Source organism: Anopheles merus, chromosome X (assembly GCF_017562075.2).
Source record: "Anopheles merus strain MAF chromosome X, AmerM5.1, whole genome shotgun sequence".
NCBI classification, from domain to species: domain Eukaryota; kingdom Metazoa; phylum Arthropoda; class Insecta; order Diptera; family Culicidae; genus Anopheles; species Anopheles merus.
In genome coordinates this window covers 16,940,674-16,994,280 of record NC_054081.1, presented here as the reverse complement: position 1 = coordinate 16,994,280, position 53,607 = coordinate 16,940,674, and the positions used below count along the sequence as shown (strand labels likewise).

The 53,607-nt window shown below is 43.9% G+C and overlaps 1 protein-coding gene and 1 long non-coding RNA gene across 13 annotated transcripts; one reads left to right on the top strand and one right to left on the bottom strand.

The window, feature by feature from the left end:
- Positions 1 to 6,284: 6,284 nt before the first annotated feature.
- Positions 6,285 to 49,199, top strand: LOC121598672 (inositol hexakisphosphate and diphosphoinositol-pentakisphosphate kinase). Of its 12 annotated transcripts, none has more exons than XM_041925926.1 (15): positions 6,285 to 6,961; positions 7,274 to 8,542; positions 25,117 to 25,444; positions 26,308 to 26,400; positions 26,511 to 27,429; positions 27,509 to 27,627; positions 27,851 to 29,166; positions 32,221 to 32,343; positions 32,411 to 32,867; positions 32,983 to 33,069; positions 38,652 to 40,730; positions 45,489 to 45,914; positions 47,567 to 47,711; positions 47,816 to 48,134; positions 48,201 to 49,199. In XM_041925926.1, exons 2-15 carry the CDS (start codon positions 8,405 to 8,407, stop codon positions 49,134 to 49,136), a joined length of 7,485 nt encoding a protein of 2,494 aa, XP_041781860.1. In that variant the 5' UTR covers positions 6,285 to 6,961; positions 7,274 to 8,404; the 3' UTR covers positions 49,137 to 49,199. The 12 variants fall into 12 exon arrangements, with proteins under 12 accessions (XP_041781860.1, XP_041781867.1, XP_041781793.1 ...); XM_041925859.1 differs by lacking the exons at positions 6,285 to 6,961; positions 7,274 to 8,542 and adding exons at positions 10,274 to 10,365; positions 24,112 to 24,715; XM_041925903.1 differs by lacking the exons at positions 6,285 to 6,961; positions 7,274 to 8,542 and adding exons at positions 10,416 to 10,978; positions 24,112 to 24,715 and having other exon boundaries at positions 47,819 to 48,134.
- LOC121598725 lies at positions 16,717 to 18,049 on the bottom strand. Its single transcript, XR_006005608.1, has 3 exons — positions 17,555 to 18,049; positions 17,181 to 17,388; positions 16,717 to 16,854 (listed from the first exon to the last, which is right to left on the bottom strand). It is a non-coding gene; the product is annotated as an uncharacterized LOC121598725 (long non-coding RNA).
- Positions 49,200 to 53,607: the final 4,408 nt, after the last annotated feature.

The following is a 53,607-nucleotide window of genomic DNA, read 5'->3' as shown; positions in this document are numbered from 1 at the left end:
TCATGCTGGGATATGTTTGGACCGTATGTGGAAGAGGCAAATGCTCTTTACTTATCCGGTGCCACAACCGCTTTGCGGTCTTGGCTGTGTCCGAAATCACTCACGGTCTCGCGCCTTCGTCTGCCGGTCCGTTATCCCGGCGGACGGCCCCACGCCATCTTGTCACCTCAGTTTGGGCCTACCAAGCCTCCTCTGTCTATGTCCTTGGGAGGGGCAAATAGTTTGCAATACTTTTGATCTCCCCGTTATTTTCATACAGAATTTTATTTTTTATTCTTAATAAAACAAGTCCAATGCACACTTTTTATGGCAATTAATAATTCAAGGAAATTGATACATCCCTACCCGCAAATTTCCGTTAAATGCCTTCTAATCGCCTTGTAATCGCCGGCGAATTGAAGGCGATCAGCAGTGCATTTAGCAGTAATTAAATGCCTTTGAAATATGTCAATGAAAAATTTCGCTTTTAATTTGAAATTTGAAATTGCAACCCAAATAGCTAGAATTGCTTAAGCAGCTCATTTTGGCACGCTAAAGATCGCTGCTCTAATTCGCCTTTTGCAGTAGATAAACAGCATCACAGTTCTATGTGGGTCTTTCAAACAGCGCCTAAGCAGCTTCCTTATGCCACGATGCCAGGGATTATTTTTCTTCGTGTTTTATTTTCAAGCAAGCGTCATCGATGAAATAAACAACAAGATTTGTTTCGTTTAAACACATAAGTATATTTTTAAATCCTTTGTATTGATGAATTACACAAAATTTTACACAATTCACTGATAATTCACAATCACTTCACTCAATATTCATTCTTCAATTAACGAATCTAACTTGTGCAGCAGCAATGAGATTATTGCCGGTGTCCGTCTTTGACACTTTGACAAGAGCCATCTCGTACCGATGTCATGCATTAAAAAGCTATAAAGTTCCACCAAGTTCGGTACGCTTTCTTAACAAGCCTTCAAGTTCCACCATGAACCCTAAACATAGTGATAATCAGCCGCAAAGTTCCAAAAAGTACCATGTGCCTGTTAAAAAGCTCCATAGTTCCGCAAAGTACCGTCTATCTCTTAATCAGCCACAAAGTACGACATCGGAACGATTTTTCGTTAAACAGCCCTAAATCAGCTATAAAGTACGAGCTGGTTATTTGGGAACTGTCAAAAGAAAACCTTACAAGCGTCTTCAGCACTGCACTGTTGTAGTGTTCCCAGATATGAGCGTGAGATTCGATAGCACGATTTACGTGTTATGTTCTCTTGCGTTAAGCTCTGAGCTATTTCACTTTATTAAAGATGGTCTACATTATTCGGTTGTTAAATACCAACTCATTGAAAGGTAATAATATATCAAACTCATTTCGATAACTAAAATAAAAGGAAAAATGAGATACATATTACTCCCATCCTGATAATGAACGGTGAACATAGTGTAATTATTATGTTTTTTTAAAAAGGTATTATTTTAATTTCGCTTCACATAAATTTTGTTTCAAGTAATTATAGTAAGAAAAAATTAATTTTTTTAAAATTAATTAATTTAAATTAAATTAAATTAATTTAAAAGAAATAAACGCAGAAAAAAGATCATAAAAATCTGGATTTGAACACACGCTTTCTCGGTTCGGAACCAAAAGCGTTGTCACTGCTCTATTTGGCAGTTACATTGGTATAGGTGCAAATTCAGTATATAAACAAGCTAAGATGGCGGCAAGCTATCTGTTCTCCTTGAATCAAAAAGTTGAAAGATTTCGAAGAGAACCCGTTACAGCCGTGAAAGTTTCGGTTGAAATCTTTATTCGCCTTCTAAGGCGACTAAGGCCTTAAATGCCTTCTGAATGCCTTCAAAGCCGTTTAATGCTGGTAGGGATGGATCGCAAAGTAGGAAGAGCGACCGGACTCCAATATAAATTTCGTAGTAGTGTCTGATTTTGAATACCCACCACTGTAGATGTTCAAAATTATTTAAGTTGTTTTTTTGTTACGTAACTTCTTTGTTTTTAAGTGATGGTTTACCAGGAGGGATTTCAACTTTTTTTTTAAGGAATTAATACGTTTAAACCACCGTTCACTTTTGATAAGGCATGCATGATGACTCGAAAGCCATCTTTAGGTTACATGAATTTTCCTAAAATTGACGTCAGTTTGGCTATATGATATTTGTTTTGAGTGATAATTGATCCTAGGTGCTATAGCTTGAACAGAACCCAAGTGCCACAAATCCACTAAACGACCACTAAACGGCTTCTAAACGCCTCAAATTCTCTACCTAAACGGAATATAGAAAGACTTCGTTTAGCAGACGGCAAACGACTCATGCATTCTAAAAATAGCAAAAAAGCTGGTGGCGCCATCTGTTTGTGGGATACCCAACCTGTGGAGCTTCCTCGCTTGGAGGAGAGCTTTCTCATTTCCTCTGTACTGTTGTATGGTTTCGCATTGAAGTTATGCATCGCTAGAACTAGAACGGCGATACGATTATTTAAATACTAAACTCCAACGGAAACCACCCAAATAGCCAGCTCGTACTTTATAGCTGATTTAGGGCTGATTAACGAAAAATCGTTCCGATGTCGTACTTTGGGGCTGATTAAGAGATGAAGCGGTACTTTGCCGAACTATGGAGCTTTTTAACAGGCACATGGTACTCTTTGCAACTTTGCGGCTGATTAGCACTATGTGTAGGGTTCATGGTGGAACTTGAAGGCTTGTTAAGAAAGGGTACCGAACTTGGTGGAACTTTATAGCTTTTTAATGCATGACATCGGTACAAGGTGGCTCTTGTCAAAGTGTCAAAGACGTACGCCGCCAATAATCTCATTGCTGCTGCACAAGTTAGATACGTTAATTGAAGAATGAATATTGAGTGAAGTGATTGTGAATTATCAGTATATTGTGTAAAATTTTGTGTAATTCATCAATACAAAGGATTTAAAAATATACATATGTGTTTAAACGAAACAAATCTTGTTGTTTATTTCATCGATGACGCTTGCTTGAAAATAAAACACAAAGAAAAATAATACCTGGCATCGTGGCATAAGGAAGCTGCTTAGGCGCTGTTTGAAAGACCCACATAGAACTTTGATGCTGTTTATCTACTGCAAAAGGCGAATTAGAGCAGCGATCTTTAGCGTGCCAAAATGAGCTGCTTAAGCAATTCTGGCTATTTGGGCACCAGTACTGAAGCAAGTGAGATTTGAGTAATGGTCGTTGGTGTTGATACCCACGTATCTGACCACACGACCATTCATATAGATTTTTGCTCAGAAAGTTAGAAGGCTATATAGGTCATTATAAGATGAAACTTGTCGAAAACACATTGCAAGAAAAGGATAGCAATATAATGATGAGTTGTAATACGCCATCTATTGATCAAACCAATGAAGCTGTGAAGCTTTCATTTTTTTCCTATGGATATTCAATTTTCCAGTCGTTTAAGCTTAATCTGTGGCGCTTGGGAAGTCTGTTGTAAATTGATATCTCTCTTGCTTTATGTTTTGCTTGAATGAAACAAATATAGAAAACATTTGACAAAATATTTTTGTACAATTCTTCAAAATTAGTACAAAATTAGTTATAAATTTAACGTATTGCACACTTTCAGACGTTTTTCAACGCCGTCTATGTTTATCCAATTACCGTGGAGTGCCGTTTACATCGGTACCTTTTATCCGACTATCCGTTTATCCGTGCTGTTGAGAAATGACAGTTCAATATAAAGGTGACATCCCAAATAGCCAGCTCGTACTTTATAGCTGATTTGGGGCTGTTTAACGACAAATCGTTCCGATGTCGTACTTTGTGGCTGATTAAGAGATAGATGGTACTTTGCGGAACTATGGAGCTTTTTAACAGGCACATGGTACTCTTTGGAGCTTTGCGGCTGATTAGCACTATGTGTAGGGTTCATGATGGAACTTGAAGGCTTGTTAAGAAAGGGTACTGAACTTGGTGCAACTTTATAGCTTTTTAATGCATGACATCGGTTCAAGGTGGCTCTTGTCAAAGTGTCAAAGACAGACGCCGGCAATAATCTCATTGCTGCTGCACAAGTTAGATTCGTTAATTGAAGAATGAATATGAGTGAAGTGATTGTGAATTATCAGTAAATTGTATAAAGTTTTTTGTAATTCATCAATACAAAAGATTTAAAAATACCCAAGTGCCACAAATCCACTAAACGACCACTAAACGGCTTCTAAACGACTCAAGTTCTCTACCTAAACGGAATATAGAAAGACTTCGTTTAGCAGACGCCAAACGACTCATGCATTCTAAAAATAGCAAAAAAGCTGGTGGCGCTATCTGTTGGTGGGATACCCCAACCAGTTGAGCTTCATCGCTTGGAGGAGAGCTTTCTCATTTCCTCTGTACTGTTGTATGGTTTCGCATTGAAGTTATGCATCGCTAGAACTAGAACGGCGATACGATTGTTTAAATACTAAACTCCAACGGAAACCACCAGCACTGAAGCAAGTGAGATTTGAGCAATGGTCATTGGTGTTGATACCCACGTATCTAACCACACGACCATTTATATAGATTTTTGCTCAGAAAGTTAGAAGGCTATATAGGTCATAATAAAATGCAACTTGTCGAAACACATTGCAAGAAAAGGATAGCAATATGATGATGAGTTGTAATACGCCATCTATTGATCAAACCAATGAAGCTGTGGAGCTTTCATTTTTTTTCTATGGATATTCAATTTTCCAGTCGTTTAAGCTTAATCTGTGGCGCTTGGGATACATATCTGTTTAAACGAAACAAATCTTGTTGTTTATTTCATCGATGACGCTTGCTTGAAAATTAAACACAAAGAAAAATAATCCCTGCCCAAGTGCCACAAATCCACTAAACGACCACTAAACGCCTTCTAAACGCCTCAAATTCTCTACCTAAACGGAATATAGAAAGACTTCGTTTAGCAGACGGCAAACGACTCATGCATTCTAAAAATAGCAAAAAAGCTGGTGGCGCCATCTGTTTGTGGGATACCCAACCTGTGGAGCTTCCTCGCTTGGAGGAGAGCTTTCTCATTTCCTCTGTACTGTTGTATGGTTTCGCATTGAAGTTATGCATCGCTAGAACTAGAACGGCGATACGATTGTTGAAATACTAAACTCCAACGGAAACCACCAGTACTGAAGCAAGTAAGATTTGAGTAATGGTCGTTGGTGTTGATACCCACGTATCTGACCACACGACCATTCATATAGATTTTTGCTTGGAAAGTTAGAAGGCTATATAGGTCATTATAAGATGAAACTTGTCGAAACACATTGCAAGAAAAGGATAGCAATATAATGATGAGTTGTAATACGCCATCTATTGATCAAACCAATGAAGCTGTGAAGCTTTCATTTTTTTCCTATGGATATTCAATTTTCCAGTCGTTTAAGCTTAATCTGTGGCGCTTGGGTGGCATCGTGGCATAAGGAAGCTGCTTAGGCGCTGTTTGAAAGACCCACATAGAACTTTGATGCTGTTTATCTACTGCAAAAGGCGAATTAGAGCAGCGATCTTTAGCGTGCCAAAATGAGCTGCTTAAGCAATTCTGGCTATTTGGGATTACGGTCTGGGGAGGATATTTGAAAAAAAGATATCAGAGTACTCCTAAAACTAAAAACTACTACTAAAACTAAAACTAAAAACTCCATGATTTATGGCAAATTTCAAACATTATCATTGAAAAACATGAATTTTATTTAAAAAAAAATGGACAGTTTTCATCAAAACATAGGATGAATTAAAAAAAACAGGAATTTGTTATTTGCATATCCGAACAAGGTCCAGTCCCGATGAACCCGGATAAACGGCGCTCCACTGTATTTTACCATCAAGCTAAAACAACATCATTTCAAATTTAACGTGCAAATGTAACCGCCGTTCCTTAACGGTGTACAGGCACCTTAAGCGCTGGAAACGTCATCCGAGCAAATCCGAACCGGGTCGGCAGACCCCCATCAGCAGCATAAAAACTCTCGGGGAGCTGTTGGGGTATTGCGGAAAGCAGAGGAAAAATAACACTTTATTCCACGCATCAGACCGTCCCTTTTCCCCCCAAGTACCGCAGTACCGCCCCAGATCGGTAGTGGTAGAAATGAAACCGCGGTTCAAGCAAAAAGAAACAAAACAAAAACCGCAGCAAAGTCAGCAAATACACCTCTGGTGCATTTTTTTTCTATCCCCCATTCACTGGGCAGCTCTATCGCCCCTCATACACAGACACACACACACACATGGAGTAGAGTTCGATCAAAACAAATCTGAGCGCGTCAGTTTGACATATCAAATGACATAACACGGGGGGAACGAGCCAGAGACCGTTCCGAAGGTCTCCCGAGGAAAAACGCATGTCCTCCGCATGTTTGCGTAAGGACGTTTTGGGTTTTGGGCTTTGGTTTGTTCTCGTTTTCGGTGCTCGCGGATGATTTCGCCGGAAAGTGCTGAAAATTGTTTCGTTTGGTTGTTGGTTTTCTTTTCGGTGATTTCGCATCGCCCAACAGCCGAGTGTGAGTGAGAAGAAAAAAAAAACGAGCCACATCTGTCCAAAGGGAAAGTGGAATGAAAGGCAAGCATTAAAAAAAAACCCAATTAGTGTGTTTATTTATATGTGTGTGTGTGTGTGTGTGTGTGAGTGTATGTGTGTGTTTGTAGTATCGTCCTGTGACTGCTGCAAACAGATAAGACACCCCTCCCCAGCCCTCCAAGGAAAGGGGAAAACCACGAATGTTTTCCAACTGGAACTGAACGGTGTTCACGGTGTCTGGTGTCGGCCAACCCGTAGAAGGCGCGAATGGTACCGGTGAGCCGCCTCGTACCGTGACAGCACCGGGCCCAGGTGGGCAACGGGAAACGCAGGAAAGGTGCAAGAAGCGGCGGCCTGCCCCAACTCCCCCTCGTTCGACACAATGACCTTTCTGTACGATCCGGAAGCGGGCAGCTACTTGTTGTATGTAAGTGTTTGCACAGATTTTTCTCGTTTTACTCTTCCCCCATCCAAACCCCAACCCGCCCATCCACCAAAAACCGTCGAATCGATTTTCCTCAGTTTTCTCCCCCCCTACAAATGGTGAACTTGGCTGTATGTGTGTAGGGTTTTTGTTTTACTTATATATTAAAGTTACTTTATTTCCGTTTATATTTTTTGTTTTATGCCCCCTCCTCTCCCCCTTTTTCTGTACCAATCGGTTTCGTTTTTTTGTAATGTCTTCTTTTCTTTCTTGTTTTCTTTGCATCTTTTTTTTCTTCTCTCCCGATTTGTGAAGTGACTTTCCTCGTACTCGTACTGTCGCGCGCGTGTTTGTGTGTGTGTGTGTCCCTCCGATCGAGTTTCCGGTGTGAACTTTAATTAGAACATTTCGGGGAAAAAGACAGGTGAACGGCAAATCAAAAAGAACCCCTCTAGGCGAGTACACGAGTGTCTTTGCTGTGTGTGTGTGTGTATTTATGTTTGTGTGTTTGTGTGAGTTGGACTTGTATCGCCCCTCCCGGGAACCCGCCCTCGCTGTGCATCTATGTGTCGTGTCGCCCCCGGTTTGGTATGATTTGTGGTGTGTTTCGTAAAATGTTACCACCGGCCATGCAGCAGCAGCAGGAAGAGAAGGTGAAGCAGCAGCACTTTTGACGGTGAATCATGGTGATAGAAAACAAGATTGCAAAAAGAAACCCTTTCTAGAGAGCCGGGTGCGTAGGTGGACCATCTTGGTGGTGGACAAGCGCATCCCGCCGACCGACACTCACACACAAACGTGCTACAACCTGCAATCTGGGACTGACGGAGCAAGAGAGAACGAAGCGAGGAACGAAACGAGAAGCGAAGCGAGCACAGGAACCGACAGCGACGACAGTGTCTTATCAAGGCACGTCGACTCTAACCTAAGTACTCACACCGACACACGCACACACGTAAGGGAGTGATAAGCGGCACGGTGCGGCCGACAGAGACGGAAACCATCATTCGAGCCCTTTCCTCCTTCCTTCAAATCTACGACCCATCCTACGACAGACGAAAAGGGTGATGTGGAGCAGCGCGTGGCGTTCGATCGGCCACCTGACCTGACACACAAACACACAGGCTGACTTCGTTTGGTGGCGTTTGGAGGCTACGCGAGCGCACTACCCAACACACTCCGGTGGCCACACTCTCTCACTCTGTGTGCTGTGTGCTGCGCTACATGGGTTTGTGTGTGTGTGTCTCTCTCTCCATCCTTCATCCTTCATCATCAGGCGCGTTTTTGGGAAGGTTCCCGGGAGAAAGAAGAACTACTTCCATTGCTCGGTGTGCTGTAAAGTGTACGTGTGACTGTCCCAACCTTCCTTACTCGTTACTCCCACCTCCTCCCTCGGATTGCTAATTTTGAGTCCACCAAACCACCCCACCCCCTCCCTCTGGGACGATGTCGTACACCGAGCTGGAGAGCGGCTACCAGGGCCTGAAGCAGGCGTCCTCGTCCGCCACCGGCGACGGGCTCGGTGGTGGCGCTGGTGCCCTGCAAACGCCGTCCGGTCGGCCAGGATTCTACGTCGGCGATGAGGTGAGTGACCGCGCTTTCTTATGCTCTCTCACCTCTCCACCCTTTCACCCCTTTCACCATCCACTCGACAGTACCCCCCCCCCCCCCCTCCCACCACAGCCCTGCACGATTCTGTTCTGCCCCTAGTGTAGTGTGCTGTGCAGTGTGTACTAGTGTTGGGTTTTATGAATCTTTTGTTGAGATGCGCTCATATGACTCTTCAGGGATGAGGAATTCCAATCTCAAAACGAATCTTCAAAGATGCGTGAATCTCTAAAGATTCATGATTCTCTATAGATTCATCAATGAAGATTCAGGAATCTCCAAAGATTCAGGTATCTCCAAAGATTCAGGAATCTCAAAGGATTCAGGAACTTCGTAAGATACATGAATCTTCCAAAGTCCTTGAATCTTTAGGGATTTGTGATTTTAAAAATATTGAATTTGCACGATTCTATGATACAGTGGTAAGCTTGCACGACTTAACAACATGCCCATCGTGGGCTCAAACCTTGCATGGACCGTCTCCCCGCAGCAAAACAAGCTATCCGGGTGTGTTGAACATGCCAAGAAGTCTCGAAAGCCTATGTAGGTTGTTACGCCAAGCAGAAGAATAATAAGAAGTTCAAGCTCTATGTATTTTTTGAGATTTTTGAAATCCTACAGATTCGTAAATCTTTCGAGATATATGAAAACATCGTGAAAATTTGAAATTTATCAATCTTTAGATATTCACGAATTTTAGAGATTCGTGAATCATGCCAACAGAGATTCAGATTAATTGAATCTTTGCAAAGATTCATTCAGATTCATGAACCTGAATTAGATTTATCAGTGTGTGCTCTATGTTTACCAACAAAACCAGCAGTTCCAAAAAAAGCACGACGACGAATTCAAGCGACAAGGAGGGACGGTGACGAAAGTTATGCCAATTCGTTTCGGTGATGAACGATGGACCACCGACATGCAATGCAACTACAGCATAAGTAAACAGCAGCAACAACAACAGCAACAACAGGCACAAAATCTTCCAGCAATGCAGCACGCTTCATTTCCTCGTGTGGTGCACAAAACAAAAGAGTGTGTGTGTGAGAGAGAGAGAAATCAAGAGCAACGGTGTTACTGCTGGCGCGGCGTTCTACTGAGAATGTGAAGATGCAATGCCCAGGCTCGGTTCCGATAGTCTCGCAGAAGGTTAGAAGGCGCGTGCACACCATTAAAAAAACTCCCTTCACGCGCGGAATAGGACAAACGCACCTGAGCCATGAAGTGCGGGTTCTTGTGGGGAACTGTTCCTTTCCTGACCCAATTTTGGGGATGTTGTTTTTGTTGTTTGTTTTGTTTTGTTTTTAAAAACCATTCCCATCTGTCAGCTTTCACAGTGATGGAATCGCTTGTGTCTTTTTCCCCGAGTGTCTTTTGCGTGCTAATAATTTCAATTCATGGGTTATTTCTTTTTTTTATTCCCCTCCCATGGCGTGTCGTGGCTGTAATCTAATCTGACCGTCTAATTGCTGTTCGATTGCGCTTATCGCGCGGCGTTAAACCCACTCGAAAGAAAGGAGCGTGATGGTGAGAAGAAAAAAAAACAATTTCGATGAAATACGCCACAAGAAACTACCACGAGAAGTGGTGCGCGCGTGTGTGTCTGTTTGGGTGTGTGTGTGTGGGATTGAGAGTGGGATGCACTCAAGATAAAGCTCGGGCTTGGGGGAGGGTGGTCATACGCTAAGATAGTGAACAGAGGGATACATCCCTCCTCCATACCATCGTCATCCGGCTTAGTGCGTTTCCTGCGCTGAACTTCAAAACGCGTGCGACTGGCCGTATTGATGGACGCCCCGGTGCGTGATCGCCTCGAACGGGAGGAAATATGTGGCCGCTTTTGTTTTTTCTTTCTCTGGAGCGCAAAGGCAAATTCATCCTCCCACACGACAATTCCCTGTCCGACGGAATCTACGGAACGCGAGCGAGCGAGCGCGAGATGTTTGTCAGGCCCGCGCGCTAAAACGCTAAAGCGCAACGAAACCGACGCAGCGCAGGGGATCGCGCGGTACAAACAACTATCTGCCGCAACAGCATCGATCGCGCCGCGTACACATACACGCGGGCCCGCTTGCGGAAAGAAAGCCGAACGACGACGGCGAGCGTGTGTTAGTGTGCGCGCGTGCGCGCGCGCACTCACGCACGCACCACGCTTCGCAGCAGCCTCTTCCGAAACCGGCGTGTATACGGTCCAGCAGCAGCAGCAGCAGCAGCTCTGTTGTGGTCCGCCTGCAATCAAAACGGCGCGCGCGGCCCTTTCAGTTCACTGTCACACAACAAGCTACGAGGACGTGCAGCAACACAGCAACAGCAGCAGCGGCACTTGAAACGGTTTTTCTCGCATTGCGCGAGAAGCATACGTGTACTTTCCGCGCGCGGGCGGGGATTGCAGTTCTGTTTGTTTACTACGCGGTATTGGTAGAAAGTGTTGAAACGGTTGAGCTGCAAACGTAGCCAATGCAAACGGTTGTGCGTTTTCTGGGTGACTGCAAACAAAACGTCATTTCCGTTTCCATTCGGCGTGCTTTATTTTGTTAAGACTCAGTGTTCCTGTGCAGCGTGTCTGTGTGTGTGTGCGTATATGTATGTGGCCAATGATCTTCTAGGAAGCGCTGGAAGCTATCGGCCTTGAGTCAGGTAGATGCTGTGAACTCTGGCGGCAGTGGTGGCCAGAATGCGCCACAAAACTTAGACCTATCGGTGAACTTGACTTCGGTGCTCTTCTTCGCCAGCCTTGTGCAGGCAAAATCACGTGAATTCCCGGACGGGGTGCGCTAGCCAGTGTCTTTCGAGGTTTCTTCTCCCCCGCGGTGTCTCTTACGATCTTACGATAAACATATCTACACACGATAAGCGTGCAGTGTCACACACTGGCGTACGCGCTGCGAGCGCGCTCGCGCTCTCTCTGTATCACAAAAACAAACCGCCCTTGTGTGGAAAACAACCTTCAACCAAGCAAAGTGAGCGCGAGCATCATCCTGCCCGACAGTGTTCACCGGTGGCAATCGGCAAGGTGCGGCTGAGGGCAGGGAAGGGAAGGGCGGTGGGGATTAAGACCGTTTCGAAGCCACATTTAGTGGCAACGTGCAAAGCGGGTGCTTTTCGGGTTTGGGAAGAACCACGCGACGGGTGACAATGCCGCCGTCAAGTGGCCCACGTGTGTGTGCGCGCGAAACGCTTTTTTATGTGCGGGCGATATGGGGGAGGCGGGATGGTTTGTGCGAAGGGGTATCAATTCGATAATTCCATTATCGGCGGTGCTCTCAAGTGTGTGAGTGTGTGTATTGTGCGGGTTAGAAGTAGAGATGAGTAGTCCGGATCGCACCAACAGTGCTGCTCTGGTTCTGGCAAGGTTGAATTCGATTCCGACTCCAGAGACATCGCGACATTTGGGTCAGAATCGTCTGGAATCGTCCGGAATCGTTCCGAGTCGTGGAATTCATCCAGAACTGTTCGGAATCGTCCGGAGTCGTAGTCGATATTAGTGAATGTGCGAAGACACATTTAATATATCCTTCACTTTCTCTGTCCATAGCGTCGTCCGCGCACCGCTGGTAAGAGATGCCCTCCCCAAAATGTTTGGAGCGTTTGGATTAGAGCCTCTTAGTATACTAGCAACGAAACGGCCTGGTCGTTTTACGGTGTACAAGTGTTTCGAGGCGATCAGGAGGGTGGTAGTGAACTCCGATCACGCCGTGGTAGTTTCTGAAATGCTAATCTGGTCATTTTTCGTTGTAATTTTCCGTTGCTTGCGTTGCTTTGAAAATGGACAAAAGAAAAAGATGACCTACATTCCAAAATTGCGCACGAACTAAGGCGTAGTTCACTTGACACCATACTGTTGGATTGACTAAACTGTGATGTATCTGTGACTTATTGGTGAATCCATTGCAGTTATGTGGGCTTGATTCATACCAAAATCGAATTGATAACCGGCATGTTATTAAAGTCGTACGTCTTCGCGTATCTCTTGATAAAATCGCCTTTAGGCTTTACATCAATTCAAATCTTCTGTTTTGTTGCCGGTGTGCTAAGAGGTTCTATCAACCAGCCAGAGGTGCGCGTTGCAATGGCGGAGAAAGTGAAAGATATATCAAATGTGTCTTCCCATAAGAACTAATATCGGTCGACTACAATTACGGTCGATTCGGGACCATTCCGGCTTGTAGGATTGAACCTACCATTCGGAACTGGGTCCGAAATTAGTTTGAACCGTCCGGACCCAGTTCTGGTTTTTTTTTTTTTGTTGTTGGTAAATCTCCCAACTCTAGTTAGAAGCACACAGTAACAACAGCAGTAGCAGCAAACAGAGAGAAGATCCTCCTCATGTGTGCACACTATTGTTTTGAAACGAGATACACACAACGACACAGTGAGGTAACGCACATCACGCCATCGGGCGGGAGTTGCTGAAGTGAAAGATAAAACAGGAAACGGTGTCATGTCCCCCAACCCAACCCGGCATCACCATTGAACATACGCACACACAGATACACCTTTACGTTTGTGTCGTGGAGACGTCAGATAACACTTTGTGGATGCATCACTTAAATTATCATCCCAACAAGTTTGTTATTGTGCGCGTGTGTGTTTATGTTTTTTTCTTCTTCTTTTCGTAAGATCCCGCTTAGACCATATATCTTACCTCGCCCTCCTTTTCACCCTCTCCGTTTTTGGGTATAATCCCTACCCGAAACCCGCCCCGCGCGTCCGAAGGACGCGTCCACGTGCGAGGAGGAGGGGGGTGGGGGGGGGGGTGGAGATCTAGCGCCTTTTTTACGGCCGAGTTCTATATTGGACGTAATCTATTTGCCACCTCTTGTCACGAAACGCGACCTGACGTTTGAATTGCTCTGAGAGGAGCGAGGTACATCCTCCCCCTCTCCCCCTATACTCACCCGAACGTTATCGCCCGCTTTCTAATAAGAGCGTGTGTGTGTTTTTTTGCATCGTTGAAAAACAAAACACCAAAACTAGCACAACACTACTCAAGCGCATCATTGGTTTGGTGGTGGCGAGACACGCTCGAAACGACGACGACTCTCCTAGTGAAAAAAGAAAAAGAAACCCTGGGAGTGACCAGAATGGTTAAGGTCTCTTCCAACCTCGTTCGCCTCCTTCGTCACGACAATGTGATGTGTCCACTCGAACCGCCTGTGTTTGTGTCTTTTGGGTGGAATTTGTTTTGCTGTCTAGAATTTGTCATCATGTACCGTGCCGATTCCCGATGGGTGTTTTGGCCGTCATCACGCTTGACAGGGGGCACTGATGGGCGAAGATGCATTCCCGTCCCTAGCCCATGGCCGTGCAAGCATAGTGGACGCTAGTATCTTGACGCACTTTTGGACGGCGCCAGTTGCTTAGCCGCCACCCGTTCCGTTCCAAGCGCCCAATGCACATTGGGCAAACGCCTGTATAAAAATCGAAAAACCAACTTTATCGCAGGTTAACACCATGAATGTTCTTAAAATAGATACTTTAATTTAGTTAAATTCAAAATATTACACTTTTTTATCTTAAACTTACTGAGATATAGGCCATCAACCTTTGCAAGTTTTGTGTTTTTTGTCTGAAATTTAAGCTATTTTCGACTAAATAAAAACCATCATATTTTAGTAAATGACGGTCAGATTATGATAATCAATGTGACTTTGTCAAGTTTTTTTTTGTCATAATTTTATGTCATGTCTGAATATCTTCTTCTTTTGGCACAACAACCGCTGCCGGTCAAGGCCTGCCTGTACCCACTAGTGAAGTGAGCTTGGCTTTCAGTGACTTATTGTTACCATAGCAGGATAGTCAGTCCTACACGTATGGGAGCACGGTCTATTCGGGGCTTGAACCCATGACGGGCATGTTGTTAAGTCCTGCAAGTTGACGACTGTACCACCAGACCGGCGAAATGTCTGAATATATTGCTATAAATTGTTTTTAATGTTAATAAATGATCGAAAACTCAAACATCATTTCCAAATGTTTAGATATTTTCATTTTGGAGAGTGATTTCTTTTATGATTCGACTCGATTTCAGTCGTGAGTTGTATATCATAGGAAAGATCAACATTTATCCTACGTTTTGTCGTTGGAATTAGCTGCTACCATCCGCGACCCCGAAAATTATTTAATTATTTTTATGAAAAGAGCGCGAGCGATTTTGACATGTTTACACCACCATACACTACCAGTATCAAACTACTTGTCATAAAGGGGTATTTGAAACAAACAGGCATAAATATCAAAGCTGATCAGAGGAACAACAGTTTAAAAAAGGTCGTAGGATAGGAATCAACTCTTTTCAAAACCAACCGTGAAAACATTGTTTTTAGCGCATAATACTTAATCGTTTCAGTAGGTAACTTACTCCGCTTTCGTTTTAATTCGTAAGAATTTTTGTTGGTGCTGTTAACTACTACGCAATAATGGAATGTTGTGAGCGAAAACTATCAATTTTTATTCGCTGTCTTGATTTTAGTGTACGACCACCCTATTTATTAAGAGCAATTGTATTGAATAAAGAAAATCTGCAATAGCATGAGGAATTGATCATCATTTTGGCGTTTGTATGGCCGTGCAATGGTGATGCTAGAGCAGCGATGTCAAACGCATTTGACCACGCGGGCTGCAAATACTGCAAATAGTATCATAAATTGGATCGTTAACAGTTATCCTTTCATTTCATATTGGAATAACAGTTACGGTACAACAATAAAAACTTTAGTAAAAAAATAATTTTATTAAATCTAAGAAACGTTTTACTAAAGAACGAACCTCATTTTATTATGGCAACTGAAATCAGAGCTATAAGCGCACCAGTGGTCTAGTCTAGCTGATTTCAGCTAATTTCTAAACGCTTTGGAGAAATAGAATGTTGAAGGCAGCAACCGTGCCTAAAGAGGGGATCGATTTGATACTTACTTACTTTATCCGGCGGTACAATCGCCTTGCTGTCTTGGCCTGCCTCAGGAGTGGCCGAAACCGCTCACGGTCTCGCGCCTTCGTCTGCCAGTCCGTTATCCCGGCCTTAATGGCGGACGCCTCCACGCCATCTCGCCACCTCAATTTGGGCCTACCACGCCTGCTCTGTCCTTGTGGACGGCCTAAAAAGACTTTACGGGCTGGGTCGTCCGTTTCGATGCGTACAACATTGCCAGGATCGATCTGATATATCCCCCAAAATAATATGCCCAAAAAGTTGCAGAGCTTGCGTTTTTGATTCCTGTTGATTGAGCAAATTTTGTTAATTTTTGGAAGTCTTTCCGAAATTGCTCTTTTGGCTTCCAAATATCCTGATTGTTTGGTTACCATAAAAGAAAAAGTAGTGTTTCAAATTTACGATTTTTCGTGAGTTTGAATCGAAAACGTTAGTTGTTTGTTTAAAAAAAGTTCTTCTTTCAATAATGTGTTCGGAACTCAATGCTCGATTGCAGAAAATAAAACAGATTTGTGGGGTTGGTTCTACAATTCGCTTTTGGAATTCTTATCTTTTTTGCACACAACATGTATGGAGAGAAGAAAGAGGAAAACACTGATAAGATTTTTTGACTATAGATGTCAAGCCATCAATTAAATTAGCAATTAGTAAATTAATAGCGAAATTAGTGAAGTTGAAAATCTCTTCAATATTCAGATGTCTGGTATATGGAGTGACATGTAGCAGAAATGCTAAATATATTTTTGCTCAAGCGGTCGCGGGCCAACAGTTTGACATCTCTGTGCTAGAGGGTTCCGTTTGTCTGCCTGAGCGTAAAGAGTGGCCTAAAGCGATGCTACGGTATGTGGGAAGCGTACAATTGAAATCCGCTAATATAGGGCACACCGTTCTAAATTGGGTCAATATATGAAGGTCAGGTCAGGGATTCGATTTGTCTCCAGATTTACACACTGTCCTGGAAGAATACCAACCGTTTGAGATTGCGTATGTTAGACTTTTATCTGAGGATTAACTAAAAGCGGTTCAATTTATGTTTGACATTATCTGAAATCTGTTTCGCATTTTCTTTTACCCTTTTTGCACTCACAATCAGTTGGATCATTGGAATTGCCTGTTTTGTTGACAATGATCAAAATCCTGTGTTTGCCTTCTAGAAATGAGCTGTAGAAGATATAGCACGGAAAACATAGCGATGCGATTTTTGTTTTGTTTTCAAAATGACAGTTTTTATTCAATAGCTTTAGAAATGTACAGCTCGAACACGCCTAATCTTTAACCAAAGTGGCTAGTGAATGCTGGCTAGAAAGTGAATGTTTACGCTGCTCATGCTTTCTTTTATTCCGAAAGTTATGCTTCTCTGAAAAATAAACAGCAAATTAATACATGTTACATGAAAGGTAGTGAAACAGATCAGCTTTACGATACGAATGGACACAATTTTATGTGCACACAATGCAATAAAAAAAATCCCTAAACGTTTTGTTTTGAACCTGAGGTTTGTGTGGAATTGGCGACATTCAATTTGATTTTTCGAATTTTTTGTTATTTTGAACAAGAAGAACTGCCAACGTAATCAATGGTTTAAAGGCGACATTTAACAAAAATGGTCAATTTACACACATTCATAATGGAACGAATTATTGCAGGGACCAATCTTTTATATGATGCTATTTAATAAAATACCTTGTTCAATAGCTTGTTCAACTCCTTTTGATTCTCTTGCACCGCTTGGCCTCCTCAGGCTGACAATAAAACGGCCGCTAATGTGGCTAAGCATTATTGCCACAGGCACACACACAATTGTGCGCGCGTGCTGATGGTACATCATATCTCTCCATCTGCCTTGCATAAAACGTTCCTCGGCAATCGTTTACAGCTCGTCCGCAGGCCGCTAATAAAAAAAGGTTAAACAATTAGCCTTAAAGCAAAGTCGACATCTCTATTAACGGCTCTAAAGGGTAGAAAAAAAACTCCACTTCCATCCCCGGCGTTTCTCGCCCTCTTTCTCAAGCCCGTTGGTTAGACGGCGCTGTGGACCTTCAAACGTGCGCACATACCGTATCGTTTATTTTCGGTTACACTATGAGTGTTGTGAGTGCACACACACACACACACACACACACACACACAGGTTGTTAGAAGAGCGGCTAAACGCTAAACGCGAGTCATTATTTATTTGTTGTAATTGAAATTTGGAAAATATGCAAAACCACTGATGTATTACCGCGACGATGAGGCGCAATACTACAACTACACTGTGCGCGTCCGTGTGTGCAACCTGACCCGATCGATTCCCGCCCGGTCGGGCCAGTGCGCCTGATGCGTGCCGCCTGTTTGGCCAATGCCGGCATTGACATTGGAAGTATCGGACTGCCCGCTGCTGTCCCCCGCACAAACTGGAGATGCCGGCTGAGCCAAAGAGAGCGCCAGCGAGCGAGCGCGCGCGCGCGTGTACTTGAACCCAGGGAACGCGATGGAATCTAATTATAATCGGGCGGCGGTTTACTAGCTCCCCCAGCTCCCCTCGTTAGTCAGTAATGCAGCCCGTTTGGTTGGCGATCGAACTGTTCGGGGAAAATGCACTCGGGAAGAAGTGTTTTTTTTGTGGACGTTGGCATTGTAGTACGAGGGGAGGATGATTGGAATGTGTGTTTGCCATTCTTTTCCCTTCGGGCCCGAAGGTCGGCAATGCGTGCACTCTCGATGCACACGTGTGTGTGTGTGTGTTGCCCATCGCCCAACAAAAACATTTCCACTTTCTTGATCACGAGCCGGCTCATACCGGGGCAAATGGAAAAACACCATCGCGGTTTTGGCGACACAGCTTACTTGTCCTGACTCACGCCGGAATACTCACCGTTTCGAGATGTGGGGTGCTGGTGTAGGCGTTTATAGTTCGGGTTTATTGATCAAGCCGCAAACACCCCCCACACAACTACGGTGCGGAATGCGCGGTATATTTGGGTGGAAAGTTTTGCCAATGCTCCTGTGTGCACGTGTTTACCAGAAGTGGTTTCAATCGGTTTGTGACACATTTCCCAACCACTTTGGCCAGCAGCTATCCTTTTCCACACTGCAAAGATGAAGTCATTCGAACCAGTAACGTACGTTGCTATTCTTCTAGAACAGTCGTTTACAACCTTTGTTCAGCTTTTCCTCATTCAAGGGTGTAGAAAGAGGGGGAGGTCCTGTTTTCAAGCAGCAGTTAGGATTTTTTTGTACGCAGAATAACAGATTATTTTGTAGGAATATTTTGTTTTGTTGCAAATTTGGATGTCCAATCCATTGCGTTTTTTTATCTGCAACATTATCCCTTATTCTGAACGCTCGCTTTGTTTTCCGTTAATTCTAGGTAATCTCCCAAACAATATTAGCCGTCAAAATTAACTACTAGAAAGGGGAAACGATCGCTTGTCGAACCTGTTAAAATAGTCGTATTAACCAATAGTCACCTTTGTCATTGTTTTTCTTAATTTTTAATGAACTGCAATTATCGGTTATAGGTAATTGGTTGTGTTTTGTGTACTTGCCTAACATTTAATGGATTAATCATTATACAAAATTATAATTTCTTCTCATTATTTATGTTTATTTAGTTTCTAAAATAACAAAAAATGTAGTTGCGATACAGCCAATAGCTGTCGTATTCAAAAACGATAACGACGAAGCAGCGGCGAATTTAGCACCTGCATGTCGCCGTTGAATGAGGAAAGCGTTTGATTCTTTCTTTAAATTCCTGACGCAGCGTAAATAATTAGAATCTTATTATTTTGAATTACATTCAAATGGGCTAAAGTTGCAGGTTTTGCGAAACATTCAAATTTTAAAACTCAAAATGTGTATGGAGATTCTTGATAAAATTGCTTCATATATTGTTCCGAAACACAATTGTGACCTATATTTACTGAAGATTTTGATGTGATTAAGTCTCAGATGAAGTTTTAAGAGCAATTACAAGGGAATTGGTATACCTGATAAACGTATAGATGAGTGAAGAAGAAAAATCCGCGGTTATGCGCTATTTCTACGCTCTATCGACTCATCGCCTTTGTTGCATCGAGTCGATATCTATGCACCATCCCGAACACTAAGGTCTAGAGAAACTCTACGGCTCGCTCAACCCCGTTCCAGTGCTGGTCGGTCTGACCCTATGTTCCGCATGTCGGCTGTCTTCAACACTGTCTCGGATTGCTTCGACTTCGACATCTCAACTCAGTGCTTCAAGGAACGTCTCCGGCTTTTGCCGTGGCCGCAGTGAATTGCAATGCAAATCTTGTTTTTGTTATGTATTTTTTTTAATGAACTGTTACATCTTAATTAGGCCATACGGCCCGTTGAAGATTAAATAAATAATAATAAAAGCAGACATATCTGGAGTGGTCATGGTAGCAAATGGTACACATGTGCAAAGCGGCCAAGCTAACATTTTGTTTCAACCGTAAAGGTGATATGATGAAAACCTTACAATGAGTGACAAAAGCCCGAATGCATTGACGGATTTTTTTTTTATTTGGCGTAACATTCTACGCGGATATGCCGGCCTGTATACGCTTTCGGGATTTGTTAAGTTCCCTGCAGCCGAATAGTCAGTCCTTGCTACGGAGGGATGGTCTATATTAGTGATGCGTAAAGTTGGCAAAAATCCTGAGTCAACTCCGATTCTAGGCGACTACAAACGACTCCGAAGCACTCCAAGTGCCTCCGGACGACTCCGGACGACTCCGACTCCGGATAGAACTAGTGGTTCCAATTTTGCTGGAGTAGGAATCGGACTAACAATAGCCGGAGTCGGGTCCGTGTCATGGGTGCGCAGAGAACACATCGCTAGTCCATATGATGGTTGAAACTACGACGGGTCAGTTGTTAAGTCGTACGAGTTGACGACTGTTCAGTGGGACGCCGTTTAACATTAGTCTGTCTGTCCTTAAATGCGTGTTGTTTTGAAATAACAGTTCAATACAAATGTGAAATTCATTGCTGAGGAGGAAAAAAACTACATAAATAAAAATTAATAAATAAACTATTATCAGAGTACATTGTCGACAGAGCACTATACACTAAAATTCTGAGCAAATTTCAAATATTTGCATTGAACGAACATGAAGTTTACAAAAACTGACTAGGTTTTACCAAACATAATACAACATTTAATAAAAGGATCAATAATTTGTGATAAAAATATACTTTAGTTATATTGTTATATAGTTGAAAATCAAGACTCACATATATAGGTGGGTACGGAATGGCAGCAAAGTCTGCAATGCCATTCTTGTTGCAACCTTAGCTCAGTTTAGTTTCATTGCAGGTTTATTATTAAACACGATCAAATCAATTCTGAGAAACTGATTATCCTAATACCATGCCAATTATTCAAGGCAGTCGCAAATTCTATACCAATACAGTCACAACACACTATATGGCACCAACACTCCCTTACCGGCCATGGTGTGACAATTTAATGCGTTTTCGAAGCACTTCGATTTTAACATTAGTCTGAGCTGTTACAAACAATCTCTACCAAAAGTTTAAATCTAAGTAGCCTAAGTAGTCTAAGTAGCATAGATAAATGAATTATTTTTTTATGTTTACAATTGTTGTAAAACTCCTTTCCTACATTATCCTTACGGTTACCATTGATCATTTTGGCACTCGATAAATTTTGATTGAAAGCTTTTCGATTGCAACTTTTAGTTTTAACAATGTTGTACATAAGCGATACAGCTGCAGCTTTTCCTTCTGAATATTTTTTGTTGTTGACTATTTTCATTTTCAACTGATAGCATGTGTTTTCAATTGCAATTGAAATTCTTTTGATCGATGTCCCCCGTAACTATAGTATAAACCTATTCAGCGAATGGTTATTTTCGTTGTAAGCCTTCTTACGATTGACTGTGGGTGTATACTTGAAAAATCAAGTAACAACAAAACAAAACTAAACAGAAAATGCATAGTGAAGGCAGAAAACAAGAATCATCGCAAAAGATGAGAGAATCAAATAACACACGGAAGGAATGTGGAAGAAGATACGCCTCTCGACTCGAAAAAGGAGGATCTATGACTCGATAAAAAGCGCAAATTCAAATCAAACACGTTAAAAGAGTAGCACGTAATCTTTGCGAGTAGGAGTATAAATGCTTGTTGCACTAATCAAAAAGTGCAGAGGAATTCATACTGTCCTTTAAATCAGGGGTCTCCCAACTATGGCCCCCGGGGCAAATGTGACCCTCGAGAGCCTATCAAGCGGACGACTTTGAAAAGGTTAAACAAATAATTTTTAAAATGATTCAAAAGGCTTTTTTAAATACATATATATGCGCATGCGAGCATCATGCTTAAGCAATGGAATGTTTTTTCGTAATGTAGATAGTTGCGTAATGTCATCTTTACTTGTAGCAGTGACACTATTTTTTAAAACATCTCTGCAGAGTAATCGACCATTAAAAGGCAAAACTGAATACGTTTTGGGCGTTACTAATGAAGGAGAGAAGCAAAAGATTACTTTTTAAATTTCCTTGTTGGACAAAACATGGGCCACAACCAGCGAAAGAAGATGTTTAGCTATGGAATTTTCTTTAACAAAAGAAGTATTTGTAACGAAGATAGAGTGTGGAAACAAAAACCTAGCTGTTTGGGATTAAGTTGTAAAAGATGATGCTGTACAGTAGCAGCCAGCCTTTAATCTCGTTATAAATTGCACCCAACTGCATTTGCATGTCTAAGGAAAGCATAATGGAGGACATAAATTGCATAGGATTAATGATAGGGAAACGATAAGGTATTACAAAACCTTGCTGAACAAAATTTCAATTCAATTTTGGCAAACAAAAAAACAATCTAGGGTAAGTGTACCAATTGTGGCTATAGCTCGAACAATATTTTCGCTTTAAAACAGTGCATTTGCATGTCTAAGGAAAGCATAATGGAGGACATAAATTGCATAGGATTAATGATAGGGAAACGATAAGGTATTACAAAACCTTGCTGAACAAAATTTCAATTCAATTTTGGCAAACAAAAAAACAATCTAGGGTAAGTGTACCAATTGTGGCTATAGCTCGAACAATATTTTCGCTTTAAAACAGTCTATTTGCGTTTTGAAACCACGGATGATTTTTTATTACAAAATATGATCATTTTAACATTTTAATTAGTGAATCATTAGTTGCATTCTGACCACTTCCATTTGTTAAATATCACTATTTTAAAATGTGTTGCCAAGATGTTAGGTCATTTTGATAAGAGCAGCACTGTAGGATATTTTGAGATTTTGAAGTAACTAACTATAGCTATTTTTAATGATAGGGAATGTAATTTTTTAACAAATTCACATCAAAATTTACCATCATTCAATCGAAAATGTGCCTTTTTCCGTATGTCCATCATTGGTACAATTATCCAACGGTCTGCAAAATATCGCAGTATACCATGGATGCTTTGTTTACAACTGTCGATTTGGTCGTAGTGTGTAGTTTACAAATAAATCTGGGTTCTCGTTGTTATTTTGGCAATTTAAAGTGTTAATATGTGTTTAAAGCATCATTTACTTATGATTTTTTACAAGTGTTATAAAATCCAATCAGTTTCAACAAAATAACGCTGTTTTGAATGCATTTCATACGAAAAACGCGTCCCATTGTCAAGTGCGCTCTTATTCTTCCCTGGACGATAGTTAGGGTAAGTCTTGGACATAAGCATCTTCAAGATAGTTGTGATATGGCTAAACCAATTCAAGCAGAGCACTCTGATTTGCACTCCTCTGCGGTTATAGCTGGCTTCGATAAAGCTTGCAGGTGATATGAAGGATTATCAGGAGATATGAAGGGTGTTATCAATTAGCGACTATAGCCAGAACACTACAGCCAGAATTGGTACCTTGAGATGCAATTGTTAATCGAAATTATCTACTATTTCGAAAAAAAACTGAGTCAAAATAAAAAAAAGTCTCGTGTTTTATACATTTTAGGCTCCAAGAAAACATGCTGACTTAAAAAATTTTACCCACTATTCATTTATACAGGAGTAAAATCGGTATCTTGATAACCATAATACAGTCATAATTGGTGCTTTTATCCTAATTCGAATAAATTACACTTTCTAATACTTTGGTACCGGTTCGTAAGCGAACTATACAGAGGCGTAGTTAGATACCTTGGTATTGTCTCATTTCTTCTATGTGGGACAAGACCAGCAAGAGGAATTACCTGACGAAGGCAAAAATAAAACGCAACGAGTGTTTAAAAATGTACGTTGATAGTGTTGAAATGACTGACGCCGTACATTTGACCACTGCAACAGACATGCTCCTTCAGGCCAAGGAGAGAAGCATGGGTTTAAATGTCTAAGACTGGCTAAAACTGACGCGTTAGTCGTAGAGAAGAGGGTACGCGCGCGCGAGAAGCCCTTGAAGAGAACATTTATGTAACGGACGGACTGGCGGCCCCCGAGAACGAAAGAGAAGCGACTGTGTCCGATGGCCGATTGTCAACAATTGTAATAATCAGATGCAAATATGCGTCCTATTAGCCTCTCGCACACAAACACACGCACACACATTTACATTCTGTCGTAATAGCAGCGGCGGTATCGGAAGTGCTCACGTTTTACAATTTCGCAGCTACGCAAAACGGCACGCAGGAAGGTGCGGACGCACGGTTAGGTGTTTGAAGCCGGACAGAATCGCGTGAACCGTTGAAACGACGTCGTGACAAAATTCGTTAGTGAAGCAGCAGTGCAGTGATAAATATATAAATTAATCCATCCCCGAGGGCTGAGGTTGTAGTTTTTACATACACATACACACGGTCCATCGACTGGTTGAAGGCGCGCGCCAGATGGAGTGGTCGTGGTTGCGCGACTGGTGGCGCCTGGCCAAGTTCCGCCGGGGCGACCGTACCGATCCGACGACGGCGGGCCAGCGGGACCGACGCCGTGCCAGCGGGTCCGGTGCGGCCGTATCGGGCTTTACCGGCAGCGCCCTGCCCGACATCGCCGACACGATGCAGGAGCTGGAACCGGTGCGGTTCTTTGTCGACCGGCTGGACGACTCGTGCGACGACGCAAGCGACGACTACGACGAAGCGCAGCGGCCGGCGGTGGACGGTGAAGAAGGGGAGCAGGAGCGGCGGCACCACTACCACCACCCGGACCGGCATCTGTACTTTGGCGCAACGGACGCGTTTTACGACGATCCGTACTGTGACTGTGAAAAATGCTTGAATGTACGATCGTTTTCTCTTTCTCTCTCTGTCTGTCTCTCTCTGTCGCTCTTGCGCTCTCTTATCATTTTTCCCCTGCGTGTTTCTGCTTTCATTTCACACTACCAAATCGTTTACTTTTTTTAAATTCTCCATTCCTGTGTGCGTGAGTGATGTCCCTCCTTAGCACTCTCCAACACCTCCTTCCTCTGAATCCCCTCTCCCTCCGCCGACTGCACACTGTTATTTTTTTAAATTTTTTTAGCACCTGTCTAACGTCTAATCAAATGACGTTGCGTTGCACATCATTGCACACTACTTCATAATTCACTAAAGTCAAATTCACCACCTTCTTCGTTTGCCGCCATATTAACTTTCGCATTGTTCTTTCTCTCTCTCCCTTTCCACTGTCGGCTTCATTTTAGGGTGATCTCGATCCGACCGATGGCCTCGACTCGGACGATTCGTCCACCTCGGGCAAGCAGGTGGTGGTGGCGGTCTGCGCGATGTCGAAAAAGTCGCAGTCGAAACCGATGAAGGAGATCCTGACCCGGCTGCAGGAGTTCGAGTACATCCGGATGGTGGTGATCGGGGAGGAGATCATACTGAACGAGCCGGTCGATCGGTGGCCGCTGTGCGACTGTCTCATCTCGTTCCACTCGAAGGGCTTCCCGCTCGAGAAGGCGATCCAGTACGCCCAGCTGCGGCAGCCGTACGTCATCAACAATCTGCACATGCAGTTCGACATCCAGGTACGTGAGTCCGTCCGTGCGGGTCCGGTCTTGTTTTGCTCGGTAGCTGATAGCTTTAACCCTCATCGCAACCATAACGCTGTGCGTGTGTGTGTGTAACTGTCCGATCTTGACCATTATTAGTAGCAGAAAGTAAGGAAAAAAAGCGAACCGGAAGCCGGCTGTAGGTTAGGGTGTAGTGTAGCGCAAGCAGACCGGCCATGTTGAAGTGCTTCTTTTTAGTTTAGACATGTGAAGGGTTGGCGCGCCTCATTGGTACATCGGGCTTTTCCTCCTGTCGACACCATAGTACGTGTTGTGTTTCGCTTCCCTCCTTCCTCCGCCCTCGCTGCTCACTGATTTCATTTCTCTCTTCCTTTAATTTCGGCGGATGACGCGGCTTTTGACACGCAGGAGGTAATGCGCCACGCAAAAAAAGGGGAACGCCTTCGCAACGGTCCTGTGCCCGCCTACGAAACCCATCTAATTCCTCGCACTCCCTGCTCACCCACACTTGCCCGTTCCGTACCCATTCCCTGCTGCGGAAGGTTGCGTCCACGGTGGTTTGACCTGCAAATCTGCTCGATTTGCTTTTGACGGAGATAAGCGGACAAACTTTAGTTATGCGAATTGTCCCCCCGGGAGGCGCCTGTAGTGTAAAAAGCGGAATGGGGCCTTAGTGTGAAATGTGTGTCGCAATGCACAACTTGCAAATTGTAGGGGAAAAGAAGGCTAATAGGATGCAATCGAGACGTTCTTGCAAGTTGGTCGGTTTTGAAGTGTGTAAATAGCAAGGCATGCATGTAATCATCTTTACCAGTTTACAGCCTCTCGTCCGTTGTGTGGGTGTGTAATGATCTTTTCTCTTCAAACTACTTTATTGGCAGGATCGTAGACGTGTGTACGCCATTCTCCAGCAGGAAGGTATTGAAATACCGCGCTACGCTGTGCTGGACCGTGACTCACCGGACCCGAAGCGTAAGTAATCGCTCTGCCCCGTTGTTTTCTCCTCGCAACAATCAGCCTTTAATAGTCGTTCGCTTGCCACCCTTTTGCTCTCCATCCTGCGCAACGCCGGTAAAACACAGAGCACGAGCTAGTCGAGTCGGAGGACCACGTGGAGGTGAACGGAATCGTCTTTAACAAACCGTTCGTGGAGAAGCCGGTCTCGGCCGAAGACCACAACATCTACATCTACTACCCGACGTCGGCGGGCGGCGGCAGCCAGCGGCTGTTTCGCAAGATCGGCAGCCGCAGCAGCGTGTACTCGCCCGAGTCGCGCGTACGCAAGACCGGCTCGTTCATCTACGAAGACTTCATGCCGACGGACGGCACGGACGTGAAGGTGTACACGGTCGGGCCGGACTACGCCCATGCCGAGGCGCGCAAGAGCCCCGCGCTGGACGGCAAGGTCGAGCGGGACAGCGACGGCAAGGAGATCCGCTACCCGGTCATCCTGAGCAACGCGGAAAAGCTAATCTCGCGCAAGGTGTGCCTTGCGTTCAAGCAGACCGTGTGCGGGTTCGATCTGCTGCGCGCGAACGGCAAATCGTTCGTGTGCGACGTGAACGGGTTCAGCTTCGTGAAGAACTCGAACAAGTACTACGACGACTGCGCCAAGATACTCGGCAACATGATACTGCGCGAGCTGGCGCCCCAGCTGCACATACCGTGGTCGGTGCCGTTCCAGCTGGACGATCCGCCGATCGTGCCGACCACGTTCGGCAAGATGATGGAGCTGCGGTGCGTGACCGCGGTCATCCGGCACGGCGACCGGACGCCGAAGCAGAAAATGAAGGTCGAGGTGCGGCATCAGAAGTTTTTCGAGATTTTTGAAAAGTACGACGGCTACCGGTACGGCCACATCAAGCTGAAGCGGCCGAAGCAGCTGCAGGAGATACTGGACATTGCCCGGTCGCTGCTCGCCGAGATACAGACGAAGGCGGCCGACTCCGAGATCGAGGAGAAGCAGAGCAAGCTGGAGCAGCTGAAGAGCGTGCTGGAGATGTAAGTGAAGTTGCGGCGGATGGGGAATGGACGGCATACTTAGTGAATGGCGAATCCTTTTCTTTTTTTCGTTCGGCAGGTACGGCCATTTTTCGGGCATCAACCGGAAGGTGCAGATGAAATATCAACCCAAGGGCCGACCGAGAGGATCAAGCTCAGACGATGGTAAACAAGATTGCAGTACGTTTGTTTTTGTGTGTATGTTCGTTTGATTTCTTTTTCAACTCTCTTATGCATTTAAGCTCTTTGTGTTCTATTTGTGGATAGAAAGTTTGGTTTGTGTCAAATCTAACAAAGCAAAAGGGTGATTCGGTTTTACAAGCTTTAGTTGTGGGAATTGTTTCATTTTTTAAGCTTTTGTTTATATCGCAATACGCTTCCATCGCACTATTCCTGATCGATTTCGTCGTTTTCTTTGCAGCCGACGCACCGAAGGAACCGTCGCTGGTGCTGATTCTCAAATGGGGCGGCGAGCTGACGCCGGCCGGCCGCATACAGGCGGAAGAGCTCGGGCGCATCTTTCGCTGCATGTACCCGGGCGGCCAGAGCCGACAGCCGGGCGTGGGCGAAGGTCCAGGCGCCCAAGGGCTCGGCCTGCTACGGCTGCACTCCACCTTTCGGCACGATCTGAAAATCTACGCCTCGGACGAGGGCCGGGTCCAGATGACGGCGGCCGCGTTCGCCAAGGGTTTGCTGGCGCTCGAGGGCGAGCTGACCCCGATCCTGGTGCAGATGGTGAAGAGCGCCAACACGAACGGTCTGCTCGACAACGACTGCGACTCGAGCAAGTACCAGAACATGGCCAAATCGCGCCTGCACGAGCTGATGCAGATCGATCGGGAGTTCACGGCAGAGGACCGGGCCGCGATCAACCCGGGCAACGCGATCAGCATCAATCTGGCGATGAACTTTGTGAAAAACCCGGTCCAGTGTTGCGCCCAGGTGCACTCGCTAATTCGCTCGCTGATGGCGGTCGTTGCGGTGAAGCGGGACGATCCGAAAACGCGCGACGCCGTGCTGTACCACGGCGAAACGTGGGAGCTGATGGGGCGCCGCTGGGGCAAGATCGAGAAGGACTTTTGCACGAAGAACAAAAACTACGACATCTCGAAGATACCGGACATTTACGACTGCATCAAGTACGACCTGCAGCACAACCAGCATACGCTCCAGTTCGACCTGGCGGAGGAGCTGTACATCTCGGCAAAGTATCTCGCGGACATCGTGATCCCGCAGGAGTACGGGCTGACCATGCACGAGAAGCTGACGATCGGGCAGGGCATCTGCACGCCGCTGCTGAAGAAGATACGGGCCGACCTGCAGCGCAACATCGAGGAGCTCGGTGGGGAGGAGAGCGTCAACCGGCTGAACCCGCGCTACAGCCACGGCGTGTCGAGCCCGGGCCGGCACGTACGCACGCGCCTCTACTTCACCAGCGAGAGCCACGTGCATTCGCTGCTGACCGTGCTGCGGCACGGCGGGCTGCTGAACGTGCTGACCGACGAGCAGTGGCGCCGGGCGATGGACTACGTGTCGATGGTGTCCGAGCTGAACTACATGTCGCAGATCGTGATCATGCTGTACGAGGATCCGATGAAGGATCCTAGCTCGGAGGAGCGGTTCCACGTCGAGCTGCACTTTAGCCCGGGCGTGAACTGCTGCGTACAGAAAAATCTGCCCCCGGGTCCTGGGTTCAGGCCGCACAGTCGCAACGATTCGGTGACATCGAAAAATGCGGTGAGTGGTTTGTGCGCGCTAGTGATAGTGAGTTGTGAAAGGATGTCGGCTCTAGTGACAGTGTAGTGTGAAAGGATACCTCTATCAACTGTTCCAACAATCAAATAGATCAACTATCAACTGAAACGAGAATATAACAGTTAGCCTTCACAACGCATTGCTGGCTCGATAAAAAGACGGAAAGAGACCGTTGTCCACGCGCTGGCTGTATCACTGTTTGTTTGCATTTTGTCTGTTTCGACTATGATTTGCAAGTGGTTTATTACATCTGTTCTCACTTTGCTTTGAATCCTTAACCAGTTACTATGGAACGCAGTAAACTACTTCTGAATCATTTTCAACTATGTTTGGATCGCTTTCACCTACATTTGGATTTTGGATGGTATCTGCACAAGTTTCATTTCAGTGCTCCGTTTATTCAGTGACTACGCGACGCATTGAGCTTATGAGTAGGGAATCAGTTAATTAATGCCTTCTTTTCTAAAATCCAATAGCAATTTAAATGTTTTATTTTTATAATGTATTTTAACTATGTGAAGCTTTCTTCACCATTTATACATTTTTTAATGTTCGACAACATGTGACGAACCAAACCCAGTCATCTCTGGTAATTACAAAGATGATCCGCTGCTTACTGCATCCATTAGCTTATCTTCATGTAATGACTTCGATCGTTTATCTAAGCTTTTCCGCTAAAATAGACACATTATTATTCGATTGAAAAATGGGGTTGATGGCTCTGTTGTGTAGCTCATAATGATGCATCCCGTTTCTTGTCATGGCACATAAAATTGAGAAATTAAGCGAACATAAAGCAGGCACCACTTGGACTGCTATTTGACCTACCAACGATTGGCCATAATTCAACCTCATTGGAGCTTGAAATCCAACTTCATCAATGAAAACAATGGAATCGTCTGCATATTTATTGCGTAGTTCCATAAAATATTCGGCATATTCTTTTCTTCCGTCCTCAGCATATGGTAAAACAGCCCGTACAGCAACGTTATAGATTCTTGTTATTGTATAGTGGAAATCTTAAAATACCCGTGAAACTGTTGGAATTGAAACAGTCACGTGATGATGTTTATTTAGTTAAGTGACAAGATGCTTCTATAGCTGGACAAGATAGCCGGTCTCGTAGTACAGTCCTCAACTCGTACGACTCAACAACATGTTGGCCATAGGTTTAAACCACGAATGGACCGTGTCGCCATACGGTAGGGCTGACTATCCTTCTATGGGGGGAAATCAATAAGCCACTGAAAGCCAAGCCCACAACAGGTACAGGCAGGCCTTGACCGACAACGGTTGTTAGGCCAAAGAGTAAAGGAGGAAAGGACAAGATGCTTCAATATGATTGATATGTTATCTTCATATATCCAACGGCGCTAGCTTTCAACGTGCTCTTCTTTGAGCTTCCTTGTGTTTGGGGTATCTCTAACAGTATTTCGGTAGGCTTTCACTATCCGGTCGCGGTTTTTTAGAAGTAAGTTTATTTTTTTTCGAGTTTCCATATTGCTACAAGTTGAAGATAGAAAAATAATAGGCTCTTATTTACTGTTCGAATGTTCACGAATCTAGATAAAACCTTTTCGAATTATTGAGCTTCTTACAACGATGCTTTTGGGAGGAATCTTACTAATTAAAAATGGAGGCAATTATCGAATTTGGGGAGGTTCCGTGGTACAGTCGTCAACTCGAACGGCTCAATAACATGCCCGTTATGGATTCGAGCCTAGAATGGATCGTCTCCCCGTAGCAAGGATTTGACTATCCGGTTGAGTGGTAATAAGTCTTGAAAGCCTGTATTGTATAGGCCGACATGTCCGCGTAGGACCTTACGCTAAATAGAATAGAGATCGAAAAATCTTTTTTTTTCGTAAGGAATACACCACGGGAACGCCGAGCGGTAACTGTGTGCTGAAATGAAACTTGCCCAGCTACTACGAAATTCAACCGTAGCTCAAAGCGATCCAAGCTTAGCTGAAAATGATCCAAACGTAGTTGAAAACGATTCAGACGTAGTTGATTGGGATCCAATCTCATGCTATACGCCATGGTGTTAGTATATGACTCATTCTTTCGTAGAATGTCACTATGTTTCGCTGGTTAGCAAAATGTTTTGTTTATTATTTCCTAACGAAAGATACACCTATAATATGGATCATGCTTGATCGTGACTAAGATTCGCGTGAGAGACACTATCTAGTTTCAATTGTTTACGTTTATCGAGAGATGCGCTGAGGCTCAAAGGTAGTGATCATGCGCGATATTGTGTGCAATCTATGTTTATGTTTTATCACGGTGATATTTATATCTACTTTCTGAGCCGGCTTGGTGTATGATTTTTTTAATTTTTGCGATTCGCTTTATGCCGTATTATGAAGAATACGCATGCTATCAATTATTGGTTGTAACTCAAACTGCTGTGGTGCTCATCGCATAATCGATGGTTGAAAATTATTTCACAACATCCCTTAAACTACGATGATTTGATTCAAATTATCTCGTTTTCAACAGAGAAGATTCCAAACACCTCTGATTGTAGCTCTACATAAATGATGAACAGAATCTTGCTCGAGTGTGGTTTAACGTAAACTGATTTATTTCTAAAAACAAGCTATAACGTATTTGATTATCGGTGACTGATTGCTGCTATAATTAATTATCGCTATAGTTCAGCGGTCGGCAAACTCCTGCGACTGCGACCGAAAGAGCTAAATTCTATAAAAATATTCGTAGAGTTTCACGTGAAGTAACAAATGGACAAATCAATAGCATAAATGTGTGAAAGTTAAGTGATTATATGAACGGTTAAGAGCCGCCATCTCGAAATCAAAGAGCCTCGTTGCTTATAGTTCATTAACCAATCAACCAATGCGAGTTACATCTTTCAACGCGTGAACAACCTCAATCAACCAATCAAAACTCAACTCAACTGTTTCAAATTTGAATCGACTCAACTGTTCGACGGTTTTCTTTCAAATCGCTGATAACAGGTTGAATTGGGCAGCTTTTTTATACTAAATATCTTTATTTCAAATCTTTTAGAGTGGAGATGAAGACACAACGTCCCGTATCGACGAGGAAAATGACACGGAAGAGGAAAGCTCCTTTTCGAACAACTCTTCGCTGCACCATACGCCTTCGAAGACGCTGTCTCGCACCGATGCGGTAATTAAGAAATGTTTCTCCCCATCTCCCCACGTACACACCGTTCACTCTCTGCTTGATTGCGCAGGATTTTGGCAACATCGTGGCCAGCGCTGGCTCGGCAAACGTGAAGGAGCGACGAGTGAAGAAGATGAAATCATCCTCCCCGATACCGATCGGCTCTTGTCACACCGTGTCCGGGCACGAGGCGATGGATTTGGCGAAGCGGCTCAGCGAAGAGCTCGCCGTCCAGCAGCAGCACCAGCTACAGCAACAGCAGCACCAGCTGCAGCAGCAGCAGCATCCGTACCATCATCATCATCATCAGCAGCAGCAGAAACATCTGCACCAGCAGCACCACCACCATCTGACTGGTTCGTTCGGGTGCGGCGGCAACGCGAAAGACATCACGCGCCCGCTCAGCCCGGACAGCGAGCCGCGGGCCCGGTCGTTCGAGCACCAGCAGCAGCACCACCATCACGGCCACCAGCACCATCACCATCATGGCAAAATGCATCACCACCGTTCGAAAGGTGGAAAGGGCGGTAGGTAGCAAGCACTTACCGCTTGTAAACCGCTTGACTCTTTCCTTGTTTTTTTTTATATTTTCTTCGTTCGATTTTTCTTTACATGAATGCTCTTTGTTGGCTACACAAACAGCGCTCACGATGAACACGTTACGTGCGGCGGCAGAACGTTGCCAGTATGCTAAGATGGAGTCGGCGAAGGATTTGCTCGAGGCGACAGGTAATGTTATCAGGGACATGCTGGCAGGGCTTGTCCTACTTTAAGAATAATCCACCCACTACCACCCGACCCCTCCCCTCACTCACTCGTGTATTCGAGGTTTCTTGTCTCTGTTTCCTTCGTACACGGGTTTTTTCTTTCACACGCGCATACGCGGATTGTTCATGATGCATCACTGTTTTTGGTTTGTTGTTCCTCCCTTTTGTAAATGAGTTGAGCGAATGCTTCCTTTTTTGTACCATATTTGGAATCGAATCAATTTTATTTGTTCGCTTTGTTTGGTAACTCATTGTAGTTGTGTAATGGATTCTTTAACATTGGGTTCAAAAGGTGCTTTCCTCAATAACCGAGAATGTTTGTGTAGCATAGCTGAGTTGTTGTTTTCCTTGACCTTAAAATATCTAACCTAGTGCATAGTCTACATTTGCTAAACCTAATCCTTAATTAGATAGAGAAGAGGAAAGCTATGTACAAAAAAATAGATACTAATGATTTATGACTAACCCTTTAACAGTCTCACGATATTTTAGAAAATACACAGACCCATAATGGAAAAATGGCAACAAGTTGGTAGAAGAAAATAATTCATGTCTGTTCTGCAAACTACACAATGTGAAACATGGATCATTCAGCCTTATTCTATTCTTGCAATCGAGCCCTCTCGACGTCGACGAGATGAATATTGCCTAGGAAAAACGGTTTACTTTGAAACTAAACTATCCTGCCTCTAATTGCGGTTTCGAAGTTTTCGCAGAAATATGTCAAGTAGTCCATGAAAGCGTCTACGTGTTCTCTCGATTCTAGAGTCGATTCAAGCCATTCGTTCTCGATATTAAAAATGAAATGAAATGGATCGAATTGGATGTGTTGGCAGTTTTTAGGTACACTTATGCAGTTTTCTGTGATAGAAAATTATGTACTGATATGTTTGAAGATAAATTGAAGAAAATCATTTCAACTCAATTAAAATCAAGTTTGATGCACCAGAATGAAAAAAACGAGATAATTCAATCGAATAAGATATGAAGAAGTTATTAATTTTGATTACCAATTGGTAAATTCCTTGCCTTTTGGCTTATGGTCAAATTTTGATGTGAGATGTAAGAGTATTTTCAAATTATTTCCGACAGTAAATGAATCGAAGCGAGTAAAAGAATGGAATAATCCTGATTATCTTTGTTATATCTTACTCCCTCTCTCCCCTCGAGCCTATCTCCCGTCAATCACTCAATACGCTCTTCAACTAGTTAATTAATTAGAGTAAATGTACCAATAGTGGTGCAATTTGTAGATGTACAGATGTGCTTTAATAGATTTTGAGTGTCATGAAGGTAAATTTATGAATATTCTAACACATAGCTATTGGAATATGTTTTATCTTCGCAATCACAACCATTTTTTCCATCAAACACAACAAATTTACGAAAAAAATACATGTTTTTGTGACTGCTTCGTTGCACCTATAATGGTGGTAAGGTTCCTATAGTTGTCGTATTGTGTTGCTATGGTGGTGGTAAACAAAGATGCATCAAAATCTGTGTATAATCATATATGCATAACATTGATTTCTTACCGAAATTGATCGTAAAAAATGGATAAATTTGAGTGATGAAAGGATTGACTAAAGTACTTTATAACGACTGTAGTACATCCACGCCGGGAAGAGTGCTTGATTTGATTGATTTTTGATTTTTTACTTACATCAAACTCATTTCTGTTACTAATTTCTGTTAAAAATATATAAAAAACTTAAAAATGCGAAAATATGGTCAAAAAGCAGTTGAGTAAATCAATAAAATTTCATAAATTTATGTTAAATAAAAAAAGCGTGGTTATGAGATAATTTCCATAATTTCGTTGTGAAATCCTACGGATTTTGGAAAAATGTTGACACATTTAACAAAATAATAGATTTTTCTGTAACTATGTAACGGAATAGTCCCATTTAACTTTTAAACCCTTTGTTAAATACCAGATTTCACAATAACATAAATAACTTAATTAATCTTAAATTATCGTTTAGTGTAATGCCACCGCTATTGGTACTAGCACCACTATAGGTACGTTTACCCTATGCTAATTGTGCCCTGGATTGGTATGTCATTTCTTTAACAGTTCAGCGATCCGTAGAGAGTATGTAGATCCAGGCATGTGTCGTAATGTTGTAAACAAGTGTTTGTTTCTAAATGTTACGAGAAGAACATAAGCTAGCTAATATAATGTAAATGCTAAAGTAATGCTAAATGTTTCGCTACTATGCGCGTGTGTAGGTGAGTGCCAGCGAGTTTCAGGCAGCAGGGTCAATTACCGGCGAGGTCAATCACAAGAGAATAACAAGCAGGAGACAGTGTCCCAGGGGCCGATAGGCGATCCTTTTTTAAAGTTTATCTTTATCTTGATTTACCTTGGGGGAACGGCATGAATGCATCAAATTCATTCGCCTCTCGCTAGACTCGTACATATTTTCATTGTCATTCATGTAAAATTTGAAGATAACACCTTGGCTTCTTAAATTTTGTGTTTTACTTGATCGCGCTATTTTGGTGGTTATGTACAGATGAAACCATAATAATAATAATAATAATAATAATAATAATAATGATAATTGCTTTTTGGTGTGGGATTGATAATTAGATGTTCAATTAATTACCGCTTTTGTAAGCGTAATTTATTTAAGATTTGAATTGTTAGTATTTACTCGTGATTCATGTACTTTTCCTAGTGCGAGCCTTAACTCCCCAAAAGTACGGTCATTTTTTGTTGTGATATGTTTCCTTTAGAACGTTATTTTTTCTCTGCTAATTTACTTATGTGGGCATACTTTTTCAGCTTTCCATGTATATCGCATACAAAATTATTGTTTCTTTTTACAAATATTTTTTTGTATTTTGCTTATCAATTAAATTACTTTTGTATCCTCGGCATCCTCTTTTGGTCGTTTTGACGAGTTTTTAGACACGCACACCAGTTTGTTTTCGAAAAACTAGGATTTTATGTAATGTAAAGTTTGCTTTATCGTCGCTCTAACCAATACAAACAAAACTACACATACGTATCGTGATTATATATCAATTTTCCCAAAGTTTGGTTCTCGTGTAACATATTTTTGAAATAACTTTCACAAACTAATAAGCTACATATTTATATTACAATTCTATGCTCACACAAATACACCTGCACAACACCAGAGGGTTTACGGAAAGGCGCGCGAGATCAATAATGTATCGTTACAGGTGCTCACATACAGTACAAACTCTCCCCATTCCCCCTCGATTCCTCAAGCAGAATGTGCATGTGTTGGGCTATCCTGCAGAGACCGCGCGCTAATCGAAACAGTACTTACTAATGTTGTTACAAATGATTTTTCCCCAATTAACTCATCTGGCCAGCAATTGTTCCGTGTCCTTGGTTCGCTCGGCAACCGGCCGCTAGTAGCACGAGACGTTTGCTCGTTCCTCTGCTTTTACCATCATCTCCCACCGATGGCGTCGCCTGATCTTTCACCCGACTGTTTGTGTTCCCGAACCCGAACTCCCCACACCCTGCCAGACCCCATCTTCCCCTGTTTGAGTCCCATGAGTGTGTTGGCTTTTTGGTAGGGGACGCCCATTTAGCAACTTAGCAACATTGACCATTGGATCGATGAGTCCATTGCTTTTTCCCAGTCTGGCACACACACACACACACATACGTTTTATTCTTCCTTGATCAACTCGCAGACACACACACACACACACACACACACACACACACACACACACACACACACACACACACACACACACACCACACACACACACACACACACACACACACACACACACACACACACACACACACACAGTGCCGCGCAGTTGCATGCATCTCCTGAGAACAGTTTTGGACAGTTAAAGTCGTTTGGATTTTGGTTTAGTTGATATTTTTTGTCTGGAAATGCAAGTTAAATTATCACAGCAAAAAATCAAATCCTCTGATAGAACAATTTAAAACACATTCCAATATCCGTTTGTTAGTTGCTATCATCAAATTTAACTGTCGTTAATATTTATGTTTCAATTTGTTGTAGTTTCGTTTCTGTTTTTCAAAAGTTTGTTTTTGTGTTTTTTTTCTGTTTCTGTTGTTTGTTCGATCTTTTGCGGTCTTGTAAGTTTCTTTCGTTTTGACTAATTTACACCGCAAGGTATGATCTGCTGCTTCCTGTCCCTTCACAGTCATCTTCATTGGTATTTTTTGTTTGTTTGTTTAAAACCCGCAAATCCGATACATATCACTGAAACATACGTCCAAGCATACGTCCAGTTGCTTCCTATTATCGCCTGATCTAATTTTGTTGTTACTTTTCTTTTCTTTTTCCTTTCTATTCCTCTTGGCATTTACTTTGTTTTCGGATTCTTGCAATCTGATGCACTCTAAAAAAACAAAAAAAAAAAAAAACGATCCCACATCCATTCGGAGTTTGTTTTTTTTTCTATTACACACCCCCGCGTCTGGTGTGACCTCTTCTTCTTCCTTCCACGACACACGAAAACAAATTCTGCTCGATCTGTCGTCTCGGGGACGGTCGCAACCCACACTTGAGCGCTAAAAACTGGTAACTGTATATTTCTTTGCAACATTATGTTGTGTTATGGTTTTTTTCTTCTCTTTATTTTTTTCTGCCCGTGTGCTGTTTGGTGTGGCGGGTTTGGAACGTTTCCGGCCCATGTGTTTTGCGCGCACGGTTTGTGCCCGTGTGTGCGTGTGTTTGTGTGTGCGCGTGTATGGTGCCGTTTACATTTTGATTTACGAATTGAAATAATAACGTTTTATGGTTTGAATTTGGTTTTGGAAATTGCTAACATTTTCAATTTATTATTTCTTTAACCCACACCCCCTCTCCCCCTTCTCCCGCTCGCCTGATTTTTATTCCCAAAATACCCACGATATGCGCGTTTGTATGTATCTGTGTGTGTGTATGTTTTTTGTTGTGTGGTACTTTCTATTTTTTTTTGAATGTTTTTCCCTGGAATGGTATTATTTTTATTCCGTTTTTTTTCTCTCTCCACCAAAACAAATCCATGTTTATGTTGCGTTTGTGTTTGCAATTGGTTTGATATTTTCTGGTTTGCCAATTTGCGCGACCCGCGTGTTCATCCGTATGGTTTTATCCCTTTCGACTCACAACCAACGGTCATTTTAAAATCTCATGCGAACATGTGTCTCCATGCCGCCTGTGTGCCAACTGATGCGTGTGCCCCGGTGTGTCTGTGTGTTAATGTTTTGATGTGTGATTGATGGTGTTTGTTCTTTTGTGTGTGTGTTTTGTTTTTCTATCACCATCACCGTTTTCGTTGGGACTTTTGTTGTACATACATGCTCCAACATTGAATATGTCACCCAAAACCCACATGCTCTTCTAAACACGTCCCGTCACCGTCGTTCCGTCTTTTTCCGTCCCCACACCAATCTGCCTCTTTTTCTGATCTGTTTTTTTTTGCGATGAAAAAAAACCAACTTGGTGATTCACCTTGATCGAACGAATCATGTCCACTCGGTCCGTGATATTACTCTTCCGCCCCACTGTACATACCGTGCCGGTGCAGATCTCGCCCTAGACTTTGTCCTGAACGATGAGGAACGTTGCGTCGGGTGCGAGTGTTCCGCACTGCAGGCACAGGCATGCTTCGCCCCAGCCCTGCCGACCTGCTCGTCGTTGTCAGCTTTGCCGACCGGAAGGGAAGAGGAGCGCGCAGCTGCAACCGGAGCGGACAGCGATGTGCCCGACGTTCACGCGGAACCGCCGCCGGCCAGCGCTGTACGACCGAGCCTGTACATTGGTCCGCCCGAATCGTCCTACAGCTGCGATTCGATTAGCGAGTTCACCCCGAACCTAGACGACCAGGAGCTGTACGTGTCGTCGTTCTCGGAGTCGGAGGACGAACAGCAGCGAGAGGATGCAGACGACGCCGCGAGCGGCTCGGACCAGTCGCGCTACTACAGTGCGCTCGGGCAGCACGACGACTGTAGCGGCACCTACCTTCGGCGCTCCCTGTCGTACACCTTCTCGAACGATCCCGGCCGCTACCATCCGGGTGGGACGGTGGACGAGCAAGCAGCAAAGCACCGCGCTCGGCGGACGCTGATGGCGCGCAGCGCGGACGAGCTGTCAGCAGCCGATCGGCAGGGACACGGTAACTACGGCACGTCAGCAGCCGGCTGCTGCTGCCCCGCCTGCTGGGTGACGGTACCGGCCGACGACAGCATTCACCGGCGCAGCCGCTCGTTGAGCCCGCCATGCGTGCGCCGCCTGCGCAGCAACACTACCGCTGGCGTGTCGCCCGCACTGCTGCAGGTACCGCCCGCAACAGACGATGGGCCGACGTCGGTGCGACTGGTGCGCTATCCGGTGCGTGCGATGGCACGCTTCGCCAGCGATCCCTCCCTACCGCTCGGGCGTGGCTGGGCCGAGGCGGCCCACGCTCCCTCGGACCGGGCGAAAGCGCTGCGATCGCTGACGGGGGCAACCTGGCCGTGGGCCGACCAGTGGAACCAGCCGGTGCTGGTGACGCTTACCACGCCGCCGCCGGACGAGGACGAGGACGGTGAGCAACCGCTGCTCCGGCTGCTCCAGGCCGCCGCCGATGGTGATGGCGGCGCAGTTTCGGGAGCCCAGCAGCATCACCCTTCCGGCACCGGTAACGATGGCAACAACGGGCACGTCGCGTCAGCGAACTCCTCCTCCCCGCCCCTTACACACATCTCTTCGCCATCATCCGGTCGCGGTGTTCTGCATCCCGAGCCGACCACCATTCTCAGCAAAGTGGCCCCAATCGTTACTTCCCCTTCTTTTCCTCCCACTGGTGTGCTTTCGTCTTTCTCCGTCTCCATTACCTCCTCCACTTCCACCACCAACGCCAACAACAACAACACCACCATCTGTCTGTCTGCTGACACAAGTAACATCTTTTCGACTTGTTCTTCCCATGTGCACACAACCACCAACACCGCCGACACCACACCTGCCGTCACCGCTACGTCCGCTCTGATCGGCCCGCTGCTTTCCGCCACCAATCGCAATCCCACCCTCTCCTCCGCCCGCTCGCCGACCACCAAACCCGTGCTGGTCAAATCGTACACCATAGACGGGTGCGGCAGCAGCAGTGGTGATGGGCTGCTCGGCTACCCGATGACGACGACGACGGCGTCGGTAGCGGACGAGTCAGCAGCAGCGGCAGCCGGACCCACCGACGGTGGTGCCGACACTGGCCTGGCCACCAGCACCAGCACCCTCGCCGGCGGTGGTGGCGGCTGCCCGCCGTGCTGCTGCGGCACCGGGGGCAACGCGCGATACCCCGGCTCGTCGCACGGGTCGGACTCGCTGTCGTCCTGCTGCTGCTGCTGCTGCTGCTGCTGCTCGACGCCCTCGTCGTCCGCGGGCGGGCTTGCCGGGGCCGGCACAGGGGCCGGACCGGCCGGCAGTGGTGGTACCGGATCGAGCGCTGCGACGGTCCGACGCCAGCGGCACAGCATTGCTGGCCAGATGAGCTACTTTAAAATGTTAGGTACGTTCAGCAAGAAGATGGCGACCAGCACGAACAGCCTGTTCAGTACCGCCGTGATCAGTGGCAGCTCGTCCGCGCCGAACCTGCGCGACATGATACCGAGCACCGCATCGCCGTCAGGTAAGGGGTTATGGAAAGGGAAGGGTGTACTTGCCGCAGCGGCCGGGACCATCCCAAACCGTGCCACATCGACCGTCCTCGGCGGCTGCTTGGTGTGTAAGATGGAATTGAGGGCCACACGCTCACCTGCGCGCTCTGGGATATGTGCCCCTCGTGGTTGCGATTCCAAATTCCGCTCCAATACAAATCTCCCAACGATACATGCCGAAAAGAAGTCCACCCAAGAAATGCAGCGTCCATTGTGTTGTGCATGTGTATACACAGTGTCAAAATTCTTTTAAGCGCATTTTCATTGCTGACCAAACGTTTGAATCAGTTTGTTGTTTATTGCTGAAAAATATATTTTGAGCCGCGAAATTGTTACAAGCGCATGGTCGTTAGATTTACTTTGAAAGTCACAACGAATAAGCTAAATACAGCAATGCCTAGTGCTGCAAAATGTCATGAGCATCACGAGATGTTCACCAACGAAAGCAACGAACATATCCGTGGTAGCTTGATGCTCATTGCTGATACTCAATGAAAGTGCGTCATGACATGCCGAACACGACCTGCGAATGCTTGACCTGTCAACCGCGATACTCTGACTCACAAGCTGACCTCGTAGCCGTTACAACGTTACAACGTCATGATTATGACTTTTTCTGGCTACGAACATGGCTGCCAAATGCCACTGTTTCAGTCACCAATATGTCTGAAACAAACTGAGAAACTCATTCAGTTGGTGGACCAATCACATGCTTGATGACATTTTGTTTAGCATCAAAGTCTTGGTCACTCACTTGGTCACGACATTTTCTGTCGGTGATATTCATATCATTCTTGGAATATACTTGGCGTGTAGTCCCAAGCAGCAAAATGAGCATGCATTCTCGCTCTGTCTGGTTTGATAGTGTGTCGGGTCAAACAGAGCGAGAAACCTTGTTCATTTTGTTTCTTGGAGCCACTCGCCCTATCTCTATCGGGATGATCATCAACTGAAAATACCGCGACCAAGTGACTAAACCAAGAGTTGGTTGCACACAATGTCAACAAGCATGTGATGGTCGTAACAACTGTTTGAGTTGATGATTAACTCTGATCATCACAGTAGAACATTATTTGCAGCCGGAATTTGTCATGGCTATGTTAATGGCATTTTGGAGAACTGAAGAAAAAAAAAGTAATGACAAAGTGACGGACCAAGCTTTGATTGCTAAAATTTCAACAAGGATGTGATGGTCGCACCAACTGTTTGAGTCTCATCTCTGATCATCACTGTAGAACTCGTGAAGCTGACATGATTTTGTTTTAGTCAGAAATTGCCATGACTATGTCAATGTCATTTTCCAGAACTGGAATTGCCTTCCGTGTCAGTGAATAATAATAATGCAGGGTTTTGGGGGTTCTTATAATATTGGGATTAATCAAATCTGCCTCGTGGTACAGTCGTCAACTCGTACGACTTAAGAACATGCCCGTCATGGGTTAAACGCCTAATGGACCGTGCCGCCATACGTAGCTCTGACTATCCTGCTGGGAGGCATAAGGCACTGAAAGCCAAGCTCAAAAGTGGTACAGGCAGGCCTTGATCGACAACGGGTTTTGAGCCAAAGAAGAATAAGAAGAAGACGAAGACTAATAACAGGATGATATTGGGACACTTCCATTACTTTTTCTTATCTGAAGTGAACGTCGAAATTTCTTGACGTCGAGTTGAAGATTGTCAAGCAAATCAGGTCTACTTTTGCGACTAACCTATCCCGCTTCTAATTGCGGTTTAGAGGTTTCCATAAAGTGTGTCGTAGAGTTTTAGCCACAAAAACGTCTGCGCGTTCTTTTGATTCCAGAGTCGCTTCAAGCCGTTGGTTCTCGCTATCAAACCCCTAGCGGGAAATGGATCAAAATCGATGTTTTGGAACTTTTGAAATAAACTATTTCCGTTTACTTGCAATGAAAATTATAGTACTGAACTATGTTCAAAGTAATTAAAGAAAATCATGTAACCAGTAAAACGAAATTTGGTGGACAAACATGAAAACAACCGATAACTTAATTAAATTAGATTAGAAAACATAATTTCGTTTGATTATCTATAAGGAAATTCCTTATTTGTTAACCAATATTTTAATGTTTTAAGCGTGTTTTAAAGTCATCCCCAAGAGTATTTTTGTTTATTTTTATATTTTTATATCTCCGAGAGTTGATCTGACTATTTGTCGCCTGCTGCGATGACGGCTACCCTTCTCGATAGATGTTTATCCTATCAGAAGTCTGTAACAACAAGCATCTTTCAAAAGTCATAGACTCGAATAAAAGAATGGAAAAAGTCCCAGTTCAGTTCATGTAAAACCCCATAATGTGAGTCAGGATGCAAGATCAGCCCAATTAATAAAACTGCGACACAAAACATTGCATGTTTTTACTTACGTCGTATCGGATAAAAGTACTGTAGAACATAATATAAATAAAAAGCATTAGACATATTTGATTTAGCTTCTTGCTTCCGCATTAGCCTCTAATGAGTTTGGCTATCTGTGACTTATTGGTATATCCTTTACAAAATAGGCAGTCATGCGTATAGGAGGCACGATCAATGGAAGACTTGAATTTACGTCGCGTTGATCGCTTGAATGATTTTGATTGGTCGCGAGTACCACGGGACTGGTTAAGTTTTTAATTTAATTGTTGAGAGAAATTTGAACCACTCAGCAACCTTCAAAGATCTTACAAATATAATTAATAAGGTTATTAATTCATGTTAATTATATTATAACAGTGTCAAACGCTAATGCGCTAAGGCTGCATATATGATCAATTTTTATAAAAAAATCAAGAAAAGTGTGTTTTGGAGTACAGGCTAATTCTATTTTCATAATCGAAATATTTTGACTTCGAATTGAACATTGGTAAGAAATAAACTGTGTGCATATAAAACATCTCACTTCGGAGAGCAGTTTCAAGGATAGGTTTTATTTTTTTACACTGTTGTCCGGCTCAGTTTTCGATGTGAACAGAAAAAAAAACTCGCGCGATTGTTGAATAATGTTCACATTACGTACGTTCACATTAGAAACTGACTCAGAAAACAGTGCATTGCATCGGTTTTAGATGCAGAATAGATTGAGTAGAACAAAGATAATTGTGGAACAATTTCATCCTCCTGTTTTTCCATTGCAATGTAAAACTGAATGTTAAGTATTAACAAGTCCTTAGATATTCGCTGTATTGCAGAGTTTTTCAGAGGTTCTCATAGCTGTGGGATTCTTTATTGGCTCTTTCTTTCGGGAAATGAACTTTATATGATGGGAATTGGACTCTATGGCTAGGCTCATTGGAAATTCCTATTCGATTTGTCCAAAAACGGTGCTATAGAGTCCAATTCCCATACATAAAGTTCATTTCGAGTAAGACAGAAAAAGATAGTCTACTCATAGTAGACTAGTATGTAGATACACTACTCATAGTAGTATGCCACAACTATGAGAACCCCTGAAAACCTATGTAATATGTGACACTGAAACGTTTTAGCCTAACGATGAGAGTCAAAAGCAAAGTTTTTTTTATCTACGTACGTGGTTGTGTGCTGGGTACTAATTTAATCAATAAATTTAAGTAATTGTCATGAAAATTTGAAGTCTTGCTGACAGATACTATATTCTACGATACAAAACATTTCAGCTCTGCGTGTTTTGCATTTGCTTATATATTCTGTTCTTGGAAAGTTTACCCTGCTCTAGGTGAACTCTTCTTTTGAGGAACGATACTAGCCTTCTTCTTCTTTTTTGGCCGAAAACCCGTTTTAAGCCAAGGCCTGGCTACCACTAGTGGGCTTGGCTTTCAGTGACTTACTAACTAGACAAAGCAGGATAGTCAGTCCTACGTATGGGGCACGATCCATTTGAGGGTTTAGCCCATGACATTCATGTTGTTAAGTCGTACGAGTTGAGGACTGTACAACTAAACCGGCAACGATACTAGCCAGTCTTGCTTGATGTCTTCTGTTCGACTTTCAAACCCTTGCAAGAAAGCGATCGCTAACGATAATTAGGCACATTACAATGAGATATTTTCAGTTTTTTAACTATGAAACATCTGGTACGTTTCTGGTATGTTCTTAGTATGTTTTAAAATTAATTAAAACACTTCTACACCGAAAATACAAAACTTGATGCAGGAACATTAAAGAAAAAAATAATTAGATTAGATTAAATCGTTATAATACTCTCTGAGCGTATTTGTCATCTGCCCGTCTCGATTGAATTAACTCTGTACAATACTATATCCAATTAGACATACAATTTGTACAGTTTCCAGCTTTCCCCAGACATGAAGCTGCGCTTATTGGAATTCTGGCCTCTGTAGGACAACTTCTGAGATCATCTTCAGTGAGGGTTTGGTTTCAATTCCAACTTAAACATCAACATCTGCGAACTGGTCGATTGGATTTTACGCATGTTACGCGTAACTTGGTGATATCCTGCATTCAAGTCGAGCGGAATATTGGCAACTTCACGGTGTAGAAACTGTAGTGACAAGAAGAGATTGCCATCTCTATGCATGCAACGATAGGTTTACATCTACGTTCATTTGAATATGAAATATATGAAATAAATAAATAAATTTGTAGCTCTGTAAGAGTGGCTGTGACGAAGAATGCTTTGATGCCTCAGAACTTAAAAATACCTAAAATAACTTTTAATAAAAAATTCTACCCCTTTTTCTCTCATTCCCGCCTATCTTCTCGATGCGTTCGCGGAATACCAAACGGCTCCAAAGGATTTGGCGGTGTGCCACCGATTCGCCCATTGGAAACGCTGCACAATGCGCTTTCGCTCAAGCAACTGGACGCGTTCCTGGAGCGCATGACGATCGGTCCGCTGTTCAAGACGCCGGCATCGTCGCCGCCCCCGAAACATCCACTAATTAGCGGCGGCCCGATCGCCCACAAGGGTAGCCTGTCGGTCGTGAGCCACGACAGCATCGGCGAAGGCATCGCCAGTGGTAGTGGTAGCATGCAGCCACCATCGTCCATTGTTGCCGCCACCACGCTTGGCAGTAGCACCAAGACCGCAGAAGAACGCACCGCTGCATCGCGGGCAGGCACACGGAACGCTGGTGCAGTAGTTGGCAGTACAACGGTGGCCGCAGGAATGCCCGGACCCAACGGCAACAGCACACCGGCGAACGGTGGCGCGCAGCAGAGTAAGTGCGACCCGGACGACGATGCATAGGCGCACAGTGCGACAGCGGAGACGACACGGAACCACCATCGCTTTCTTGTCTTGTTACGTTTGTTTTGCGCTTATGCCTGTTGAAGCTTTTCCAGAAGATAAAGCACAGGAAAACTATAGCGAGAGCTAGCTGTGCATTGCGTTAATGCACATGTGCACACACACGCACATAAACGGTGGCTGCAAAAAAAAAAAAAAAACGGTTTGCGCAACCGGTTATTTTGACATGAGTAATTTTAAACTCAATGCCCTAGGACACAATAATATTAGTGTACGTGTGTTGTCTGTGTTACCTTGTCTTGAGTTATGTTCATTTTTATTTCGGTTATGTCGGTTGAAAAAAAACCCGTTTCATTCTTTCATTTATCGTTTGTCCCAACATCCCGGAGGCATAAATGTATGTTTACACCCGTTCTTTGTAGAATATAAGAAATCGTTTTTTTATGTATGCATACCAACCCACCTCGGGAGTACGCCTATTGTGTCCGTCCAGTACGTGCGAAACTGCTTCTCCATGTCAAACGTGAGGCGTGATTTGCAACATATAGATTTCATACTCCACTCCACCATGCTGCTTGGCTGGAATACACGCGTTTCGCGAATCAAAGCCCCTAGCCTGCAGCGATCTAACTAAATGTAATTGTGATCCTGTGCAACGATCGCCATAGAGCTTGCTAAATAATATTTTATGCAAAAAAAGAAAAGCAGTGCAGGGTGTTTGGAGAAACTAGTTAAAAACAAAACTTAATCAATGTTGAACAATATGATTCTGACGTAACGACGGCTGAGCAACAGACTAACTTTATGGTTGTGGTCATCCAGTAATCATACTGTATCTAGATGATCAGCATCACTTGGAAATATCGATGTGAACAATGTTGTAATGCTGTCTTAAAAAAAAAAAATAACGGATTTGTGATACAACAAACAAACAAAAATTGGTGAGCGAGCGTACGTAAGGAACGTACACGGCTGTAAACCTTTATCTAGGGGTCAGTGTGATCGTGTATGACGTGATCTAGAATGAGCAAAGTAAACGTATATGTTTTTGGACACCAGAATAAGTTTATCGTTTTACTTTGAGTTCGAAAGTCGCTGAGGATTATTGTTGGTTTTAAGTTGTTTTATTTTTCTTCCTCGTTTTCATGTAAGTTTTGGTTTTGGTTCTGTTTGTGGTGTTGAGGTGTGTTTTGTGTGTGTGTGTGTGTGTGTGTGGTGTGTGTGTGTGTGTGTGTGTGTGGTGTGGTGTGTGTGTGTGTGTGTGTGTGTGTGTGTGTGTGTGTGTGTATGTGTGTGTGTGTGTGTGTGTGTGTGTGTGTGTGTGTGTGTGTGTGTGTGTGTGTGTGTGTGTGTGTGTGTGTGTGTGTGTGTGTGTGTGTGTGTGTGTGTGTGTGTGTGTGTGTGTGTGTGTGTGTGTGTTGATGTGTGAAAATAACATTGTGCCGTCTAACGCAACTTTCAAACGTCTTCAAATATACTTTCTAATCCAACTAACCTCGTTTTCCCATAATACCATCCCTTTCTCTCTTTCTATTCTACTCTTCCTCGACCGCTTTCGCAATTGGTAATGTTCGCAACGGCACACCGGGCTGGACGGGGACACCATTCTCGTTTCCCTTACAGGTTGGAGCGATCATTCGAGCAGTATGACCAGCAGCATTAGTGCGCTGTCGAGCGGTGGCCCATCCTCGCCGAACTATTCGGAGGTATATTCGCGTGGCTGCCCAAGCAGTGACATGTCCGCCAGCATTACCAGCAGCACTGATGGGTAAGCGTATTTTGACAATCAGCCTTTGACATGCTTTGATAGCATCGGTTAACCGTTAACGTCGAATTTTGTTTATTTATTTTTTATTTTTGGACTCTTTTCAGCAGTCTGGCGGCAATTGCAAGCGGCCCCGGTGAACAGCTGGTAGCACTGCCGCACCTCTTTAGCGCCAGTGCCCAAATATCTTCCCCGAAGCATCCGGGCTCGGTAGAGCTGAACAAGGGCGGCGAGGACGCGGAAGCGCCAAGACATCTAGACGAACCCCCGGGCGCCACCGGTCTGCTACACGATGAAGGCACTCGACGTCGTGGCTCCGCGATGGATGTCAGCACTGGCGATCTCACGCCGGTGAGCGCTTGCTCCGACTGGGGAGACAGCAACACGAACGACGCGACGAAAGGATCGATCACCAACTACGATCTGGTAAGCTTGTCCATTCTCAAACAGAGCTTGCATGGTCCGAGCTAATGCGTTTGCGTTGTTCCCCAGACCACGGCAAACACGACGGAGGAGGAGGATGAAGATGCCACCATTTCCACCGACACGTGTCTGAGTGTGGGGGAACAGCAACACCACCAGCAATGCTGTCTAATGCCCTGCACGGGCATGGACGCTCCTTTCGCTTCCTCCAGCAGCATCAAGGAGGGGCCTGGAATGGTGAGCGTAAACAGCAGTGCGGTCGGGAAGAAGGTTTCGCCGTTCCGGGGAGCCTTGCCGTTCGACGAGCCGCTACATCCGGCTGGCGGTGGGAGTGACCCGCACGACCTAGACACTTCGAAACCAGAAAACCGTGTCGTGCGCGGTTTCCGCATCCAACGTCAAATTAGTCTGTACGAAAATCAAAAAGAGGAGGGTAAAAGTGTGTCACAGCAACAGGCCCACGATTGGTGTGGCGGTGGGGGTAGCAAAGCGGAACTCTCTGCTACCGGTCGGCAGCAGCAGCAACAACCTCTGTCCCGGCTGCACATGTCCTTTGACGAGCTGACACATAGCGATCGGAACACGACTCCAGCAGGCCGGCTGGCACAGCCAGCAGTTGCGTCATCAGCAGCAGCAACAGCAGCACCACCACCAATTCCACACACTCCCGGTGCACTTGTCATACGAGAAGGCTTTATAGAGCCGCCGAGGCTGACGCGTGTTACCAAGAGCTTCCACGGCAAAACCAACCATCAACGGTTCGGTGTCGAGGAGCAGCAGCATGGGTCAGAATCGACACCGGATGGAGGATACCGGCGTGCCAGCGATGGTCCGGTGGCGACGACGGGCACAGCACGCTACAGCAAAACCACACTTCGCCCGCAACATTCCAGTGCTGCCGGTGTGAGCAGCCGGTTTACCACGTCGATCGTACAGGAACCGGAACAGTTGAGGGCCACGGAACCGGACACGGAACCTTCCGCTGCTTCTTCTAAGACGAAGTGAGGAAATCAAGAGAGAAATAGTGCGAGAGATAAAGAGAGAGAGAGAGAGAGAGAGAAAGAAGAGAGAAGAGAGAGAGAGAGAGAGAGAGAAAGAAGAGAGAAGAGAGAGAGAGAGAGAGAGAGGGAAAAAAAAAGAAAGAGCGAGAGGAAGAAAGAGGCCTTAAAGAGAAACAGATTTATGAACGGTGTGTAGAACCCGCGGTGGCTATGTCCACACATTTGGGGTGGTGCTTTTTAGCAGGGGTCTCCAAACTACGGCCCGCAGGTCGCATGCGGCCATCAAGAGCCTATAAGGCGGCCCACGATGACTTTGCAAAGGATAAATTAAATAGCTTTTTTTCGACTAATTATTCCAGATTTAAATATTTACTTTTGAAAGACGAACATCAAGATTGAATAAAAGAAAGCTGTTTGATATATTCAGTTAGTATTTGCTAATCAAATCGAGATTTGAACTTTCTCCCATTCTAAAGGTAACGTTAAAATGGATTTCAACAAAGTTATTTGTGAGGCGATGCGGTCCGCGAACTGAACAGTTTGGAGACTCCTGCACTGTAGGATTAGAGAAATATTTGCAGCACAATAACATAAACACATACTTATTGCAACTATTGGAATTATTGAAGCAATAAAAACAGATACAAATAAAACGATTTGTTTACGAATATGTCATAATGAGTGGCACAGTTCCGCTAATTTTAATTCCTCTGTGAAAACTTATGCGCGTTTTAATTAATCATGGAGAACTGAGGAAATGAGAACAAGAGTTACGAAAGAAAACAAAGTGATGAATAAAAAAACAGGATTTAAAGGATTAACTTGGAAATTGGGGGGAGCATACACTGAACTGTGCGATTTTACCTCTACAAACTTCCAGATGGAGCAAGCGAACCAAGAACACTATTTTTGCAGCCTACCGGATCCGGATCAGGTTGTTAAACGGTGCATGGTGCTTTACAAGAAGACCAGCCTATACAGGTTTTTGAGACGTATTCAGCATCACGTAGCATGTAAGTTACCGTGGAACTTCTACAAAGACGTGTTAAGGAAGGTAAAATAAAACGCGAGGCACGACTGCACTGGTTCGCTTTAGAATTGTGGAGTGAAGTTTATTTCTACAGTATATGTGCATGTCCGACACGCCTTGAGGTGGTGTTAGTGCGAAATTGTGGAAGATAAAATCTGGGTTTCTAGCCTGGGATTATTGATTTAGGACTTCTCGTGATCGTAGCCCAACTAGAAATATTACTTAATTGTACCTATAACGACGGAACGAATGTCCTATTGGGGTCCAAATCGAATAATCGATGGTCCTCGATCCCTACTCGGTACCATCGATTCTTTCTACTTCATTCTGTTCCCGAGTTACGCGGTTCTCTACCTACGCGGATTTGAAAATACGCGGTTTTCTAAATTTGACAAATCAAAAGACTAATCAGTACAATTTGTTTCATGTTCAGTATAACTTGAATTTTTATAATCATATTAACCGCAAAGCCAGAAGTATCAAAATGTTCTTTACAAATCCCATAAAATAAATGATAAAGTGAATAAAAGTACAATTTTTTTTTTTCAAGAATACTAACACTATAATACTATATTAATGTTTTATTGCAGAAAAACGCAAAATTCGACTTCGGTGGATATTCGAGTTACGTAGATTTCTCGAGAACGCATAAACCGCGTATTTCGGGAACAGACTGTATATGGAAATTCGTAGTTCGCTAGCGTTTATTTAGGTTTATCCTATAATACCTTCGATCCAGTTTATTGCGCCTGATTTCGTATCTAGGTGTATCTAGGTTATGTTATTGTGGTTCTCACGCATCGGTCGTGTTCGTTCCCCGAAGTTGTGCACCAAGTTCTGCGCGCATGCAGAGCATGTTATGCTTATTTCGTATGTCAATCCTTGAAGAGGTTATCATTTATTTTGAAAATCTTTAATGATGTACTGTTTCGGCTATCCTGAACTGTGCTATTATGTTGTGCTTTCCTGTTGCAATTTTCGAGAAATCAGAACCTTATAATTATGCCATGCATGTTCGTACGGTATTTCCTGTGTAGGTTTTATTACTATAGGTACCGATAAAAAAACGACCACGTTACAATGGGATGTTGATTTTGTAAAATCTTGGCTTACCTTTCTTCACGTTCCCTTTGCCTAAAATTCGTAACTGACCGTTACGTTTAAAATGTAATCACTGTAGCGATTACTCGTAAAGAGCAATTTAATTCAACCTTTTCAGTGCAAACATTTACTAAAACAGGATGAGAAAATAAGCTATATAGTTTGGCAAAATTAAAAAGTAACATTGTCGTGATCACCTATTTTTTTAATTTTTTATTTTTGCTTAGACTTCATTACGATTTCCAAGTGTTTCATGATTAAATATTCAATGCGAACTTTCCTCTCGTAATTCCATTACTAGACTCAACTATCGTTCATCGATATCTCCCTGTTGCGGTAGCAACTGGTAGATTTGTTACAAAATGTTTGCAACGGCTAAGTTTGATAAGTACTTTAATGGCCCGATGCTTGAGTTCAACGAAAAGCGTAAGCAACACGGACACGCGTAGGGTAATACAATAATCATAGAGTGGGTACCTTCAGCATGTTTAAAGTAATTAGCCGAAAGTGTATGTATGACGAACTTGTGCCTATACACCAGACAAGGGTGTACATTACACAGTTACATATACATGTACATTATACAGATACTTTAGGATACAGTTCTTTATTGGATGTATAGTCGTATTTCGAATCTTACTTTTTAAGATATGACGTGTTGCATTTTGCGAAATTTTAATCTCAAATGTCACCCTAAAAATGTCGAAATTCCCTCCCTGAAAGTCACCGGATTAAACCCGCTGCGAAGAGGGACTAGTGACTTTTTTTCTTAAAATTATAATACGCGTTTCGCAATTAATTATGAATTCTACTGCATTCTTTGCTTGTTTTTTTTTGTTTACTCTAGAGACTTCACCAGATAAAATATATCCCAAACATTTTACAGACTTTGAGCTGAAACCATACTTCTTGAAATTAAAACGTACGTTTTGTGCTTTTCAATGCTTTAGGTCTGTTTCGACCTTTTTAACATGATCTGTTTTTGATGCTCTTTATACAAGGATGTCATCTAAATAATTAATAACTCCTATGGTCTGGTGAATTAAAAAGTCAAAATGTTGAAATTATACTGTTGTTGTATAATTCGATTTGAAATAATGTATTCGTAAGATCAGTAGTAAAAATCCAAGACGCACCATTCAATTGACCAAGAATCCTTTCCAAACAGAGCATTCTAAATGATGTCCAAAAGTTTTTTTTCTGAGATGCTGAACTGAAGATCAGCCGCTTACAACGTTGAGAGCATAAGGAATAGTCCGACGAAGAAAGAATACTCCTGACAGACGAGGTGTCCCACCATCTCTGGATGAATGCCCCACCAATTCTGGGAGCAGGAGGAGTAGAAGCTGGGTGTAATTCAATCAGTATACAAAAAGGGCGATAGGGTGGAATGATCGAATTCTCGAGCCATCAGAGTTATCAATGCCGCCGACAAACTCCTGTCCCAGATCCTGTTCTGCAGACTTGTGCCCCTTGTTACGACTTCGTCGGCAGCTTCCAAGCTGGGTTTGTTGGAGGCAAATCCACCACTGATCATTTTTTTACCTTTCTGTAGATCCTCCAGACGTGCCGAGAGCGCCAGATACCTACGTATCACCTGCTCATCAACTTAAAGGCGTCCTACGACAGACCGGAATGAGCTGCATACTGAGAGTATCGAACATGCTGTCGGAATCGTTCGAATCTCACAGGGGTCTGAGGCAAGGTGACGGACTCTTCTATCTGTTCTTCAACATAGCCCTGGAAGGTGTCATTCGAGGCGCGGGGAATGACCACGACATCCGTGGCACGAACCTCTACCGGTCTCTGCAATTTCTTGACATGGATGACATGGACATCATCGGCAAGACGATAGCGAAGGTGTGTGAGGCGTACACCCGACTCAAATATGAAGCAACAAGAATTTGATTGAATATCAATGGGTCGAAGATGAAGTAACTTGTTACCGGAAACTCAGATCACCTAGGAAGCAAGGTATTAGTTGACGGCGACAATTTCGAAGTAGTAAAGGAGCTTTGCTATCTTGGGACGGTCGTTACTTCGGAACACGACATAGGCAGCAAAATCTGGAAACGCATTGTGCAGAGGAATCGTAGAACAATCTAAAAACGAGGGCCGGAACGAGGGCAAAGGAGGAGAACAGCGTCAAGCTAATAATTTTTAATTTACAAAATGCGAGTCCGCGATACGATCTGTTGCTCGCTACCCTCAAGTGTAGCAATGTAACATTTGTAATAGTAATAAACGATAGATAATAATAGAATAGACAATTCACATTAGTATTTCTTACAGTTCAAGCATTGGGCAACACTACAAGGGGATTATTAGCATATGCCGGTCTCGT

What these genes read in the sequence shown, in the direction of transcription:
- LOC121598672 (XM_041925859.1), top strand. Translation starts at nt 24,329, where the DNA reads ATGGAGTGGTCGTGGTTGCGCGACTGGTGGCGCCTGGCCAAGTTCCGC. An exon ending in CATGCAGTTCGACATCCAGG is followed by an intron (nt 25,445 to 26,307) that starts TACGTGAGTCCG and finishes TACTTTATTGGC; the next exon opens with AGGATCGTAGACGTGTGTAC. An exon ending in CGCTGTCTCGCACCGATGCG is followed by an intron (nt 32,344 to 32,410) that starts GTAATTAAGAAA and finishes TTGATTGCGCAG; the next exon opens with GATTTTGGCAACATCGTGGC.